This window comes from Alexandromys fortis, unplaced genomic scaffold (assembly GCF_014885135.2).
Source record: "Alexandromys fortis isolate MF-2015 unplaced genomic scaffold, M_Fortis_MF-2015_v1.1 scaffold_0, whole genome shotgun sequence".
Taxonomy (NCBI): Eukaryota; Metazoa; Chordata; class Mammalia; order Rodentia; family Cricetidae; genus Alexandromys; species Alexandromys fortis.
Window position 1 is genome coordinate 39,169,097 of NW_026067949.1, and position 54,302 is coordinate 39,223,398.

The window sequence follows — 54,302 nt, forward strand, 5'->3', positions numbered from 1 at the left end:
GAGGATTTCTAAGTTTTTTTGAAATACTTATTATACCCATTATTTTAGTGTGTCAAACTCTTGTAAATTAATACTTCGTTTAACAAGTACCAATATGATAATTATGTTAGGGACTGTAAGTGCTTCATAGATGTTTGTATTAAATACTCATGGCTACCTTTGGAGGTAGATACCGTTATTACCCTAATTCTACAGTGGGGAAAAGGAGTCATAACATTGTTCCATGACTTGCCCCAAATCACATAGCTGTTAGGAGGCAGAAATGATTTGGATCTAAATAAAAAAACCCACCCATGCATGGACCCAACTGCCCCCCCCATAAGCTGTAAATATTTATTCCAGAGTCAATGACCAATGACATTTTTTGAAGGTATATTTTTATTGGATAGCATTAAATAATATTCAGGACATAATAATAAAACATAGACAAGGGGGACATGATGGTGCACATCTTTAGGTCCAGTACTCTGGAGGCAGAAACAGGTGGGGCTATGTGAATTTGAGGCTGTCCTGATCTACATAGTGAGTTCCAGGACATCCAGGGCTACATAGTAGCCCTGTGTCAAGAAATATAAAATAATTAAAATAAATAAATCACAATGTTGAAACCCCAGAGATGTTATCATTATTTAACAAGGCCCTTGAAAAGCATTTTAAATTAAGGACATCTAGAATCTTTAACTATTCTTATTTTACTAGAATGTGCTATTTGAAAGGATCAGGAAGACGGCTCAGCAGGTAAAGGTACTTGCCACCAAGAATGATGGCCTTGGATCATGGTGATCCCTAGAATCCGTGTGATGGGAGGAGAGAATTGACTCCGGCAGTGCTGCCCCCCCCCCATTGCATGCCATGACATACCCAGGCACCCCGCACAATAAGGAAATAAATAAATGAAAGAGAATTCTGGGACGTACAGACATACCTTTAGCTTCTGCCACCTTGAAGGCTAAGGATGTCATCCAATAGCACCTGAGACCTGTAGTAGATGTTTCCCCCGCTCTGTTGTAGTCTGCCTACCTCATGACTCCACTGATGCATTTGAAGGTGTCTTGATCTAGAAAAGCTTCATGAAACTATTACCATGCTGGAAGATGGTATTTTGGGATACCTAAATATGTGTTCCAAAAAATTATTTTGTTCCAAAATAAGCTGTCTTATTCCTTTTGAGGTAAAAGCTATGTTTTTGCATCAACCTAAGAAAGGAGTGAGGCAGATGAACTACCGGATCACCACACCATAAGAAAAGGAGGCTATTTGGGGGAAAGAGGATATTTTCTTGGCTTTGTCTGAGTGCTGGCTCCCATAAATGCATGACGTTTCTCTAGAGAAGGCAGCCAACACAACAGCCGATGAAGCAGTGTCCCGATGAAACACCACAATTTCTCTCAGAATTAGTCTAATTGTTCAAAGAACGTTCTAGGAAATCAATGTTTGACAGTAATAACATTATTGCAATGGAATTTAAGTTACATTTTCATAATGAAAAGAAGTATAGATCAGGCGATTTCAGTTTTCCAGTGAGAGTCCTGAGGCTCCTGGACCTTAGCTTTTTATAAATTTTAGGACATGTTCTTTAATTTCTCTTTCAATTTCATAGTAATTTTTTATTGTTCAATTTCATAGTAATCTTTTATTATGCATGGTTTTATACACAGTAAGTAGTATTTTGATTTGTTGGGTTTATCTTGCATAATAAAATCCTAAGAACTGTAACTTTCAGTATTTATTCATTTATTCATACTTTTATTTAAATATTTATTGTTTGACAGAGTTGTAGATTACAAGAATATAGAATAAGACAAAAGACCCCAAATCCCAGAGTGTATTAAGGGAAAGTAATAAGGCTATGCTTTGTAAACCAAAATTCTTAGATCAAGCTCGGCTACACTAAATATCCCAGAAGCCTGACTGACTGACTGTAGAGAGCTGGAATGTTACAAGAGGGAATCAAATTTATCGTGAGTTGTTTTTGGCCTTCTATATAGACCATTATTGCCCTGCTCTGTGTTTTCCTTAACATCCTTGTGACCATTTTCTAAATTCTTTTTTTTTTATTGAAAATTTCCACCTCTTCTCCTCCTCCCACTTCCCTCCCCTTCCCCCACTCTTTCTCCCCCTCCCTCTATAGTCCAAGGAGCAGTCAGGGTTCCCTGCCCTGTGGGAAGTCCAAGGTCCTCCCCGCTCCCCCCAGGTCCAGGAAGGTGAGCATCCAAACAGACTAGGCTCCCACAAAGCCAGAACATGAAGTAGGATCAAAACCCAGCGCCATTGTCCTTGGCTTCTCAGTCAGCCTCCACCTTCAGCCACATTCAGAGAGTCCGGTTTGATCACATGCTCCATCAGTTCCAGTCCAACTGGCCCTGGTGATCTCCCATTAGGTAAGTCCCACCGTCTCAGTGGGTGGACGCACCCCTCGCGGTTCTGACTTTTTTGCTCATGTTCTCCCTTACCTTCCACCAACTCCCAGGCTAAGAAAGTCATCAGACAGCACCTGAGGGCCACAGTGGAGATTCATCCCTTCCTCCCTATGCTGTGCTGCAACCTACCTCCCTGCTGTACCTACCAATAAACATTTGAAAAATGCCTTCACTCATGACTGTCTTTGATGTCTTTGTATCGGAACTGTGAAAGTATTACTGTGTTGAAACTACTATCTGGGATAACTTTAGCCTTTTTCCCAGGCCATGGTCACTCATTTTTGGCACAAGAATAGACGGTGTCTAATTTTCTTTGAGTTGAGAGCAGTTTTTATTTCACTGACACCTTTTTCCCCCAAGCTTTTCAATTTGAAAATGAAGGTGTATGGCTTTTTTTTTTTTTTTTTTAAATCAGGAAAATCCTTCTAAAAGCAAGTAAGAGCAAACAGAAGCGAGGTTTCCTTTCTTTCTTTTTTTGTCTTGGGTTGTTTACAGTAATTCAGTGGTTCTCAACCTGTGAGTCGAGTATCAGATAACCTGCATATAAGATATTCACACTGTGATTCATAACAGTAGCAAAATTACAGTTATGAAGTAGCAAGGAAATAGCTTTTTGGTTCGGGGTCACCACAACATGAGGAACTGTTTTAAAGAGTCTCAGCATTAAGTCAGTTGAGAACCACTGACTTAATGAAAAGTTTTCTGTTTATAAAGCCTTTTTTACTTAAACTATGGTATCTTTTGAAGAGAAGCCAACACATTATGCCAGATGGTTCTAAGTGGGTCTAAGTGTACTTTCCTGTATATACAAGGGCAAAACCTACTGAAAAGTAGCAAGATCAGCAGAGTCAAATGAAGGAAATCAGAGAACAAAATGGGATTGTTAGTGAGGACAGCAGGTTGTAACAAAACTGGTCTTACTAGATATTGACTCATCTGTGGAAGGAGTCCGTAAGCCACAGCCTGGCACAAATAATCACAAATGTGTGAGCTGTAAAAACTGAAGGAAGAATCAGACAGGGCAGTGAGCCTTCAGCTCATTCAAAGCTTGCTGTATCACCAGCAAAGGGGAGTGCTATCAGAACTTATTATGATATCGTTGGCGCAGGAGAGTGAGGGCCAGGAGAGCTTGCACTAGTGTTGCCGATTAAGTATGTCAAGGGAGCCAGTAGACAGGACTTTTAGACACCAGTCCCACCGGCTCTGGCTGGAGCCTTCAGTGCTGTGGGACAATGTTTTTTTTTTTTAATCCTGTCACATGTATTATTTTTAATAAAATGCTGATTAGCTAGTAGCTAGGCAGGAAGTATAGGCAGGGCAACCTGACAGGAAGTAGAGACAGGGCAATGCGAATTCTGGGAAGAGGGAAGTTTGGGTCTGTAGTCATGATCATCAGCAGAGGAGGCAAGATGTGACTGCCTCACTGAAAAAGGTACCAAGCCACATGGCCAACATAGACAAGAATTATGGGATAATATAAGTTATAAGACTTAGTTAATAAGAAGAGCCTGAGATACTGGGCCAATCAGTTTATAATTGTTGTAGACCTCTGTGTGATTCTTTGGGACTGGATGACGGCAGGACCAGGCAGTATAGAAACCTCAGTCAATACCTTGGCACCAGTGTAGAGGCTCTCCTGAGTCTGAAGGTGACTCGTGACTTATTGTGATACTAAACTGTATACCCCCTGGTGGATACTTAAGATATTCATGTAACACGGTACAAGAAAGCACACACTATAAATGAGACCAGAGATGTTTTACACGCCATAAAAATCCCAACTCTTTGCATAGTGGTACCATTTTAACTATTTCACTTTTGTTATGGCTTAGTCCACTTTCTCCCACGGACTACACATTTTTATGATTAACTTTCCTTGTTTCTATGACTATTATCCATGTACTTCTGTCCAATTCCTAGTCTAAATACAAGAACCTGGAAACTTTCCAATGGGTTCATACCTCCATACCTTCTGATAGTGCTCACCTCTGTGATAATTACAAACACAGTTTATTATAGTCAGGGTAGCAAAGTTTCTCTGTTGTTTTCAAAGTTCTTTTAATTATTTGGTTGATAAAGATTGTATATATTCAAACTGTAAAACTGATTTAATATATGTATGTTTGTCAATATTCCTCTCATAGCCACCACAGCTCTATTTTAGTCACTTTAAAACATTCTACATGAAACAGATGATTCAATGTTTGCTTTATTAGGCCTGATCTATTTCTTTCAGCATAATGGGCTATAGATTCATTCTCTTTTATTTTTATATTTTAAGCATTATTTTACATGTGTGGGTGTTTGACCTGCATCTATGTCTATGTACCATGTGTGTGCCTGGTGCCCTTGGAGATCTCTTTGAGATACTGATTTTATCCCTTTATATATATACCTAATACTATTGTTGGGCCTATGGTTGTTCTAGTTGCAGTTTGTTTAGAAATGTTCATATTATTCTTCACGGTGGCTTTGTAAGTTTACACTCTCAGCCATAGTCCTCTTTCTTCTTGTCTCTTCAGTAGTCGTCATCCTAACAGGTGTGCGGTGACAATGACTGTGGTTTAGTTTTCACTTCTGTGATGATTACTGACCTTGAGACCCTTTTTAATATACCTTCTGGGCACATGTATATATGTCTTCTCCAGAAGAAATGTCTAGTAAGGGCATTTATGTATTTTAAAGTTGGGCTATTGGCTCTCTTTTCTTTTGGTACAGGGCTGTCTGCTTTTCTTGCATACCTTGCACATTTGGTTATGACATACTTGTCAGATCTATGTTTATAAATGTTTTCTTTCATCTTGTAGGCTGACCTTTCATTTTGTTGACTGCTGTGCATAAACAAACTTTTAATTTTATGTAGTTTCACTATTTACTTTATTGTTTTTCTTGTATGAGAGTTTGGTCTCATAGCCACAGAACTCATTGCCCAACGGGTGTCAAGGGCTTTTGTCTTATGTCTGTATGGGAATGCAGGGCTTTTACGGCTTCAGATCGTATGTGTTAGGCTTCACTGTTCTCCTAGCTTTTGTAAAAAAACCAAACTCCAGTTTAATTCTCTTACATGAGTTCTCATCATGGAGTGTTGCCAGAGACTTTTTATGGCAGAAATGCCTGTATCTGAAGGGAGACCCAGTAATTATGACACTGGTGCCCAGGTGGAGAGAAACCATTATTACTGTTTTTACTTTCTGTTTTGACTTATATTGCGGAAAGGGAATGTATTATTATACAGTGTATCATCGTGCAGCGGGGTCATTTAAATCATCTTTATTTGAAGTTTTGCCGACTCTGAAATTTTGCCGACAATACATGTGTCTTCATGCGAAAGTGCTTTCTGAGTCAAAAAATTAAATATTTTATACCTTTCTAAAATAGGCAGTTCCTACTCGTGGTGTATATTAAGAAGTTAAGTGAAGGAGAGGACTGGTAGCCTAAGTAGCTTAACTAATGTATGTGATTTTTTTTCCCCAACAGAATAGAATATACATGGCATGCATAATGTTTCACTTAAAACTTAACATTAATAAACACAATATAGTCTTTATTACATTAGATGGCTCTGAGTAATATTCTATTAATTCAGAACATAGATTTTGCATGGGTTAGTAGATAACTATTTTTTATTTTTTTCCTGCATTTTTCTCTACTTAATTTGAGGGGTTGTCAACCCAGACAAAAGAGGGTTGTCAAGAACCCCCCGTCTTCCACAATCAGTGTCATGCCCGAATCCAAGCTAGGTCAGTCCTGAGCAATATGCATTTACTTTTATTTTGTTTATGCCTTTTTTTTCTCAAACAGCTAATAATAGAAATACTAATTTTTAGGAATATGTAACAAGATAAGTTGAATACTACAAAAGCATTTATGTAGTAAACCTACAATTTATTCATATGTTTCCTAAAAGTCTACACTTATAATATGATACTAGAGACCTAGTCTGATTAAACTATCAGTAAATCATATTTTCTTCACCAACTTCTGTTTTCTAATTTTTTTAATATTGAGGTTATTGCTATATTATATAACATAGCAAACTGTTAAAAATGTGAGCTCTGAAACAGAGTTGTATGATTTGAATCCCAGCTTAGGCAGTTAGATGCTCTTTGTTCGTCAGAAAATTGTTGCCCTTCTCTATACTTAACTTATTATCTACAATATTGAAAAACCATGGGACCAGTTCCCTGGAATTTTCAGTTGATTTCAATGTAAAATATATACGAGAACTGTCTGGAAACTAGTAAGAACCAGTAGATATTAACTAATATTATTAATACAATTTGTAGGAGGCATTGTGAAAATTTACCTTATGGTGAAAGTTATGGTGGTAGCTGTATATTGCTAGTGATGAAACAAAAAAATGTAAAGTCCTGTAGAAACAGTGATAAACTCCTAGCTGAGAAAGAACTCAGATTAGGCATTTGGAGCAATGGGATTGGGCAGCAGACTTAACATAACATTGCAGTTACAGATACCTACCTGTACCCTTCACTAGAATGCGAATAATCAGAGTGATGTGAAAGCAAAATTTCTATATTCTTTATTTAGTTGCTAGTTTGTATTATTGAGAAATTTAAAGAGTTTGGAAACAAACAGTATGACATTATTTGCATTGTGAATTAAAGCCAACTATTGAAACAAGACTAATATGCCCATGGATGATCTCACAATTGCAAGAGAATCACCTTCTGAGAGAAATCTGAGAGATTGAAACGTCTGTAAACACTGTGATCTGTGAATAAACTCCATAGGATTGTAATTTTGTTTTCTATCATTTAAGATGAGAAAGAATTAGAAGAATTAGTCTTGCTGCAGAGACCAATAAGAAAATAGATACATTTTCCTGAGTAACTCTTATGGGCCGTATAACTGCAATGCACTGAACTCTGTCTTCAAACACGCTGATCCTGGAGAATCCATGAACTGGTCAGTGCAGAAGATGACTGATAAAATCAGAAACATGTATAACTAATGCTCATGTGATACATTACCCTAATATCTGCCCCTCCAAAGTAGCAAAGAGTATTTCCTTAATAAACTAAGACCTTCTTCACTCCTATAATTATATACATCCTGAAAATGAGTAAATGAGAAAATTATATATTTTGGTTTATACTCTCACTAAAGATTCATCAAACTTTAATAAAGTAACTCTAAAATCTCAAATTTCATACCTTTAAATTTTCTGTCTAAATGTGTAGAAGAAGAGAAATATCTAAGGAAATGTGATTTTTGGATTGCAAACTTAAATTTTAACTGTTATATAACCTTTGACCTTTGGTCTATGGAGAAAAGCCAGACTAGAGCCCAGTTTTGGATGTGATCCAGTTTCGATAGTATGTCACCCGAGTGTAGACACCAGGCTTGTTTGGAAGGGCACATTCATCTCCCCAGCTTACAATACCAGCAAGGAACCAGATGCCTTTAGAATCTTCACTAACCAATGGCCCACCAGAATCACCCTGCAGAGAAAAAAAAAAAAGAGTCAATAATATAAATTAGTGACATTGTATTTGTTTTTCTTCTGTAGTAATAGAAGGGGGTACAAAAAATGAGAATAAAACAAAAGAAACCTCATACTTTGGATATTTCAATACTTGAAATGGTACTAGTCTAACATATTTTTCTGTGTCATTATTTTCTAAAGACTAGTATGTCAGTATATGTTGTTGACTAATGCAATACAAGAGTGTAAAATTAGTATGATATGTTTCAACTTAGTTATTAATTTGATGTGGGATTTCCCTCTGTATGTATTACCATTGATTAATAAAGAAAATGGCTTTGGACCTATGGCAGGGCATAACTTAGGCATGAAAAGCTGGGCTGAATGCTAGGAGAAAGAAGGGCAGAGTCAGAGAGAAGCCATGTAGGCCCACCAGAGCCAGAAGAAACTTTAGCCAGTAAGTCACAGCTATCTGGTGATACACAGATTACTAGAAATAGGTTAAATTAAGATGTAAGAGTTAGTAAATAAGAAGGAGGGTGAGTGGGGGAGTGGGAGGAAAATGGCAGGAGGGGAGGAAATGGAAATTTTGAGTGGTACTATTTATAAAGCAATAAAAATTAACAACAACAAAAAGAAGCTAGAACTAATGGACCAAGCAGTGATTTTTTTTTTGCCCTCCACTAAAATTGGACATAGTTTTTTTATTTTTGTACAAATGTTGGTCCCTATAGTAAGGAAAGTAACTTTTTACATCATATACTTACTTTCTTATATGAGAATACCATGATTCTACTTTCATCATATTTCAAGTGGATAATATGCTATTCTAAAGTAATTGTGCTATATATTAGATCCCCGAACTTACAATCTTCCTAAAGCAAAATTTGTATCCTGTTTTGAGCAGTATCTCTCCATTTTTCCTACCCACCCATTCTTAATAACATGTGTTATTATTATTAATTTGTTTTAGAGTTGCATTTTTATTTCTGTGTATGCCAGAGCATGTGAAGGCCAGAAGGGAGCTTAGGTCCCCTGAAGTTGGAGTTAGAGGCAGCTGTGATCCACTCTACATTGGTGTTGGGAATGAAATTCACTCGTGTCTTTCTTCTGTGAAAGCAGAACATGCTCTTAAATGCTAAACCCTCTCTCCAGTCTTGACAGATGTCAGTATATTCTATTTTAGTGAGACAGTCTTTAAAGATTTCATGAGATCCTGAAATATTTGACTTTCTCTATGGCTTTTTGTTTGGTGTGTTTGTTTTTGGAAGTACTATATTGTTTTCCCTCATGACTGTATCATTTTCTCTCCTTATCATTAGTGTCTAATTTTCTCTATATCATTACAGATCATCCTTTCTTTTTATTATAGTCATAATTCATATTATCTTAAAGTGATTTCTCATTGTGTTTTTAATTTGCACTTCTGTCATTATTGATTTTGAGTACTTTTTCAAATGAAAAGGTGTTTTGTTTTTTTGTATGCATGTGTATATTTGTGTCCTTGTAGAGATCACAAATTGATGTCAAGTGTCTTCCTTGATCACTTTCCAACTTATTTTTGTAACAGAGTCTCTTTCTTACAGAACCTGGAGCTCTCTGACTCAACTAGATGGTCAAGCTAGGGATCCCCTTTCTCTCTCTTCTCAGTGCTAGGATTATTGATATAGACTTCCATGTCTGGCTTTCTCCCCCATGGATGCAGGGGAATACCAACTCAGGTCCTCATGATTGAGTGGCTAAACTATCTCCCAAGACCCGATTTGTAATTTTTCTTTGAAAAAAAATGTCTATTTAGGTTGTTTTCCCATTTTGAAATCAGAACATGGTGCATTTGGTATTGATTTATATGAGTTACAGGAAAGATTCTAAGATTTGGCTTCATGACAGAATTGATATTTACAGAATATACAAAAGGATTCAACAGAACGGGGAATTTTAAAATATGAAAGCTAACATTAAGAGAGAGTACAAATAATTGTGTAGATTGGAGGAGACAGTGAACAAAACAGGCAAGTGATTAGTTTTTAATAATAGAAGAAAGTTGCTGAAACAAGAGGGTGAACTTGGGTACAAATAGAAATGTATCACAAAGAAAGGAAATTAAGGTGGTTTTCCTTTGATTTCTTCATTTTTCTAGTTAGTAAGAAAACTAATATTCTAAAGAAGATTGAGACATAGTGTAATATATAGTAAAAAATATGCTAAAGATTTGACATAGCACAAAAAGATACACCAGAGTTATATTAGGTAAGGATTCACATGTATTAAATTCCTTGGGTTTACAAGAAGACAGCATTTTACCTAGTGTGCAGAAGCTGATAGAGTTGGCAGATTACTCTGTGATTCACTGTGATTCAAGATTATTAGCATAGGTGTGGGGAAGTAGAAGAAGAAGCCACAAAGGGTGTAGTAAATACAATTGCTGAAGCATGGGTCTTAGGCTGTGGCAGGTTAGGAGACACAAGACTGCTTAACCAGTTAAGTACAATGGGGATTTAAGCTCTTCTTCATCTCCAAGAATAGGCTTAGTTAGTTTGAAAACAAGAAAGATGAAAACCTGTAATTAGAGAGGACAATTGTGTGTTATAAATACTTATTTGCTTGTCTTCTTGTTATTAGAGTATAGGGATATGTTTACTCATTTCAATATCCCTATACGTAATACAATAGATAACTTCTGCACAGTGATTGAGTAAAGTGAGGTTCTTCCTGGGTTTACCACTGGTTGTGCCTTCCTAGACTACTTTACTTGTGTATTTTGTAAGCCCCAGGACTATTTCTTATTAACAACACAGGGATATTAGAAGCACATTCATTAATAAGGGAAAGTAACTGAGCTTAGAATTAAGAGAATGGGTGCAAGATCAAAATTCCTCTCTGTTTAAATCCCTGCTCTCTTAGTTAAGAGTGCTACCTTGTCTCTTTGCCCAAACTCCTCACCAGAAATGGGTTTCAAACTAAAATATGCTGCAGGAGGTTACCACAATTAAAGTAAAGGGATATTCTTAATGATCTTAGAATTATGCCTCGTATGTGGGATTCCACTTAGAAGTTGTCAAGTAAATAAAATAAGGAGGATGTTGGAACAAGCTTGTGAAAGCTCCATTAAGTAATTAGTATTAGATTAAGCTGACGGCTCTTGGAGATAGACCAGTCAAATTAAAGTTACCCAAGATGTTTCTCACTTATTCATTGTTCATTCTGAGTCTCTCCCTCAGTTCCATACACTGTTTCCAGTAACAAACCGACTGCCTTAGAATCATACTATTTTACTGATACCAATTTACATTATAGTTAGACGATTTAGCCACAAAATATACCCATATTTTTAAGATTGAGAAAATTGCACTGTCCACTGAAAATCAAAGCTATCAGAAAAAAAAAAAATCATGGCATTACCTGGCAGGCATCAACACTGCCCTCCAGGAACCCAGCACACAGCATTCCAGGAGTTATCACACCGCCGTATGCCTTTCCACTATTGCAGGTCTTGTTATCAATAATCTTCACTCTTCCTTTCTGGAGTATATTAGGACTTTCTCCTGAAGAAACAATATCCCATAATTTTTAAAAGTGTGTTTAAAAATCACATATTGACATTTGCACATCTACTGTGTGAGAACATACGTGTGTGCATGTGCATGCATGCGCATGGATGTGGAGGTCAGAGGTCACCCCTGGAGTGTAGGTTTTCTCTTTCCACCGTGTGGGTTCTGTGAGTAAGTCCAGGTTCTGATGCTTGAAGGCAAGTGCTTTGCCCACTGAGCCGTGTTGCCAGCCCTCCAAATTATAACATGTTTTTAGAAACTCAATATGAGTTTCTCTGAGTTAGTATTTTATTTTAAAATTATATTTGTTTTTCAGGCAGTGTAAATCACATTGTAGTGAAAGCAAGAAATGTTTATGAACACACTACATACCAAACTATTGCTGAAAAAAAATCACGTTTTGAACTAGTTTGTCTATCTTTTGTGACAGGATTGTTTTCTTTTAAAATGTTTTAGAAAGTAAAATTAAATTTTCCACGTCAGAAGCAAAAATTTCATCATGATTTATACATTTTTATTTAAGCTTACCACGGTAATTATAAATCTTAAAATCATTTAACTTATTTTCCTGTTTTAAAATTGAATTTTAAATCTATTTTTGTACTAACTCTATAGAAGTAAGATCATGGAATTCATGTAATAAGTGGGTTTTGCTCAAATATTACCTCCTCAATGAAAGATAAATGTTTATTGAATGAATTAGCGACATAGAGGAAATTATGTATCCAAATAAAAAGGAATTTATGATAACTGTCATAACAAGGGCGCAATGGCAAACAGTTCTATGAAATTATAATTTCTAAATAAGTGATACTGAGCACAATTTCCAATTCATTATACATTATATTATTTTAAATGATCTACAGAGACTATTTTTCACCTTTCGTTGTAGTTCTGAATGTATTTCTTTTTGATTCCTAAACTGGAAACCTGTCATGGAGAGAGGTGAGGAACTTACCGTCAGACTTTAGTGTTCCCCAGCCAGTGACCACCACATCTGAGTTGGGTGGGAACTTCTGAGTCTCTTCTGGTAAACATGCCCTTCGAATGTTGCTTGCAAATAATACTGGCGAAGACAGATGCACAACAGCTATGTCATTATCGTGTGCAGGGTAACTGTAGTTCTCATGGATTATAATATTCTTGACATTTCGTTGTATTTGTGGTTTACTTAAAAGAAGCCCAAAACTAACTTTCCAGCCTTTTGGATTTGCATCCCTAAAGGAAATAGATTTATTTATTAAAACTTCTTTATATTAGAGCTAAAGGAATTAGTCACTTAACCTTTGAAACTAATTTGGTCATTTGCATTTCCATAGCACTTTTTTTTTTGATACAAGGTTTCATTGTATATTTCTGGCTGGCCTCAGCTTGCTATGTAGAAGCAAGTGTGAGACCAGCCTTGAACCCACAGAGATACATCTACCTTTGCTTCCTGCATTTATGCCGAGATTAAAGGTATACACCATTATGGTAAGCTCCATACCCTCAACCCCACAAAAAAGCTGTATATAAAAGAAGAAACAAAAAAAGATCTGTTTGTATACATTTTGAGTAACTCTATAAAATATGATTTAAAAGATAATCAACAGTTGGGCATATGAGCCCAGGAATTGAGGCATAGAAGCAAGAGAGTGGTGAGTTTGAGGCCACTCCGGGACACAAAGTAAATCTGAGGTCATTCTGAGCTATGTGTAGTGAGACTTTAGCTTAAAAATAATTAAAGAGAAATGACAATTTATAGAAAGTGCATTTTATTTATTGGATGGAATGGAAAATACTGAAGGGAATTTAGAAAGGTAAATATGACAGCACAAAATAGCAAGATTTAATACAAAGTGGGTAGGATGTGAACAAAAAGAATTTATGAAATTATATCATTTATATCTTTTCCTTTTGTCATTTTACACAACAAATAAAATACTTTTGTCTTCCATCTTTACTTGTTATTTGCCATTTTGTACACTATTTTCTGAAAAGTAGTCCTGTTGGAATGTTTCCAAACCTTCTACTAAAGACTTATAATAAGTAAGGTTTTCATTAGAGCTGAACAACTTAGAGGTGGAATTTTGTTTTTATCCAGCTCAGTGGCAGAGTGCTTGCCTGGCACACACGAAACCCCGAGTTCAACCCCTAGTACTGAGAAAAGAAGGGAGGATGGAGAGGTGGCAATCTCTCAGTGCAATCATGCAGCCATTATTTCCTCTGGGCATGGTAGTCCACCTCTGTAATCACAACACTTAGTAAGCAGAGGCAGGAGGATTGCAAGTTTGAGGCCACTCTGTCATTGAGACCAGTTTGCCAACTTCCCTTTACCAATGTTTTGGAGGCACTATTGTTAATATTGAGACAGATTGCTGGTGGTTAAGGGAAGGAGGGCTGCCAAGTGTTCCACAATGCACAGGCCAGCTTTCTACAAAACATGATTGTATCTAGTCCAAAATGTCAATATTTCTACTTTTGACAAGGTTCTGTAGGTTGAGTACTTCATTTGCTATTTTACTGATTAATCAATGAGCGATTTTGAGGCTGTACCTCACTGGAGTATGAAGCAGTTGGAGGCATTGGAGGCATAGCTTCATGATTACACTGAGAGGGATATTATCAGGCTCTTAGTACTTGAGTGCCTTTGCTCCCTTCACAAGGCTTACCTTACCTTGTGAAACAGTGAGCAGCTGTGATAAGCCAGTTGTTACTAATCAGAGTGGCTCCACATCGGTGGACATTATTCTGTTGAAGGCTTGCTTGCCAGGGCCATTCTCCTTCCTCAGCGTCCTGGCCTCCTACTATTTTGACGCCTGAGGGAGTAATTGTGCGTCGTCCACAGCCTGTTCCAAGGAGAGTTCATCAGTGTTGATAATGCTTATGCCTGTGTCTTGCTGTAGTAAATAAACTACCTATGACATATGTCTCTCGTAACTCAGAAAAATTCGCTGTCTTGGAGAAATTGGGATGGATTTACTGCTGATATGATTTCCTGAAATATACTCCAAGTACATTGTCATCTCATCCTTCTGTGCCTATCACTCACATGTTCTCTGTGTCTGTCTTTTCTTACCATGAGTTGAGGTGTGAGGTAGGTAGGATTATAGGTATGGTTTTAGAAGAGACCAATCTTACTATATTGCAAGAGGAAATATGTGGTTTTAAACTTTAGTGAAGGTTAAAAGCGCAACAAATAGCATGCACATATTTATATGAAAGTGTGACTGAATATGAATGTTATGAGATAGAGCCAATAGAAGTCCTGACACACAGTAGTTAGACAAAACAAATGACGTGAATATAGCCAACACTTCCAAAGCCATATGCTTCTGTGAAGTTGGTCTGTACATTGTTGTCAATTTAGAAACGTAAGAGACAGCTAGACTCTGATGTCTTGACAGCAAATTCATAGTAATAGAATAGTTCATTATTCATCAAGCTGATCCTGGTTACCTTGACTATCTTAACTTTATACCAATAAAGTGCTTAGTTTGTTCTTTGTTTTCTTTTACTAGAGATCACCATCTCATCAGTAAATACTTTTAAAGATTAGGAATTAGGGACTGGAGAGATAGCTCAGAATTTAAGAACACCGGCTGCTCTTCCAGAGGACCTGAATTCAATTCCCAGCAACCACATGATGGCTCACAATCATCTGTAATGAGATCTGATGCCCTCTTCTGGCCTGCAGGGATGCATGTAGGCAGAACACTGTATATATAATAAATAAATCTTTAAAAAAGATTAAAAATTATGCTTTTTGATAAAAATATGTATCTAGAACCTACCATAGAGAAACATTACATAAAAGGAACTCAAATATTTGTAAAAATAAAAACTGTAAAACTTGGAATAAAAGTATTTGTTTACTACTTCATTCAGAGAGTAAAAAAATTGCAATCTACTTAAGGCATAGATTAAGGCAGTGGTTAGTATTTAGCAATGTTGAAGACATTTTGTATTATTATAAGAGAGTGGAGGCTGGGGGAGTGTCTATGGCTACCCAGTAGACAGAGACCAGGGATATTGCCAGCTACCCTATGATAAACTGGAGAAGCACTGAAACAAAGAATTAGCTGTCTCAGTGTCAATGTTGTTAGGAGTAAGACACACTGGACAGCATAACTGACTTGTATCAAGAATAAGAACGTTTAGCCGGGCAGTGGTGAATCACTCCTTTAATTCTAGCACTTGGGAGGCAGAGGCTGGTGGATCTCTGTGAGTTCTAGTCCAGCCTGCTCTATAAAGTGAGTTCCAGGACAGCCAGAGCTGTTACACAGAGACTCGGGGGGGGGGGGGGAAGAAAGAACATTTAAGCACATTTAAGTATTTAAATAAATTAAAAAAAATTTAGCTGGCCAGTAGGTTCACAACTGATGTATGACTATAGTGGCAGAAATACTTTGAGATATTCTTTCCTGAAGGAAGAAAGGCATGAGAAGCGTAGGAGAGTCATGCACACTTTTAAAGTTCCTAACTGACGTCCTGAAACCATTTGGTTTGCTTTGAGCACATTTCTAACCTTGGGTTAAAGCTCCTTTCTCGAGTCACGTAGCTGTGGCTGCCATGTCTAATGGGTACGCTCGCTCACATTGACTCATTGACTGTCACTCCCTTCTCTTTTTCTTTCCACTCCCACACCGCTGACTCTACAGAGGATAAAGCAACTAATCCAGACCCAGGGATGGTGGTTCCTCCCTACCCTCATTTCTGTTTGGGCTCCTCCTAAAGGAAGTTGGCTTTTACTTAGCTTCCTTCAGAGAAATATAAAACCAAAGGTCTTTCTCTGTGGGTTAGATGCCTCCCTAGGAGGCGTGACTTCATTGTTTCTGACCTTACTCATAATTCTCAATTTCTATGCATTCGTCAGCTTCCATCTGAAGCTCCCATTTACTCATGATTGTGTCTGGTGCTCTTTCAGCCACTATCTCCGCAGCCTTACCTTGCCTATTACCTCTGCTTAAGTCCTATGTGGAACCCTGTAGCTTTATTATACCAAAAGAGAGCAGATGGTAAATTTCAGAGCAGAAGATTGCTGGCTGATACTTTCAGAACCATCATGGAGCCTACAGGGGTTTTATTGCCATCCTACTCTTTTTACCTCTAATATGTTTTAATATACTTTATTGTGTCACATGCTGATGCTCTGTTCTTTACATTTATTTTGTTTTTCTGCATACCCTCATCTTTCTATTACAAATGTGACCAGAACTCTAGCTGGAGCAAGTCAAATTCCAGATTCTGATACGAAAGGGTCTTAGTGTTCCAGTTGGGGAGCAGATAGACTGGATGACATCTTTAGTACCGTTGCTCACGGACCTGTAAAGTCGTCTATGAACCTGACAGTTTTCCAATTGTGGATTTTCAATTTACAGATACTGAGAATTTCACTGCCATAATTGGTTTTACGATGTCTTATTAAGTTGCTTGTGGGTTGTTTAATCAAAAATCTCTGAAAAAGAAACCTTAAATAGCCTTGTGTTTAAATTTTGTCCAGGTTCCCACTAAATAACTAAGTGGTGGCTAAGGAGTAGTAAGAGCAGCCTGGGTCACTGTCACCTAGCTCTAGAGGGTGAATGCTCTAATCCAGCTACCCCAGTCAGTCTTTGTCCCCAGATAAATGAAATGCTTTCTTTGACAGCTTGCTCTGAGTTCCAGCCACACTTTAAGGATCATGTTTCCTAAGACCAGCAATGGAGTGGGGGTGGGGGTGAAAACAATGCCTTGCCCAGCAAGGAAGAAGTGGTTTGCATATAAAGCATATGGCTCTCTGCACACAAATTTAGTTACTAGGGTCAGCATTCCAGAGAGAGTTCCTAGGCCTGGGATTCTTACAGGTGACACATAAAACACAGAGAGCTGGCATGCACTGAGGGCTAACTGTCAGCGCAAACACTCTGGTGAGTAATTTATTCCTACTACCTTATTTTATCTTCACACTAATTCGAAACTAAGGCTTGGAACATTAAAAAAAACCTTATGCTAATCCTTCACTCTAGAATCCAGATCCGAAACTCCGAATGCGCGTGAAGCTGATTTTAGATTCTAAATTTTTAATTACCACTGCTTGTCCCTAGGTCCTCTCTGCCATCATGGCATGTAACAATGCTCCTCCTTTTAAATCCATGACGTCACTCTATATCTGTTCCTACGGTAATATTCAGTAATCTGTTACTACAGTACATTCACATGCGTTTCTGAAAGTCAGGCTTCTTATTACACTTCAACTGCGGGTCTCCTTGTCATTCTAAGGATGAATTTTTGTTGGCAAATAACTTGGTTGATAGACTTACATGTATTGAGAAGATCTTCTGCTATTAGCATTGAAATGTCTAAAAGTCAAGAAAACAAAAATGTTTACATTTATAAACATTTTATTTTTAACATTAATGGTACTTATGTTGCTTTTGGAGATATCCTGTAAACATGTTATCTATTTTGATTGCCAGTTCTGTTCATGAATTAACATAGAGAAAAAGAAAATACTTATACTTATTTTTTTAAAAAATGCTAAAGTTCCCCACTATAATTTATTTACAAAGCAGTTTAGTTTTGAGATGTCCTAAAACATACAAGAAATAGTGACCTTCCACCAAATCCTAGAACACACCTTAACAAATAATTCTAGTAAGTAGGATGTTGTTACTTTTACTACATTTTTAAAATTAAAATTAATTTTTTGATTAACATATAAAGAGATGGATTTCACTGTTATTTTTTCAAAGTATATAGTCACACTTTGTTCTTATTGCCTCTCTATCTTCTGGATGTCTCTCTTGGATGCCTTTTCTGTTTCCTTTTACCACCGAATACTGGCCTCATTTCAGCTTTCATGATACGTACTCCATTACCACCTCTTGTTCCTACCTCTTCTTCCCTTTAGTCCTCTTTCTCCTCTTTTATAATTTGCCCTGATGTTTAACACACTCACGCACACACACACACACACGCACGTGCACAAATTTTCAATCAAGGTTCCACAAATGAGAGAAAATGTGTCCTTGTCTTCCCGAATCTGGCTAGTTTTTGCTTGACATAATCTCTAATTGTGTCTATTTTCTGAAAATGTTATAATGTCACTCTTCTTTATGGATGAACAAAATTCCATTTTCTATGGGTTCCACCCTTTCATTATCTGATCATTTCTTGATGGATACCTAGGCTAGTCCGTAGCTTGACTCATATGGGCAGTGCTCTAGTACACATAGGTGCGCTGACAGGATCCTTTACATCTAAAGTGTCCAGGAGTAAGCAGCTGGGTCAGATAGTAGTTCTGGTTTTAGTTTCGGTGGTTTCATTTGTGTTAAGTCCTTTTAATATATTTTAAAATTTATATTTTTTGTGCTATGGTTCAATTGTTTGCCATCCTACTTCCCATTTATTTTGTATCAAAATAATTTATTTGGGCAATGAGACATATTTTGGGCTTTTCCTCTCATGTCTGTATAGATTTTAGACATCTGGAATGAAGTCATTTATACCAGATAGTTTTGTTATGCATCCCATTTGTTAACATAACTGTAAATTCGCTCAATTGACATGGAGAAACTATGAGGAGAGATTAGACAAATGAATCATACTTCAAATTTCATATGTGGAAAACTGTCAGTTCACTAGCTAAGAGTTCTAAAAGACACTATCAACTGCACTATGAGGTAAACACTATTTATGTCTATATTCATTTATTTTATGTCCTTGATTTCTATAAATCAAGGAAGAAGAATCCAATTCTCCATGTCAATTAAAGTTCAGTTTAATATTTGGTTGCACAATTAACCAGACAAACAAAAGAATACTTTACCAGACATTGACCTGTCTAAACAAAAGGCAAGGGCACTTAGCAGTCAGCTGGACTAGAGAAGAAAGGGGCCACACCTACTAGACAAGAAATCTGCCGTAGCTTCATATACCCATTGCTGTTGTCTCACAGAGGTTGTTTTTTGTTTTATATGATATGTCTAGTTCAGTTTTGAATTTTTGTGCTTGGTAGCATATATTAAATCATATTAAGATTTTTAGAAATAAACATTTAGATGGATTGGACAAATCTTGTCCTGTACTCAAAGAACTAATAATTTTAAAGCTCTATGTTATTCATACAAGTTTCTTCCTTTCTTAAAGTTTTCTTTATTAATATATTCTTTTCCAAAGAAAACAAATGTCTTGGACTTGTAGTTAGCTTTTAAAAGTTGTGCTGTCCTCTTTTTGGGTCTGGCTTACCTCGGACTCACTGAACATAGTGGATAATGAGGACTACTGAGAACTCAAGAACAATGGCAATGGGTTTTTGTTCCTACTGCACAAACTGGCTTTGTGGGAGCCTAGGCAGTTTGGATGCTCACCTTACTAGACCTGGATGGAGGTGGGTGGTCTTTGGACTTCCCACAGGGCAGGGAAACTTGATTGCTCTTTGGGCTAACGAGGGAAAGGAACTTGATTGGGGGAGGGGGAGGGAAATGGGAGGCAGTGGCGGGGAAGAATCAGAAATCTTTAATAAATAAATAAAAATTAAAAAAAGGAAAACAAAAAGTTGTGCTGTCCCATAGCTCAATGGGACAGTTATCACTTGGGGATGAGGAAGACAAGCTACAGTGAATTGAGAAATGACTTAAGTCATTTTCCTTTCGGATTGAGTCACAGCTGTGGCTGTCTGTATTTCCTGCAATTTAAGTCCCCTGACTCACACTCCGAGGTCAGAAATCTTGTGGATTGGCCTCACAATGACAAATTTCAACAGTGTAACCCAAGAGACTCTCCGTACAGTGTGCTATATTAAGGAAGTGACCGAAAACAATAGCTCTGTCTCTGCCAAAAGGAGATGGATGAAAGGATGTGAAGAATCCGGGGAGTGGTGGCTCACAGCTGTCATTGCAGCACTCCAAAGCTGAGTGAGTCCTCAGAGCCCAAGACCAGAACAGTTTACAGTACAAAGAAATTGAAAAGTCAAACAGCTCAGGCAATGTGCATCGGTCTTCTCCAAGGCCATAGGTATCAAAGCACAGACATAGATTTATCCTTAGTGAATCAATTTGTTGGAAATGGAGATGAAAATTCACAAGAGTTTAAAAATAACCTCTACTTCTGTCTGTTTTCCTGTGGTAGGTTTAATGGCTTACCTGGAAACGGATGCGTGAGCAAAAGTTGTTAAGCAAAGAAGGAGGATTTGAACAGCTGACAAAACCGTTCTTTTGAGGGAGGAGTCAAGGAATTCATTTTAAGGCCAGAGAAATTTGGTATGATTGGTTGGAGGTAAATATTAGATTTGAAACATGCTCTTTATGTTAGTCCTGTAGAACGCCCATGACTACTGTTCATAGTTAAGAAATATGAGAGGCAAATTTGGATGAACTGGAAAGAGAGGGAAGACTCCTGTCCTGGGTATGGTGCTGCCCTCCATTTAGCTTAACACTCAGGTTACAGAGGCAGGTGGATTTCTATGAGTTTGAAGCTTGCCTAGTATAAAAACCAAGAACCAAGGTTCCTAGTGAGATTGTGTCTCAAAGTAGGAGGAAGATAGGGAGAAGGGAAAGGAGGAGGAAGAGGCAACAGCAAAAAAAAAAAAAAAAAAAAAAAAAACTCCTGCTCTTGGAGGTAGCATGAACCCTTATACTCTTTAATCCTAGCAGGTGCCCATTGAGACCTGCCTCAATTAACAAACAAAGCAAATAGATAGAGAGATAAAGGTTTACAAAAGGAAGACCTTTCTATAACCTGGTTCTAGTAAAAATTTTCTCTTGAAAGAAGAAATCTGAAACAGATAATGATAATGAAAACCAAACTATAACATTCTGAGAATAAGAAATATTTTTTATAGCATTAGTAGGCCCACTTGTGATGTGAATTTTATAGAATATGGACTTTAAATCTAATTAGTGGAATTTATCACTTTGCATATTCTAAATCCTAAAGAAGTTGATCAGTTCTACTTCTGAGCTACATTTTCCTATGTAGATGCATTCAGCCATACTCTTAGGGACATTTAGAAATGTCCACCTGGCTGATTTTGGAAAACTCTAAAACTGTAAGTGTATATGGATTTGCTACCTAAAATAAACAGTATAATTGTTTAATGATGTAAAAATTATCTCCCACCATGGGTTCCTTATTTGTGATGTTTAACACACACGCAGTGGTGCAACTGCTCTGCATTAAAAAGCAAAGGAGCTGAGTGTGGATATGGATAATGCTTGAACAGAACTAGAATCCTCTGCTTGTAATAGGTTTTGGTTGGTCACCTGACTGCATAGCTAGCCCAATAATTGCTTTTCTTTATGTTTTCAGTTTGACTGAGAGTTGTTCTGTGGTTGGATGTTGTCATTTGCTATTCCTCAGGCTGAAGTGGGTTAGTTTTTGTTTTTGTTTTTTTGAGTACATGCATTCCCAGGTAGCAGTCTTGATGACGAGGATATAAATGTCAATATTAAAACAATCATGAGCTGTTTTCACAGATGATAGTTTTATGGGTGGGTGGCATATGCAAGATCAGAGGACAACCAGTTTGTTATGTCATTTTAATAACAATATTATGTAATATTCTAGACATTTTTGTGTATATTTATCTCTTGTGCGCCACTGATCACAGCCACCTTCAAATAGTGACTATTTTATTAATATTTATGATTTTCAGTCTCTAGTACATAATTTTGTTATTGAATTGTAAGTATTTCAAATTCTAAGCTGAAACCTACATTTTAAAATATGCAAAGAAATATTATTCTGAAATAAATTCTTAGACTGGAAACTATTTTAAATGTTAAGAGGCATAGTCTTCTACATCTTTTGTGAAAGTCGATTACATTTTCTGTGTGGCAAAGTCAAGAATTGGGGGAAAAAAGGTGTCTGCTAGAGCTAAAAACTGGCTCTTAGCTAAGAAAGCTTATTTTGATAATTATGTTTTCTTTCAAGTGTCTTTAAAGATTTATCCAAAAATGATGGGTTAGTTCAGTAATTTCAGTCCTGACACAGTGAAGCCATTCCTTGTCTCAAGAGCAAGACTCACGAAAATGTGTTCTCCTGACTCAGTCACTGTTCCAATTTTAGCCCGCTACTCACGAGCACTAGGCCAAGCATTGCTGCCATCTGAGAACCTTGACAGTGAGTCAAAGTCAGCATCCTTATATTATTATTATTGTTATTATATTATTATTATTATCATTATTATTATTATTATTAGAGATCATTGTTCTATTTTTTCTTTTACTTCTACATGATTTGAAGTTTTTCATCAATCAACAGGATTTAGGGCAAGCACTTAGCATATTTCATTTTTATTCAATTCAGTATTTTTGTGTGGGAAGTGATTATTATTTAAAAACAAGTAATAATCATAGCCTTTAATCTTCCATTAAGATTATGAACATTAAAAGGTATTTCTGTTTTATAAAGCCATTTTATTTAAGATTTACTATATGAAACTTGAAGCTTCCTTTTTCTCTTACACGTTTCCTTTAGGTTTTTCCTTCCAGAGCTGGAAAGAGGTGGCCATTCCACCTGGCTCTGCAGTTTTGCAAATCGCTTTAGTCTACTATTTGCCATCTTGGCTCGAGCTTCAGAGTGTCCATCAGTGGTAGGTAAGCTCATGTTTAGTATATGCAATATCATTTGCTCTTCTTTTTGACGTTAAAAATTTGAATGGCATAAATATTAAATATTAAGTGCATAGTCTGTTTACCTTAATAATATCAGATAAGCAGCCATAAAGTAATAAAGGTGAATTTTTAACAGGGTGTGGTGGTGGAAAGTTGTAGCCCTAGCATTCCAGAGGAATGCAAGTTCACCACGACCCTCCTCTTTTTACGGAGACGCTGTCGTAGAAAAGCTAAAGGATGGGGTATAGGGGATGCTGTGAAGCTAATTTTAACTATGGGCTTAATCATCTTTAATGGAATATGATATTAACATCATTGAGTACAAATTTGGGGTTTGGGAATGAATATCAGCTTTCCTTCCATTAAAATAAATGGAATAGGATTAAGAATTTTGTTACAAGCAGTTATTATTTACTATATTATTGACATTATTGTTATTATTATTAGTTGGGTTTTTGAGACAGGATTTCTGTGTGTAGCACTGGCTGTTCTGGAACTCACTCTACAGACCAGGCTGACATTGAACTCAGAGATCTACCTGCCTCTGCCTCCTGAGTGCTAAGATTAAAATCTTGTGCCACCACACCCAGTTTGGAAATAATTTTTGAGGAGAGTAGGGGAGAAATATATAAATGCTTTTTTTAGTACTTATGCTACATAGTCAACATCAGGTGGCTTAACCCTCCTACCTTGTAATAATTTAGTGTTATAATAACAAAGGGTTGTAGGAACTGGTTCTCCTGAGTTAGGTGTATTTATTACGTGTAGAAATGTTTGAGGATGCTTTGCTAGATTTGCTGCTTCTACATTTACATGAACAATAATCTTTATGCATAATTTACCTCATCCCTAACTCTTGTAAAATCACTTTTAGTGAACTTATTCCGCTACTTTAAATCCATACATAAAAAACACATATGTATATTCCCTAAGACTCAGCTGGTTGTACAGTGAACGTTTGCTATTCAGTTATCAGAGAAATAAATGAAAGAATAATTTCTGATATATTTTATACAGCAACATTTTTTCCACTCTTAGTATGTCCTAGGTTCTATGCTAAGAGACTTGGCTGCATGTGCTTTAAAATCTGGGATGTTATACTCTTCTTTTTAAAAATGAAGTAACTAAGTAACTAAGACCCTATAAGTGATTATGTTTTTTTTTTTTTTTTTTTTTTTTTTTTTTTTTTTTTGTGGGAGCTTGGGGTAGAGAGTAGAGCTTCGTTTACTGTCCCAGTGTTTAGGAGACTCTTTTTAAACATCTCAGTTTTACTCATTTAAATTAATAAAGCAATGTGAGTTTGGTATCTAGTCCATTTTATTAAGTGAGAATGCAGTAAGGAACACCACAACGATAGACCAGAGTGAAAGCTCTCAACCAGGGGGGGGGGGGGGGGCAGAATCAAGTGATGCCATGTAGCTGCTGAAGGAGACAGATGCCTGGACCCTTTCCAGTAGGCCACAGCTCAAGATGATACATAGACTAATAGAAATGGGTTAATTTGAGATACGAGTTAGTTAATAAGAAACCTGAGCGAATAGGCCAAACAGTGTTGTAATTAATACAGTTTCTGTGTGATTATTTGGGGTCTGGGTGGCTGAGAATGTAAGAGCAGTCTCCTTTTAGAGAGAGAGAGAGAGAGAGAGAGAGAGAGAGAGAGAGAGAGAGAGAGAGAGAGAGAGAGGAGTTCACAAAAGAGACCTCAATTGAAAAAAATGTTCCATTGGCAAGTCCGTTGGGCATTTTCTTGATTAATAAGTGATATGAGAGGGTTCAGCCTACTGTGGGCAGTGACAGCTCTGGGCTTGTGCTCCCGAGTTGTACAAAAAACCACACTGAGAAAGCCATGAGAAGTAAACCAGTAAACACCATTCTTTCCTGGCTTTTGCTATAGTTCCTATCTCCAGGTTTCTGTCTTTGTGTTCCTGCTCTAACTTCTCTCAGTGCTGGAGTGTGACCCACAAGTTAATGAAAGAAACCTATTTGCTTGCAAGTTACTTTTGGCTATGGTGTTTATCTCAATAATTAAAACAGCAACTAAGACAACTTTCAAATTTATAACACATACATATTGAGCAGTTTTGTTTTCTTTGGATTAAAAACTCAGTAGTTAGTAGTAATTTGTGTTAAACTTGTCTTTAAATGTTCTTTATGATGTATAAGCTCTTCAAAATCTTCACAATGACCATAAGAATTATTTTTTATTCTAATCCTTTTTTCTATTATGATATTATTAGACTAAGGTATTCAAATGCTAAGTAAATTTCCCAAAGTCATACAGCTAACATATAGAGGACTGAAAAATCCAAACATCAAGCTATCTAGTATCGGAATCTGTAACCTTAGCCACTGCTTTATATTGCTTTTGTTTTTCCTACTCACATTGTAGGATACTTGTGCTACAACCAGCCATTCATTTAATTAGCAGCTCTAGCCAGTGACACGTAAGGCTTTGTCTTAAACATGGAGATTTTCTTGTATGTTAAGCAGCATGTATGAAAATGTACTTCACAGCCTTGATGTATCTGCTATAAGTAGCTGAGCTAACTAGTCATCATAAGAAGGTCATAGTATTTTTAAAAAATGCTGAAACAGAGACTTTGGCTGCCAAATAAATTTCAAGATCTGTATGGCACAGACCTACTTACATCTTGATCAGTGATTAAAAACTCATCTTGGCAAAGGCTGTCCTGAGTATAAGCCCTGTATTAACATCTTCCATTGTGGTTTTGGGAGAATGGCTTTGTCAGCTGCTGGGTTTGCTTCTACATGGGTGAAAGCTCCTTCAGTTTTATGAGGCAACAAACTTCTGATGAAGGATAAAGAGGGAGGGACAGAGAGTTTCCAAGACTTAAGACAAGAGCACAGCCTGTACTTAATCTGCTTAGTTTACTGCTGACAGTGGTGTCTCTCAGCGTTACAACACGACTCCTAAGAAAAACCAGTTGTTTGGAAGAGACCACCAGACTGTATATTTCTCCGAGATCTTACTAATAATTTAAAATCTGGAAGGATGTTGGGAATATGTTTTATGTTTTAGTTTATGTAGTTAGACAATGAGTTTCTAAGACTGTCCCTTTGGATGTTAATTCTATACAGCTTGGAAGACTACTTTCTTCCTGCCTTTTTCGACTCTACTACATATGAGCTCCGTGAGAAGGAAGGCTGTGAGAGGAAACATCCCAGGGAAGTTACAATTCAGCAGGGATGCTTTCTTATCCAGAAGAAGCATGCTCAGAGTTTGCTTTTTGATGCTTTGATATTTCATTTAACTGAAATGAAAGTTTACCCGAGGAGCCTCCACACTCATCTTTTAGTCCCTCCTATAGAAGTAGCAATACTTTCAGTTTCAATTTCTGTCCCCCAAATTTTCTACATTATTCTTATAACAGGATTGGTAGCAGAAACTGACAGCCTGTCCCAGGGATGATTTTATCACACTCCCAGTGACTCTACCAAGCCAGGGATAAAGTTAATTCATCCCTAAGCATAAGAATCAGAATATATGTGACCATGTGAGACAAGTTAGAATCAGATTATATGTGACCATGTGAGACATTTGAGATTCTGGTTACTTTCATAGTGAACAAAAATAGCTATCATTTTATGCAGTACAATATTTAAAGGAAGAAATTCTGCTTCATGTGTATATCAAAACAACATATTCAAATTAAAAGATGAATATCATTCCATACCATATATATTCTTACCTGAAAATTTAAATGAGGAAAAATCTATAAGTAATTTAGTTTGGCATTTGAGCTTCTGATACACAATGGTTTCAATGCTTTCCCAGAATTTTTCTACATTGTTCCTATAACAGGCTTTAAATTTCAACACAGCATGTATTACGACTTTCCCATTGGCTTTGCTATAAAACATAAACAGACAGATTGTTATCTCAGAAAGGAACTGCTATCATTTTTAGTGTCGGGGGTGAGGAGTTTGCAAAGAGTCAGTGGTTGACATAAAACAGTAGATTGTTTTGTTAGCCATAGATTCCCTCCCAAGGGAGAGGAGACAACATTTTACAGACATGATAAGAGGATTTATTAATTTATTTAGTTTTACTTAAAAATTTCCACCTCCTGCCGGGCAGTGGTGAGGCACACCTTTAATCCCAGCACTCGGGAGGCAGAGGCAGGCGGATGTCTGTGAGTTCGAGGCCAGCCTGGTCTACAAGAGCTAGTTCCAGGACAGGCTCCAAAAGCTATGGAGAAACCCTGTCTCGAAAAATCAAAAAAAAAAACATTCCACCTGCTCCCTTCCTCCCATTTCCCCCCCTCCATCCTTCTTCCCCATTCCCTTCCCCCTCCCTCTCCAGTCCAAAGAGCAGTCAGGGTTCCCTGCTCTGTGAGAAGTCCAAGGTCCTCCCCCCTCCATCCAGGTCTAGGAAGGTGAGCATCCAAACAGACTAGGCTCCCACAAAGCCAGTACATGCAGTAGGATTAGAGAGGATTTTTTTTTATCTTTAGATCCAGGGAAACTGAGTCAGAATTTTATATTTAGTATCTGCCACTGTGATCATACAGCAAGTTGCTGTCATTCGCTTTTCTTGACTCTCATGCTACAAATGGGATGATTATCAGATTTACTAGTTTTTCAAAAATATTACAGATCAAATGCTTCTTATTAACGGAGATAGAATAACTTTCAATCTCATAGAAGTTAATGAAAATGCTTTGTTAGTATAAATGTATTATGAATCCAGTATGAACTCATTAGGGGAACTAATAGAAAAGAACAAACATTGTTGTTTTGGTGATTGTAAATGAAGTCACAGCTTGCAATAGTGAGCCATTATCTATTTACCTCTTGGATACCAGGACTGAGTGTTACAAGAAGTGAACTCATTTAATTTGTCATTCTGAATGGAATATGCAAATGCTTAAACTATACATATATATGCAACTGACTCCAGAGACAGCTTAATATGTACGGCTTTCTAGTTCTGTGTCTTCCAATGTTCTGCTAGGACTTAGAAACTAAAGGTTCCCAGTACCCATATTATCAATTTTATGTACTCTTTACCTTTATAGGCACTAATTGATGATTTAATTATTTAATTGGTTTCTCAATTAGTAACGAGAATGCGAGTTGTATTTTATTTTTTTTTGAAACTTCCTAATACCCAGCAGAGCTCACAACAGTTTCTTGAAATGAAGAATAATTAATACACATTACAAACTGACTTAGAATATTTTGGATATTATTTCCTGTTGGATTTAAAAATCTTGTTAGCTAGGAATATATAATAGGTGGCAAATACTTTTGGAAGAACTGTTGTGAACTGGAATCTGTTTCTTTGTAACAAAAAATTATCTCCTTTATCAACTTTTCTTTCTATGAACCCCCTTGCCACAGAGGTGGGGAACTAGAGACATGGTGAAATATGGGAACTCCTAACTGCTTGGGTTTCTTTCTGTTCATATCAGTTTCCCCCAGTTCTTTGTTCTTTATCAATATATTTATCAACGTCTTGACGATGAATAAAGCTTTGAAAGTTGACTTCTGAGAGTTCCAAAACTGGAGGGAAATTGATATGCACATTGCATGTATTTCATGAATGTTTAGAGTCTAATGCAAGCTGTATATTTATTTTATCTATAAACTTCTTAATGAGAGATGCTTTCAGAATGTAGCCTTGTGTGCCTTGGAAGTTGTGATCCTCTCCTTCCTCAGCTTGCTAGTCATGGGATTACAGGAATGTTCCACGTGTCACAGCAGCTTCTGTCTATTGGGTGGAGGACTAGGATGGGAAGTGAATTTGATTTGTAAGCAAAAATACCTAAATCCATTTTTGTGTGAACTATCCCTACCTCAATATCAAATCCAGTTTTTAATTTGTTTATAAGCCCAAACATACTTTTTCCAAATTAACCCAGACATTCTGCAATGCTCTTTTCATTTTAAAATGAAAATTATTTATTATTCAATTTCTGTGTGTATGTGTGTGCACACATGTGTATGTGCACATGTTAGCATTCATGTTATTTCACAGTTATATTAGGTCACAGGACAGTTCTCTAGTGTCAGATCTCTTTGGTATTCTATAATGGAACTTGGGTCACCAGACTGTGTCCAGTACTTTTACCCTACATGTCGTCTCAATGGCCCTGGCTTATTCATGTCAAAAAGTTTTAAGAATACTCTTCTTTTTATATTTACTTTTTGGTTTTGTGCCCTCAAATAAAAACAGACCATTTAACTTTTATCTGATGCTTATAATTAGTTGGAATTCATGGTTGTAGTTTAGTCAATTTGTACTTTTACTATTTTTAGATTTATTAATTTTATTTTATGTGTATGAGTGCCTTTTTGCATGACTGTCTATGAACTATGTGCAGGCAGAACTCTTGGAGGTGAGAAGAGAGCATTGGGCCCTGGAACTGAAATATGACTTCCATGAGATGGATAGCGAGTCACCATGTGAGTGCTGGGAACTGAACCTAAGTCCTCTGCAAGAGCAACTGCTTTTATTACTGAGCCATCTCTTCAGTAATCATTTTCTAAAAGATGATAAAAACATTTCCTTTACATATATGGAGCACAGGGAGTTTTATGACACTAAATCCATTTTTTGTTTCAAACTTAAAGTTGCACACCACACAAACACAGTTGGAAGGCATTATAGAAAGGGAGATGAAACTGCTTCTCATTCTGCTATACTACGCATACCTTACTTGGACAGTGTGAGCTTTGACGTACTGTTTTCTCAGTTTTGATTCATGAAATGTTTCATTCATCTATTAAAAAGAAAAAGGGTTAATGACATGATTTCAGCTTCTTAAAAAGGTTTCTATCACTTTGGAAAACTTGAAATACACCTAAAAACACACAATAGTAAAACAAAGTCATCCAGTTTGACCTCATATCACCAAATACATTTATGTATTCCTAATTTTCATAAAACATGTAATGTTCATGTCTTCCAAAAATCATGAGTAGGAACATGGTAAATTATAATACTCATTTTGAAGTGGTGAATTCATTGTACTAGAGGATATTATGATATTATTTTTCTTCCATGTGCAAATTTTACTGAATGTCAATGTAATAAAAGTAGTGTGCATAGAGGAGATGTTTACAAATTGTATGTGTGTGTGCACACACGTGTGTGTGTGTGTGTGTGTGTGTGCATGCATGTGTATAAGTGTGCTATGGCAGACCTGAAATGAATATATGGCAATCTATTGTTTTCATTTTTCAAATATGTGCTGTTGATAGGTTGAAAGGGAAATTGTAGGTCATAGGTATTATTGAAGAGAAAAGGGGAGTATGGATGGGATACTTTAAGTGGGGAAGGGGAGGAAGGATAATATGTAATGAGAAGGAAGAGAGCAAATAACACTAACAATGTCTGAAAAAGCCATGGGAAAAACATTATTGTATATGCTTACACATATATATGTAATATATTGGAGTTAAATTTACATGGGGTGATAACGTACACCACCCCATACACCTAACTATCTAACAAAGAGTAAGAGCCCTAACAATCTAACAGGAAACCCAGCTGTGTGAAACCTTCTTTTGTGTTGTCAGGGGCTTCCAAGAGACTCTTAACAGTATGACAATGGCTATTGTCATTGCCACTGACTGCCTCCCCGAAACTGAAGCCTGACTGTATGGCTGCTTTGACCATCTATAAACCAAATGCATTTATGTGTTGAAAATCATATTGCTTTGCATTAAACACATTGGATTATTTATCTGGTTATATTAACTTCCTGCAATTTGAAGTGTGCTCAAGATTTTGTAGTATTTTTGGTGATCTTTCAATAAAGGACAAAAGAAAATCAAGGAGTTTGACTTTGACAACTTAATCTTTTAGTGGCTCAGTTTCTTTATATGACATAGGGACATCCTGAGGATTAAGTATTGTTATATAAGTACTTATACTGAAAATTAATGAAGCTAATTATATTAATAAGATCTTGTGTCAGTGTTAATTGGTCTTAGAACTTCTTTTCACTTAGTTGGATATCACACCTGCTGAAGAGCTTAAAATAGTACAAGAAGGGTAGAGATTTCTTGAGTTGCCTGTTAGAAACCATATAAAATATGAACTTTGAGAATGTTCTCTATCAAGACCTTTCCCCAATAGTTTATGGTAAAGCAGGATTTCTCTTTTCCAAAGGGAAAAAATATAATTTCTTTTTAGGATGAGTCATTGAAAGAATTCTATAGTGGCAATCAGAGTCTACGGGAATTAGTGTAGTGGCTATGAGGTTTGTCTAATGATCTGTAACTCCATTTGGTGCATGCTATTATATTAGCTATCATGTTGTGCCTATGAATGTTGTATATATATATAATGATAACTTTAACAAATGAGGCATTATTATATTCCGTGAAAACAGAAAGAAAGTATAAAAATAAGGCGTTGCACAACATGTTTGATATATGTTGTTTTCAAGCATATGTATTGGAAGCTAGGAATGGAGTTGTTTAATAAACCTGAAGGAGGACATCATGATCACTGCTTAACAGGCAAGGATGATGCAATATTAGTTATACCAACTGTTCTAGAGCAGTGGTTTTCAACCTATGGGTCACTTTTGATCTTTTTGGGGGTCAAATAACATGTCCACAGGGGTCGCATATTAGATATCCTGCATATCAGATATTTACATTGTGATTCCTAACAGTAGTAAAATTATAGTTATGAAGTAGCAATGAAAATAATTTTATCGTTGGGGGTCACTACAACGTGAGAAACTGTATTAAAGGGTCACAGCATTAGAAAGGTTGAGAACTACTATGCTAGAGTAAGCAGGGGCTAATTGATTTGAATGTATGGTCTGAAGTTTGAGCTTGTCTTAGGACGATTTTCTTAGGAATTCAATATTGGCATGGGTGCCATGGGAGTAACCATGATTTAAGGCCCTCTTTACAAGATGAAACCCATGCCTGGCATTATTGTTGAACGAAGAGCTAGACAGATCATAAATTCTAGAAGAAAACCTGCTACTGCTATTATGCTGCTAAATGAATATATTAAACTGACTCTCATTATACTCATAGGTTAAGGCTATCTTTTTAAAAGACTGATGAAATAATGGGACTTTGGCTTATATCACATTTCACCTTTTGTGACACCTGCAACACCTTATTATGTTGGCATTTGTGATCTAATGTCCACAGAAAGAAGCTGAATTGAAGGAGAATTAAGGAACTCAAGTCCTAAAGCTAGTAAAACACTAATTTTGGAATTGAAAAAGGCCCTTGAGTCAATTTCTTTCTCTTTTTTTGTATTTTATTCTTTTCATTAGTAGCATTCACTGTCTAAAATTGGTTTTATTATGATATTTTCATATAGGCACATTATGTTTTGCTTGCTTTGCCCTGGACCCCATTCACGTTCTTGTCCTCTTCCCACCCATCCATTGGGCACTTCCCATTCCTGCATATCTATTTTTAAAGTCTAGGTTTCACATAGAAAAGAAAGAAGCAGTAATTATCGCTCTGAGTCTGGCATATTTCACAGCAAGTTTTTTCTTATCCACCATACTATATTGCTTTGTTTCATTTTTTGTCCTAAAGCTAAAGGCTGACTTTTCTGCCTTCATTTTCTGATTCTTTCCATAGTAGAAAAACACACCAGGACTTTCAGGGACTCTGACTTATTGAAAACTTTTGCGTAGTGGGTGCTTTGGAAGGACTACCAAGTTTAGTAGTCAGACAAGCGAGGTCTGCAATGTCCTATCAGGAGATTTTGAATGGCAGATGGATAACGTCACCACCGCTCCTGACACTGCTAGTCTGATTAATTTAGTTACTGTAGTTAATTATAATCATATCTGTGATAACAGACATTTCCAGCCCAACAGAGCGAGACTCTTGTTTGAACTTTTAGCCTGGTGAACATGAACAGAAAGCTAATTCCTAAGCAAGAGGTTTGTCACCTTCCCTCAACAGGGAAGACATGCAAAGTGCTCTTTATTTTTGTTACATTGTCTTTCAGATTGGCCAGGCTTCTTCTTCATGAACCAGAGGCAGCATGACATAAGTTATGCATCTTCGAGATCAAACATGTATTACTAATGTAATTGATGAATCCATTAGAGCTATCTACTCTTCTTCATGAATCATTTTTCTCAGGGTTATTTGAAATGTGTCCCTTTCCACAATTCCATGTTCAACTTTGCAGAGGAATTTCTGAAAGGGCTTCTTCATCTCATCTAGTACAAGGTATTGGTTAGAAATTGTTTTGAACTTGGAAGGTAACTGCTAGGGTCTTAACACTTTCGGGAAAGCACAGAAAAAAAAAAGTAACTCAACTTACCAAAGACACTATCTTTTTATTTAGGTCCATGTATTCCTGAGAATATGGCTTTGCAAATTTGCTGTCATAGTCAATGTTGTTAACCTTAAAGCTGACATGGTAGTAGAAAGGTGGCTTTCCTGAGGAGAGAAAAGGAAAATAGTTTTTCCACTGGGCACAACCACTTTCATTCTGAGAAGTCATACGCTCATAAAATGTCAGGTTATGTGACATCTAAAACTCCTACTGCCCACTGATTGTGGAAATTGCTTGGGTGGAGAAATGCTAAATTATAACCTTTTGCCAAAAATGTATTCAAGATTTTTTAATGTAAAATTTTAATATGACAGTTTTCAAGTTTGGACAATGTGTTATGGAACAAAATTACATTAAAATATAGTAATTATCTTGGTCTTTGTGATTGCCATACACTACATTTCTGCAAAATCAGCTCAATCATAGGATTTCTTACTCACAAAATACCTAAGAAATTAAAATAAATAATGGAGAAAATGAAATAAGTCATGACTTAAAAGTCCCCAACATTTAGTAAACTGAACAAAGAAACAAAGTATGTGATTTTAGACAGGCAAAGCAATGAGTGCCTAGATAGATGTTATCATATAGAAAATATTATTTTCAATTTTAATTTACATTAATCCTTTTATTTTGTCTTTGGACTTGTGCATGTTTATGTGGGCTTATACTATGTATACTATGCCCATTTTTATGCATAGTTTCATAACTTAATGCCATGCATGTGGCCTATTTGGGGTGCATTAATCTTAGAAATTGATCTATCTTGAATGTCTTCATTAACTTCTTTGGTCTACTTTTCAGACTTGATCTTTTCTACTAAATGTTCTCTTAAATAGGCCACTGGAGAGTTACATACATGCCACTGCCAGGATGTATTACTATACTTGTTTTTAAAGAAGCTTTTTGGGAAGAAAAACTCATATTTACTAATTTTTGCTTGTGGTTCCAGAGTAAAATGCTGAAGTAAATACAAGGGTAATTGAGAAGGTCCTTTTTGCTTGTGCTCTTACCTTTTTACTTTCATTTACTATACCCTGAAACTAAACTAGTTTTTTGTGGAGGGGCGGGAAGAGGTGAAGAGTTTCCACTTATGATTAGTCTAAATATATTTGAGAATATATTGAAATAGAAGTGATGAAAAGATCAGTGAGAAAGATTAACTTTCTCCAAGTGCCAACCACGTGTCATTTATTGACAGTCTCCTCTTCTGATTTATCCCAGCTGATGCTAATCTATAAACTGTGTTTTCCAGCCTCTGTTATAGTTAAGAGTGAGGCTGCTGCATTTGCATTCCTGAATAATGGAATGAAAAATGCTTGTGGAATTTCTGAGATTTCTGTCAGGGGCATGTAACTCTCCAGTGGCCTATTCGAGAGAACATTTAGTAAGAAAGATCAAGTTTGAAAAGCACTCTTGCTTTCCTGATCTCCCTTCTGGCCGGCTGGAATTTGTACATAATGGCTATAAGTAGTCCAGATTCCTTGGACATTGAGAGGATGGTGGCAAGGCAGGACATGTATGGCAGAGCAACTTGAGTAAAGGCCTGAATTTTTGGCACTTTGAAATGATAAAATGAACTTGGTCACTTCCTCTGAATCTCCAAATGTCTTACTCTTATATGTCTGTTTATCTTCTTTGAGGTCAGTTGTTCTCAAACTTGGCTTCCCACTGGAAATACACTTTGGATACTATAGGTTCTACTACATCCTTGAAAATGGACTTTGTGTACAGGTTTTTTTGTGTACTCATAAGACTATAGAAATATAAATTAATTAACTTTTAATTGACATAATAATTGTAAATATTTGTAGGCTGCCCATGTGATGTTTTAATACTGTTATTTGTGTAGTGTTCAAATCAGAGTAACATTTATTGTCTCAAACATTATTTCTCTACAATAACAATATTCAAAATCCTTTTATTAAACTTTTAAAAATGGACATAATTTCAAATTGCCTTATAAATTTGCATCTCTAAAACCAGCTCTCATCATGGAAATTTCTTTGTGCAGCAGACACCAGTTAGTTTAGGAACTCACAATTGGTCAGATTATAGAGAATCAATGTCTGTGTAATACTCAGACACACTGAGATATCTCTAATTATACCCTCTACCACCAAGGCAAGGCTCAAGGACCATTGTGGAACAGGGCTGAAGAGACCATGTAAGAGCCTGAGGTTAGGGAGAATTGGGATAAGACAGTGATATCTGTGAATGACAGGGCCTTGAAAGCTGCGAACTCATAGCAGCTGTGGGTGCTGGGATAAAATAAAACTAGTCAATGTTACAGCATGGAAAAGCTTGGATTCTTGAGCCACAGCCCCAAGTTTATGCTTTCTGCAGGGGGAGAGTCAGTTTTCTTCAAGATTGTGACCTTGGACAGGTCACCTGTGCTCCAGTGGATGGCCCCATACCCATGAGGATATGGGTAGCACAAATTGGAAACAGTGGGTTTAAAAAAAAGCAAAGCCATGAAGTTAGAAGGGGTTTGAGAGTGGGTAGTTGATCTGGAAGGAGTTAGGGGGAGGCATAGAGGTGAGCATAGATTAAAATATATTATATGTGTGTATGAAATTCTTAAAAAAATAGTAAAATGTTATATTGAGACAAAAATACATTATATTATCAATGTCTGTGGTCACCCTAGAGTACAATAGAACATCTGAAATTATTACTCCTATAGAACTGTAATTTAGGACTAGCAGACTAACATTTGATATTTTCTCTATTCCTTTCACCTTCTCTCTCTCTCTCTCTCTCTCTCTCTCTCTCTCTCTCTCTCTGTCTCTTTTTCCTTCCTTCCTTTCTTTGGCATTGGGAATTGAACTTACAGATTCATGCAGGCTAAGCAAGTGTTTTTATCACCGAGATGTATCCCCAGTCTATTTAGTAGTAGTGGAAAAAAATCTTTTCAAATAATTCTAAGAGTTGGTGTTAAAATTCATTGATTTGCAATATGGATTTTAAAGATGATTTGCAGGACCAAATCTAGGTTGGTTTTGGGTATTGTATGAACATGTAACAGCCTTTGCATCTAGAAAGGTTGAAAAACTCAAATTAATATTAACATTGGTGATATGTGAAAATTATGTGGAATTCAAATTCTAGAACCCAAATGCTTATTTGAAACCTTTACTGTGTTAAGTACCTAGATATTAATTCAGAAGTATATGAATGTTAACTCAGTTTCTGGATACTTTCATGTATCTTTATTCTTTTTTTTCCTATTATTTAGAGTACTAATTGCTCTCCCTCCCCCCAAAAAAGGCAAGTGAAGGTTGGGATTGGAGATAGGGCTCAGTAGGTGAGAAGGTCCAGGTTTAGTTACCATTACCCACCCGCATGGGGGCTCCAGGTATAGAGGATCTGATGCCCTTTTCTGACCTCAGCAGGCACTGCACATGTGTGGCATACACACATACACACAGGCAAAACACTTATACACATAAAATTTAAAAAAATTAAATTGAGAAAGAAGCTAAACTAATGAGAATGCACACGACAATCACTTAGGGTAACATGGAGCAGAGAAAGCAAGGTATCCACGAGGTTAAACTGCTCCGTGCTTTGTTTTGCTTAGCTGTTCTTTAGCTAAGCCCTGATTCCAATGAAATAATAGTAGTTGTGAAAATATAGTCCATTACTTCTGGGTTTGGAATTTACGATAGTGAGCTACCAAATAGATAAATATTACAGATTCAGATTCATTCAAAAGGACAGTGGTATGTGTCTACCTCTGTATTCTTCTGACTTTTGATTTATGTTTTTTGGCATTGCTGGAATGGTCTTGACTATATTTCTCCTTTTTATCGACAAATTTTTCTGTACTGCTTGTGTTTATTACTTTTTCAGCATTTAGACTTGAGACCCATCTTCCACTTATTTAACCAGAGATCTAAATGCTCTGTGGGTGGGGTGGCCTCTGAACTAGGATCCTCTGGATGCTCAGCAAGTTCTCCTGACCGCTGAGCCATCTCTCCAGCCTAACAACTCATTACTTACATTTTAGATATTGCGTGTGGGAGGCAGACTTAAGTCTGTGTTATTCCTTAATCTGTAAAGGTCTTTTCAGGATAACACTGATCTGCTTTATCAAGTCCGTTTCTCGGCTTGATGTGAAGGGGAAATATCAACTCGTTACATGTTAAGTTGATGACAATAATGTAAGACATGAAAGTTCATCTACTTCCAAACATAATATCCTTATATGCTCTCTTTTTACTTTCAGTTTCTGGTACCTACTCTTGATGAATGACCGAGTTTAGAGTCTACTTTTCAAGCGAGTGCTTCTTGGTCATAGAATTTTTTTTTTTAGCATATGTTATGGCTGTGACTTGTGATTTAGCAGTTGTAACATCTGTCACTGCAACCTGTCTAATGAACATACATGGCAGATACAATGGAGGTGATTGCAAACCTCCTCCTTCCTGGGGTGAGGGCAGGGCCTGATTAGTTCACTCTGCATAGTTCTTTCTGTTTCTGTCTGCGTCGGTGTTTACCCATTGTGAACTGAAATAGGTATTGGATGGGAAAGACAAACTCTTACACATCTAAACCTGTTGTAGAATATGATTGTAAGCCATGTTGCTTTTGTTTATGCGTGGAGCATTTGTTTTAATGATGTAAAGATGTGTTGCTTTTGTTTATGTTGCATTTGTTTAACTCTGAGAAGCTGTGATTCTTTGCCTGTCTAAAACACCTGACGGTTTAATAAAGAGCTGAATGGCCAATAGTGAGGCAGGAGAAAGGATAGGTGGGGTTGTCAGGCAGAGGGGGTAGATAGAAGGAGAAGAATCTACACTTAAGGAAGAATTTTATGGGTAGGACACATTGTATGGAGGAAACATAGGCTTTGGAGTAAGAAATCGTATTTCTGTAGTAACAAATTGCGGGTCCTTAGCTTTCAGATTCATTTATTAGTGGATTGGTTGTTTACTTATAGAGCTACTAAGTTCAACAAATAGGAACTGTGCCTGCTTTATTCATTAATGTAGTCTCAATCCCCAAATCTTTCCAACAAAACAAAACAAAAGAATACTACATTTCTAGTTTTAGAATAAATACATTGGACTAAAAGTCACTTGAGGACAAAGTCTGAGGACAAACTTTAGGGAGTGAATATTTACTACCTTAACTGTAATGATAGTGCCATGAGTCACATGTCAAAACTCATAAAAATATGCTACATGTGCAATCTTTCATATATTTATTATCCTTCATAAAGTATTAAGTGTTAGTGCAGTCAATGTTAATAACCACAAGGGTAAAAAATGCATAGCAAACAAAAATTATGTTTCCTCTCCCTCTTCAAATTGCCAAGTTTTCCTGCTCTAAAGTCAAAAAACCCATGTGACTGAAAAGACAAGCAAAATACGTACTTACCACAGGCGACAGAATAGGCAATGAGTCCGATGACGACAGCAGCAACCACCGTCATTAGGATGACAAGGATAATCTTTCCACACCTTGTTAGCTTTATTTTTGTTTTGGACTCTGTTCTGAGTAAAAGGACAGGAAGGTGTCAGTAAGAGCTTGATTTTGGATCTTGGAAATACATATCAGTTTAGTTTTAAGTGTAAAAGTGTGTTATTTTACATGAATAATGTGGTCAGTAGACTGATGACTTTGGAAACAGTGCAGAGTTGGTGGATATGGTATTAGGGATGCTTATTTTTCAGTACCTATAATTGATATTGGTTATACTAAATCAGTATTCATTTATTCTTTCCAAGAATAATTATAATTGTTTTTTTTCTGCCAGGGAGAGTCACCTCTGTCCTCATGGAGCTTACAAACTACTGAGTAGAGAGAGAAAGGACAAAAATAAGTACATAATTGCAATCTGTAACTGGTACAAGGTTTTAAGTGCTATAGGAAAAGTAGGGCTGGGAAAGATCAGATTTGGGTTCTTATGTTAGCTGCAGGTGTGATAAACTGCTATTAAGTAGAGTGGTCAGGGTAGACCCTGGCAGGCAAAGTGTGAGAATACTTAACACATGTGTAGGAGTTATGCATACCAACATACATGTGGAAAACTTAAGGCAAAGTCAATGATGCAAGGGAGGTCCATGGGTAAGGACAAGTTCGGCGTGTTAGGTAATTCTGGCTAGAGCAGAGGATGAAGGAAAAATAGTGGGAAAGTAAGGTTGAGAGGCATCAAGGCCCAGATTTCCTGAGCCTCGTGATAATGATTTGGGGTTTTCTCAGCTAAATGGCAGCATTGAGCAGCTTTGAGTGGTGGATTGTGATATCTTGGCCTAATGTCTTGATGGAACACCTTTGGATGCTGTGAAGAAAGAATTACAGAGGGGCAGGCAGAAGAAACTACAGAGGGGCAGGACAGAAAATATTACAATGATTGAAACAGCTAATGGTGTTGACTGAGACTGGAGAAATAGAGGTAGAGCAAAGAGGTTGAATTCTGAATCTATTTTAAGTATAATACTGATAGAGATCTCTTAATGGAAAGATGGGTTGTAAGAGGAATGGAGTATGTTTTCTAGATATTTACCTGGATCACTTAAATGATGGTGCTGTCATCGTGTAAGATGAAAAGGCTTTTTATGCAACTGTATTGACGTTAGGGATGTTCAACAGGTATTCATGAGACCGTGTGGGTCAGATATACAAGTGTGCAATTTGGAAAAAGGAGTGTGAGTTCATCATGGTAATATTTCATCCCTGATCATGTAGATGAGAGTCTGACAGGGGATGTCAATACCAAAGGAGTCAGGGTAGGTAGAGAAGAAGACCAAGATAGGATCTCCTGTGTAGTTTTTGTTAGCGTGTTAGAAAGAAGGATCTGGCAGAGAATAGATGCCAAGGAAAACAACCAGTGTGAGGTGGGAAAGGCAGGAATGTGGAGGTGAATCAAGGACAAGGAACAAGCTAAACTGTGCTTAAAGGTAGCTCAGATATATTATGGAATGAGGATGGGAATCACAGATGGGCATCATAAAGGTAATTTTGATAGGAAACTTTAGGAATAACACAGGGTTAAAAAGACAATGGACAAAATCTCCTGAGTAATTGGGAGCATGGGGACATTGGGGGAGGGTTCAAGGGAAAGGGAGTGACAGGGAGGGGAGCAGAGAAAAATGTAGAGCTCAATAAAAACCAATAAAATGCTACACATCTCTAATCCTAGCGTTTGGCAGAAGAATTGCTGCACGTTTGAGGTCAGCCTAGTCTGTAGCGAGCTGCATGGAATCACACCTGATGGAGATGTATAATCAACTCCTGAGATGGCTAAGGCCTGACCTGTGCTATGATCACGCAATGCTTATCAGCTGCTTGCATATGCGTGAACCTATGGGCAGTGCCCACCTGGCAGTTCAGGGTTGGCAGCCCATGCCTACTTAAGGGCTGGGAGAAGTTTGCCAGGAGAGAGAGAGAGGAGAGGGGAAAGAGAGAGAGGGGATAAAGAAAGAGATGGGGGGGGGGAGAGAAAGTGAATAAAGTCCTGGAATAAACTGCAGTGAGAAGAAAAAAAAATAAAAACCAATAAAAAAGACAATGGAATTAGTGGAAACAGGGTCTTGACTACTGATCTTTCCTTCAGAGTTTGCTAAAAAGGGGAGCAAAGAAAAGGCATTATACTCAGTAGAGGAAGTAGAATAATGACTTAAAAAAAACCTTGAATACTCATAAAAAAGAGACTAGTTGGATCAATTGCCACATTCCTATTTCATAAACTTAATAATTATTCAATTTTTATAATAATACTTACTTCATGTTATTTTTTTTTTTGAGACAGGGTTTTTCTGTGTAACAGCCCCGGCTATCCTGGAACTAGCTTTTGTAGACCAGGCTGTCTTCTAACTCAGAGATCCTACCTCTGCCTCCTGAGTGCTAGGATTAAAGGTGTACATCATCACCGCCTAGCACTTCTCTCCCCTCCCCCCCCTTTAACTTCATGGTCTTATGTAGCTTTTCCAAGTAGTTGCAATGAATTCACCTAGGTAATTTATATTTCATCTAAAAATTAAGAGTACTTTTCTGTGATCACTGATACACCTAGTGGAGCTACATCAACTTCTTAATATCCATCAATACAGACTTCACATTTAACATCTTCAAAATGTCTTATACATATTTTTGTTTGAGCCGAACTGAAATCAGAATTTCTGCATTGCATTTCATTGTTGTATGTCTCAATGTTTTAAACCTGGAATTCAAATTCTACTTCTTTCTTTTCCTTTCTGACATTACTCTGTTGGAGTTACTGGTCAAATTACTTTATAGAATGCTTTCTTTAGATATGTTTCTGTATTTATTTTTAAGTTTAAAATCAATGTTCAACTTTGAAGTGATTACAGACTTTTATGCAACTATAAAAATAATAGAAATTCCTTATATCCTTTGAATACTTTTCCTTGACAGTAATCTATACTATAATATCACAACCTGTACATTGGCATGCACAGAGCCAAGATACTGGGCATCTATCAACAGAGGCCCCTAATGTTTCCTTTTAACTATGTAGTTCCTCCATTTTCTGTTCTCTTTCCCTCTTTAAGCCCTGACAATTCCAATTCTGTTTTCCCTTCCTATGGCTTTGTATTGCAAGAACATTATAGAATAAAATCATACGCTAATTTTTTGGGGATCTTTTGTTTTTCACTCAGATGTGGAAGTCTTCATTATTTCTTACAAATCATGATGGGGTTGCAAATTTTAAGCATTATGTACATATTGGAAATAAAAGATGCACAGCCTCGAAGAATATACAAATTTTTAATTCATTTTAAAGCTTTATGTGTATGTGTGTATGTGGTTGGGTGCAAATTCCTGTGGGTATGTATGCGGAGATCAGAGATCAACATTCTGTGTCTTTCTCTCTCCACCTTTTTAATGAGCAAATCCAAATTTATTTTAATGACATACAATTTTAGAAACCTTGTAAGTTGGTTAGAGCCCAGGTTCCCTGGGATAGGATCCTAAAATTATGAAAATGTGTCACATTTTTTTTTGCAAAGCCCAGAAAGTCATCTAATTCAAAGCCACAGTCTCAGAAAGCAAACTGTCTCTTCAGTCACTTTCACCTCTATTTTTGAGACATTCACCTGATGTGGGTATTCTGACCCATCAGACCCTCAAGATCTACCTGTTTTTGCCACTCCCACACTGTGAGTATATGCACTGTACCCCTAAACTTGGCCTTTCAAGTGAGGGGTGGGGTTCTCAACTTAGGTCGTCAAGCTTACAAAGCAAAAACTTCACCTACCCAGCCCTCTCCTGTCCGCCTGAAACTGAGAAACTTCTGTAAGGCAAAGGACACAGTCAATAAGACAAAATGGCAGCCAACTGAATGGGAAAAGATCTTCACCAACCCCGCATCAGACAAAGGACAAATCTTCAAAATATATAGAGAACTCAAGAAACTAGACATCAAAATATCAAATAATTCAATTTAAAAATGGGATACAGATCTAAAGAGAGAATTCTCAACAGAAGAATCTCAAATGGCTTAATGACACTTAAGGAATTGCTCAATATCCTTAGCCATAAGGATAATGCAAATCAAAATTACTCGGAGATACCATCTTATATCAGTCAGAATGGCTAAGATTAAAAACATCAATGACAGCTTATGCTGGAGAGGATGCAGAGTAGGGGGAACACTCCTCCATTGCTGGTGGGAATGCAAACTTATACAGCTACTTTGAAAACCAATATGGTAATTTCTCAGAAAATTGGTAATCAATCTATCTCAAGACCCAGAAATACTACTCTTGGGCATATATCCAAAGGATGCAGGCTCATACTACAAGGACATTTGCTCAACTATGTTCATAGCAGCATTATTCGTAATAGCAAGAACCTGGAAACAACCTAAATGATCCTCTACCAAAGAATGGATAAAGAAAATGTGGTACATTTACACAATGGAGTACTACTTAGTGGGTAAAAAATGCAATGACATTTTGAAATTTACAGGCAAATGAAGGGAATTAGAAAAAAGAAAACATCCTGAGTGAGGTAACCCAGACCCAGAAAGACAAGCTTTGAATTTACTCACTCATAAGTGAATATTAGATGTAAAGAAAAGGATAACCAGGTTATAGTCCAGGAACCCAGAGAAGCCAGATGACAAGGAGAACCCTAAGAGAGTCATACATGGATTTCCGTGGGAAGGGGAAATACAAGAACTCCTGAGAAAATTGGGAGCATGGGGGGTAAAGAAGGAGGGGCAGAAAGGGAGAAGAGGGAAGAAAGGAAGGGGAGGAGAACATGATGGAACAGGCTGGCTGAGATGGGAAAAGGAGAGAGAGGGAGAGCAAGACAAGAGTTATCTTGATTGAGGGAGTCATTATGAGGCTAGCATGAAACCTGGCACTAGGGAAATTTCCACTAATCCACAAGGATGACCCCAACTAAGACCCTAAGCAGTAGTGGAGAGAGTACCTGAATTGGCCTTCCTCTGTAATCAAATTGATGACGACCTTAATTGTCATCACAGAAACTTCATCCAGCTACTGATGGAAGCAGATGCGGAGATCCACAGCTAGCGCTGGGCCGAGCTTCCAGAGTCCAGTTGAAGAGAGGGAGAAGCGATAATATGAGCAAAAGGGTCAAGACCATGGTGGGAATACCCACAGAGACAGCTGACCTGAGCTAGTGGGAGCTCACTGACTCCAGACTGAAAAGAGGGAAACCTACATAGGCCCTCTGAATGGGGGTGATAGTTGTGTGGCTGGGGCTGTCTGTGGGGCCGCTGGCAGTGGGACCAGGATTTATCCCTAGTTCTTGAACTGGCTTTCGGAGTTCATTCTCTTTGGAGGGATACCGTGCTCAGTCTAGAGAGGGCCTTCATTCTGCCTCAAAGTGCCAGACTTTGTTAATTCCATGTGGTAAGCCCCACCCTCTTTGAGGAGTAGATGAGCGATGGGGTGGGTGGAAAGTGAAGGGAGCAGGAGGCGAGGAGGGAGAGGGAAACGGGATTGGTATGTAAAAGGAGAAACGATTGTTTTAAAGATAAATAAATGAATACAAAATCTATTATAAGATACTGTCTTATGATTTACATATTGGGAAGCAATTTTACTTTAATATATTTATGTTTCAGAACTGTAAATTCTATTTCGTTTTTCACAAATGTGGAAACAGTGTCTTTAGAAATTAAGTGAAGAATTTATTGTACCCATGTTTGCTAACCACTTTACATTTTTTCCTTATAAATATAACATGAAAGAACTGTAAAAATTAACTTGTTCTGTGTGCGCTATCTTGCTATCAGATCTCAGGACTGCCATAACAATTTCCACTGACTAGTCATGGTAGCACATGCTACCAGTGTTGAAACATGAGAATAAGATACTGGCAGATTCACAAACTCCCAAGGTCAAGTTCCCTAACATATGGGTGAAGGGTCTCTCCTTGACACATCACACCGTTCTTTTGTTCTCATGTCCTGACTCCTCCTTGTATAAGTACAGTCATACTATGCTAGATTCTATTCAATAACCTCCCCTTAAAAAAATCACCCCATTTAAGCTTTTCCTAAATGCATTCACACTCTGAGATATCAGGGGCAAGAATTTTAATGTATGAATGGGCGGTCACAATTCAACCCATTTTATATCTATCTATCTATCTATTTATCTATCTATCTATCTATCTAATTATATATAATTTTATTTTGTATTAACATTATGATATAATATTAATATATGAGTATTTATCAATATTTTATTTTATATTAACACAAATTCATATTTTGTTTTATTTGCCATATTATCTACTTTATGTTCTATTTTATGTACTCTGTATACTACCTCTCTCTTGTGTGTATGTATTAAACACTTACATGCTTATATGCTAACATGAAGAAACATAAATATGTATTTTGGTGATTATATGAAGTACTAGTCACTTTGAATCACTTATATTAGTGCCTACATTCTTTTGACTTTTTATTTTGTAACAAAATCAAATATCTATTAGGAAGCTCACTTTTTAGTTACTTCACACTGATTCCCTGAGTGGACAATATTTTCTAAAGAAGCAGTGTCAGATAGTGTTCCATCATCAATGACAATTCCATGTTTTTTCAGAACTTTTATTTTACCTAGATAAGATTCTCATCATTGAAAAGTACATTGTCTAAATTGTTTGCACTAGAAATTTGGTGTCTTTCAATATTTCCATATGATGTCTTAGAACTTTTTGAGCTTGAAGAAGAGAAGGACTTATTCCAGATATATAACATCCCATTCTATCCACTTTTTTTCTAGATAAGCCTTGAAGTCCTGAGTCAAGAGAACATTCTGATTTAGACTAATAATATATTTTCTCCCTTGAATCAACTCACATATTGAATCTAGAATGGTGTTTAACATTTTGGGTGAAGTAATTGACTCAATGATATGATAAATCCTGGTAACATAATCCTACACATGAACATGTGTTCTCAGACATTTTCTTCCACATTTTACTAGTAAATGCATTCATATTTTGTTTTTACTCAGTCAACTTACCACAGAATAATGAAATTGCCAATGAAAACATTGCATATGATGTTTGTGATGTGGTAAATAGTTAGGGTCTATTTTTCAACTCTTTTAAACATGTCATTGTAGATCAAGCTATATAAGATTCTGCTTTTAAAATCAAAAATGAGTCCTAACAGTTTTATAATAATTTAATAGTTTATAGATATTTTAAACCATTCACGGTTTTACCTTCTAATTTTTACAAAGCTATACAAAAGTGATTCTTGGATACAAAAATATCTCATAAAGCATATATGACTTCAAACTTTCTTAATGTAACTTTCCTGGTGGAAGAAACTTCCTGGTGGGGCACTGGGAGGGAATTTCCAAACCACCCGTCCTATGTTTCTGATTTTAAAGAAGGGGAGAAACAACCTTTATAGTGATCTTTCTCTGTAGGGGGCAGTAAAGAGGGCAGAGGAGCTGTCCTCTGACTATCCTCATAACTTAGGCAAGGTGAGGATCAGGGCTTCCCTCACAGCCCAGAAAGCCTTCCTTTCCAAAGGCTTTCTTAGTTCACCGTGGAGCAGCACGGTCCTAAACTGAAGAGGGAAGTCCCACACTGTTATTATTCTTTTCTATAGAACATTCTTACAAACATCACATGTGAATTCTACTTCTCTAATAGAGGAAATGTTTGAAAATCAAACTGCCCAACATTAAACAGAAATTGAGTCTCGGTCAGTAGTTGAGGTAAAGAACAGGAAAACTTGATTTGATTTGAGCAACCTGTTTATCTTCCACGTGTGTTTCACTAACAAAGTATACATCAGAATCATTCAGGTGCAGTAATGATAAGATTAGCAATGGATTATTTATAAAGGATGTTCAGAGATTTCCAACTTTAGCCTCGACTTAAAGTTATTAATTCTTTGAGATAAAACTAGAGTCTGTCTTCACAGTATTGCTCAGATAGTATTTATGAAGTATAAGAGGTTGATCAAGTTGATCTGAAAGAGACAGAATACCTCCCTTAGGACCTGAGGTTTTATAAGTTTTGTTAAGTAAGTATTGACAGTAACATAATTTTATGGAAAATATCTCAATATTTTCTAACAGATAGATAAGTTAAATATTATTGTGAAAGTAAAAAGTAGAATTACTAAAGCTGTGTATTGAGAAGTTGCAGCATGGCAATATGCTGGTCACCTGGAATCTAGATTTTGCACAGATGTGTAATTTTTAAAATATAGTAGTTCCCAATGAGTTTATCAATGTCTGCATTTTGTGATAGTGCTGGAAAGAATAATGTGTATGAAAACAATTATCATCATGCTTATCTGATTAGCTTAAAAATTAAAATGTAGATATAAAAATTCTGGTCCATCTACCTCCTTCATAATAGCAGGTCAGCACGTTCCTTTGTCTTTGAGGCCAATTACATCGTTGCTAATGTCAAGTATAAAGATCTTCTCTTTTTAGTTTTGCCTTTACTTCTGAACTGAACGTAAAACCATGCCGCTAAAAGTATAGAGTAGTGAAGCACTGTGGTGTTCTAATAAGTAAAAATAAGACCTCCATTGTGTTGTTACCTCTTCCAAGCCGGGAGATTGCATTGTAAATGAAACAGCAAGCACAACGACGTCTCCATCAGCCATACTGCTAGAAGCACAGACACACATTCCTTTCTGTATTCATAGTGAAATCGTCTTTCAAAGCTACGATAGACCCGACTCTTCAAGTTTCAGTTGCTATACAAGAACACCTTACTTATAATTGAAAGGTTTCTCGGGAAATTTAGAGTAAACTCCGACGGTGAAAACTTTTCCACTAACTCTGTTTTCCTCCTGTATTGACTTTGTATTGTTTGTATTTCCATAAAGGGCGGAAGGAACTGCTCATTTGTTTTGTTTTGTTTTGTTTTGCCGATTTTAGGAGAATTGCACATTTTTTAAGAACCTTAAATCTTTAATCTAACTACAAGCTAACTAACTGCTTTCTTCTTTCGGAGTGGTGGTAAAGCCTCCTGCTGACCCCTCCCCCTCCCCTTATACACACCTGTTCCGCAGGGATGTCCATGGCTCCTCGCTCCGCCGAGGCTGTCCCCTTGCCATCTTCCCCTCGAGTGCTGCCCGGCACAGTCATCCTCCACCTATTTAGCTTACAAGAATCTCTGGCTTTTATGTGTTTTATGATAATGGTATAATGATAATGCTTAGCACTTACACAACTTTTCATCTTCAAAGTGCTTTCCAAACATTTTGCTACTTAATTTTAAAACATTAGTAAACCGTGAGCTGTGTATATGCCAATCCATAAATAATAAATAGTTGTATCACCTCAGTGGGAGCAAGACTTAGAATTAAATTGTCCCGACTAAGGAAGTAGCAGGACTGACCAGTCTGAGAAAGGTGGGGTTTTTTTTTGTTCCCTGCATCGAGAGACACTTGTTGCTCTTCCTACTTCTTGCTTAGACTTCACTCCTACACCTTCTGGCAACTTCCCTTTTGTTCCCTATGAACAGCCAATGGCTCTTGAAGCCCTAACCTTCCATTAGGATCTGAATGTTTTCCAGCTCATAACTCGCTAGCAACCATGTATCATCCTTCCGCGAATTCCCTTCTGAATTTTTACTGCCACTTTAATTCCAGTGCTCTTTAAAGAATGTCCGATACTCTCAAATCTACAGGGTGTTGATTTTTAATTAAAAAGATATATGGGTTTAACCAGCAATTTCCCCCATCTTGGACAGCATCCTGGCTTCTCGTACTGGTGTACAGGCGAGATACGACACATCTTAATGTTCAGTTATAGGGAAGAAATTGAGTTTGCTAGAGGCCAGGGACATAGCAAGGGTGTAAGTTTTTAATGCTGCAGGAAAAAAAAAAGATTTCGTTGTTTAATTGTCTTTTCTTTGTTTTTTCTTAACTAGGTCTCATCATATGGCCTGGGCAGGCCCTGAACTTGCAATTCTTACAAGTGTGGAGATTATAGGTGTGTGCCACTCACACGGGGCAACAGTCATTTTTTTTAAATTTATTTATTTATTTATTAAAAATTTCTGTCTCTTCCCCACCGCCGCCTCCCCTTTCCCTCCCCCTCCCCCAATCAAATCCNCTGCCCTGTGGGAAGTCCAAGGACCACCCACCTCCATCCAGGTCTAGTAAGGTGAGCATCCACGAAACTGCCTAGGCTCCCACGCAACCAATAGGTCCAGTAGAATCAAAAACCCATTGCCATTGTTCTTGAGGGTTCTTAGAGAAGCTAAATAAGAAGGAGAACCCAAAGAAAATCATATAGGCAACAGTCATTTTAAAAGAGATTCAAACTCATGATGCCTGTGCAGCTGTCTTCCTTTTCCTCAAAACGTGTCTACGGAATGATAATCAGAGATAGCATGATAAAGCAATAATAATGATAATAATAATAGCAACGAAGAATTATACTGGCAGTATGCATTTCACTTGCTGGCTGATAGGATCTTGATCAGAGCTCTATCAGTACCATTTAAAAATTTCTACCTCAATTCTTTTTAATTTGTTACCACAGGCACTGCTTCTGTTTATGTGCTTTTCTTGCTGTTGTCATTTGTCTCTATTAATCATATTTATCTTTGCAGATTTCTCACCATCTATCTGAAGCTCATAAACTCTATCAAACTCCTACTGTGCCACGCTACACAATGAACAAATGGCTTTGGGGTATATTGAACCAGGGACGACATGAAAATCTTCTTTAGGTTTTGGCCTAGAATGGTGTTGAAGATCAAAGATCCTCAGGGATGATACTTTATCCCTCATCAACGATACATATCACACAATCCGGGGAACTATGGATTTAGTCAAACTCTCACAGGCTTTTAATCACGTGGTGAAGGCTTAGATGCATGGTGAAGGCAGTGAGATGAGGTGGCAAGTGGAACACAGAAGCATAAACATGAGCTAGAACACACACAAAGCCTTCTATGAACACAGATGGAAAATCTAATCCTACTGCTATTAGTGGGAGTCAGCCAATGAGGTATGTAGAGGAATTCAAGTAAAAGACATCGGAGAAGAAGGTTATAAAAAGATTTTACATGGAGATCGTAATTCTAAGTTTCTTTTAAAACCACAAAACTTTATCTAGAAGTGTTTTTAAAGTGCATGAGCTAGCTTATCGGGGGCCCATTCCCTATAGTGGAATGCCATGCTCAGACTTAATGCAGCGTGGAGGGAATTAGTCCTGCCCCAACTTAATGTGCCATACTTTGTTGACTTCCCATGGGAGCCCTTACTAGTTGGGAGGACCGGATTGGGGGGGGGTGCGCTAGGGAGAAAGTGGTAGGGGGGCAGAAGAATGGTTGTGTGTGTGTGTGTGTGTGTGTGTGTGTGTGTGTGTGTGTATGGGTGTGGGAGAACTGTGGGTGTGGGTGTGGGTGTGGGAGAAATGTAAAAAATACATTTTTAAATGTATTTATGTTTCTCTCCCTTTATCTCCCTCCCCCTTTCTCCCTTTATTCCTCCCTCTCTCCCTCCATCCGTGTGTATGTGTGTTCAGAGAACAACTTGTGAGTTGTTCCTTCCACTTTATGGTTCCAGGGAATTTATCTCAGGTCATTAGGCTTGGCAGCAATGCCTTTACCTCCTGAGGCATCCTGATGGCCCTGAATAAGTTTTTAATTCCTTCACATTATGCTTGTACTGCTTATACAATACATTCTTTTAAAATGAAGTAGTTTTAAAAATAATCTATTACAGCTCTTTTTAAATTACATGCAATGTAACTGTAATCCTACTAACTCCCTTCCCCTTGTTATACCACTACATCTCATCTCCTTCTTGTCCTATCTGTCTATTTGTCTTATTTCCTTTTTATGCTTTTTTATGCAGTCCTTTTTCAGGTCATCACAGTTGCTATGTGCCCATGATTGCTACAGCCACACACATCTGGAAGACTGTTGTGTAGTTCTTTCAACACTATATGGTCTTTGCAATCCTTCTGCCCACTCTTCTGTAGTTCTCCCTAGACATTGGGGCGAGGGTGATATACATGTCCTGTTCCAGCTGAGCGTATAATAGCTACTCTAGGTCTTTGACTAGTTATGTGTGTCTGCTTGGCCCATCACTCATAACCAAAGGAGGCTCATATCCAATCAACTTAGAGGACTGCTCTAGTCTATGGGTATAAACACATATTTAGAAAGCAGGTTTAGAGAGCCATATAGAAGAGTCTAGAGAAACTTACTAGATACATGAAACTGACCCGTGCCATGACTCTAAGGCTCTAGTTTCAAATAAAGCCAGTGTGGTTTTGTCAGTAATAGAGAATGAGAATGATGAGAGTGGGTAATAAGCCTGGAGCATCAGATTGCCAGATCACTGTCACTCCCGTCATGTGACATGTGAGGGCTACTGAGAGCATGAGTATTAATGAATTTATCTAGTGTCTGTCTGCCTGTCTATCTGCCTATTATCTCTCTCTCTCTCTCTCTCTCTCTCTCTCTCTCTCTCTCTCTCTCTCTCTCCCATCTATCTATCCTTATGTGTGTGATTATCTATCTATTAATCTATCTATCTATCCATCTATCATCTATCTATCTATCTATCTATCTATCTATCTATCTATCTATCTATCCATCAATCATCTATCTATCTTATGTGTGACATCTATCAATCTATCTCTCTATCATCTATCTATCAATCTATCTCTCTATTATCTATCTATCTATCTATCTATCTATCTATCTATCATGTATCATCTATCTATCTATCATCTATCAATCATCTATCTATCTTATGTGTGACATCTATCAATCTATCTCTCTATCATCTATCATCTATCTATCTATCTATCTATCTATCTATCTCTCTATTATCTATCTATCTATCTATCTATCTATCTATCTATCTATCATCTATCTATCCATCCATCCTTATGTGTGTGCCTAAGTGCAATATGTGGAGTTTGGAGGACAGCTTTCAGGAGTCCTTTTCTTTGTCCACCATTTAGGTACTAGGATGTCAAGTCATCAGGCTTAGTGGCAATTGCCTTTGCCTGCTGAGCCATCTTGCTAGCCCAGAGTTTGATAATTATTGTATTAAGTAAATTGGATTTAGTGATTGTTAGATTGAAAATTGAGCTTAGGAAATAAGAATTGGATTTATATGTGAACAACTGAGCTAATACCAACAATTAATTTTATGAGACTAGTATGCAAGGTTAGAATTTCAAAACCGACTTCAGACCTTAAATTTACTCTGTCCTTAGATGTGTTATTTGGCTTTCCTGAACCTCAGGTGATTCTTCTTCAAGATACAATATTAATAACAACGCTTCTCCCAGATTTATTACATGGGAGGTCTGCTTCATAAATAACTTTTATAATTACCATCATTACTTTTATATTAGTTTAGCTGATACTTCCAGTGATTAGATTTTTATCCATAAGGAAACATAACTATTTGTGCTAGAAAGTTTACTTATTGCCGGGCGATGGTGGTGCACGCCTTTAATCCCAGCACTCGGGAGGCAGAGGCAGGCGATTTCTCCAAAGCCACAGAGAAACCCTGTCTCCAAAAACCAAAAAAAAAAAAAAAAGTTTACTTATTAATTTCAAGTGAGATTTTTTTGTCCTCATGTGGTTTATGCTTTATTCCACAACTTAAGGCATATTATTGTATTGATACTTGTACCACTGATTTCTCTGGGGGAGAAGTAAAGTATAATTAGTGATAGCCTCATAAAATCATTTGAAGAGTAAAATTGTCAGAAATATCAGACAAATGTAGCATGCATGTCAATATAATGGTGAAGTCATGAATCCCTAATTTACTGTGTGAAGTCAAATCTGAGTTTTCACTATAATTGTAGGTACTGAACTTTTTAAATAAATTTATTGGAAGTTTTTATTTGTTATTTTGAGAACTGTTACAAATATTTTCCCTTTTACTTCCCTCTCTCCCTTCCCCTTCATTTTTCTTTCCCTCCCTCCCTCCTTTCTTTCTTTCCAAGATAGTGGTTCTCTGTGTGGCCCTGGCTGTCTTGAAACTTGCTTTGTAGACCAGGCTAGCCTCAACTCCTTCCCAAGTGTTGAGATTAAGGCATATGCCACCAGGCATGGCTTCTGTTGAAGCTATTGTGAATAGGACTTTTTTCCCTGATGCCTTTCTTAGCAAGTTAGTTATTGATGCCCTGATTTTAATATGTTGATGATGCATTTTCTGCTTTTCATGGATTATCAGATATAAGTGCTTTCTGATGTAGTATTTTAGAATATTATTATGACACTTGCAAATAGAATTAATTTTACTTCTCCCTTTTCTGTTTGCATCTCTTTTATTTTTCTTTTGTCTTTACTGCCTGGATTATATCAGAAAAATCTTAGCTTCATAGAATGAACTTGGCAATCTTCTTTCTTTTTTTGTTATTGGTAGTAGAGGAGAATTAGTGTTTTCTCTTTAGGGGGTCTGGTAAAATTTGACAATGTATTCATCTCTTGTGTTGGGCTTTGTTTGTTGGAGGCCATGACAGAATTCTGTATTTTTATGCTGTACCAATGTAAGTTTCTTATTATCTTCTTGATTTAAGTTTGGTAAGCCATATGTGCCTAGAAATGAAAATATTTATTCTATATTTTCCAGTCTCTTAGACTATGTTTTCTTTAATGTTCCCTGGAATTCATTGGCATTTATTTTAATATTCCCTTTTTTCATCTTGAATTTTATCTATCTATCTATCTATCTATCTATCTATCTATCTATCTATCATCTATCTATCTATCTATCTATCTATCTATCTATCTATCATCTCACTATATAACTCTGGCTATCCTGGAACTCACTAGATAGACCAGTCTGACCTTGATCTGCCTGCCTCTGCTTCTCAAGTGCTGGGATTAAAATTGTACATTACCACACCCAACCACCTTTGATTTTTATTAATTTAGATTTTTTTCTCTTGTTTTTAGTTTAGCTTAGGGTTTGTCAATTTTCATTATTTTTCAAAGAACTGACTCTTGGCCTCATTGATTCTTTGTATTGTTTTGGTCTATATTTCATTATTTTCACCGTAATTCATAATTTCTTTGCATCAACTTATATGGATTGTTCTTTTTCTATGACCATGAAGGCTGTCATTGATTTTATTTCATCTCTTTGTTATTATTAGTATAAACAGTCATAAAATGGACTCTTAAAACTGCCTCTGATATATCTCATAGGTCCTGGTAAATTGTGTTTTAATCTAGGATTCATAGCACCCCAATTTTATTAAGTGACTTGCTAATCATTCAAGAATGTATTGTTTGCGTGCCCAGGAAAGTAGAAGACTGGAAATAATCAAACTGAGGGCTGAAATCAACAAAATAGAAACACAGAAAACAGTCCAAAGAATCAATGAAACAAAAAGTTGGTTCTTGGAGAAAATCAACAAGATTGACAAACCCCTATCCAAACTAATTAAACAACAGAGAGAGAACACACAAATAAATAAGATCAGAAATGAAAAGGGGGACATAACCACAGACACAGAGGAAATACAGAGAATCATTAGATCTTACTACAAAAGCCTGTATGCCACAAAACTGGAAAAT

The 54,302-nt window shown here is 36.9% G+C and overlaps 1 protein-coding gene across 1 annotated transcript; it reads right to left on the bottom strand.

Moving 5' to 3' along the window:
• Nucleotides 1-7,720: 7,720 nt before the first annotated feature.
• Nucleotides 7,721-47,844, bottom strand: LOC126506328 (transmembrane protease serine 11C). Its single transcript, XM_050149834.1, has 10 exons — nucleotides 47,789-47,844; nucleotides 38,679-38,794; nucleotides 33,279-33,397; nucleotides 29,669-29,736; nucleotides 26,701-26,861; nucleotides 17,696-17,734; nucleotides 14,074-14,245; nucleotides 12,376-12,635; nucleotides 11,269-11,411; nucleotides 7,721-7,882 (listed from the first exon to the last, which is right to left on the bottom strand). The coding sequence occupies exons 1-10, from the start codon at nucleotides 47,842-47,844 to the stop codon at nucleotides 7,721-7,723; spliced, it is 1,296 nt and encodes a 431-aa protein (XP_050005791.1).
• Nucleotides 47,845-54,302: the final 6,458 nt, after the last annotated feature.

What these genes read in the sequence shown, in the direction of transcription:
- LOC126506328 (XM_050149834.1), bottom strand. Translation starts at nt 47,844, where the DNA reads ATGGCAAGGGGACAGCCTCGGCGGAGCGAGGAGCCATGGACATCCCTG. An exon ending in AGAAGATCTTCTCAATACAT is followed by an intron (nt 14,246 to 17,695) that starts GTAAGTCTATCA and finishes TCCTTGGAACAG; the next exon opens with GCTGTGGACGACGCACAATT. An exon ending in GGGAACACTAAAGTCTGACG is followed by an intron (nt 11,412 to 12,375) that starts GTAAGTTCCTCA and finishes TTGTTTCTTCAG; the next exon opens with GAGAAAGTCCTAATATACTC.